General features: G+C 41.8%; 1 long non-coding RNA gene across 1 annotated transcript; it reads right to left on the bottom strand.

Annotated features, from left to right (window-relative positions):
• Nucleotides 1–49,211: 49,211 nt before the first annotated feature.
• On the bottom strand, nucleotides 49,212–63,855 carry LOC109146462. The gene is made up of 4 exons (XR_002048445.1): nucleotides 63,844–63,855; nucleotides 57,351–57,362; nucleotides 56,290–56,291; nucleotides 49,212–49,395 (listed from the first exon to the last, which is right to left on the bottom strand). It is a non-coding gene; the product is annotated as an uncharacterized LOC109146462 (long non-coding RNA).
• Between the last annotated feature and the right edge of the window lie 8,234 nt (nucleotides 63,856–72,089).

Below are 72,089 nucleotides of genomic sequence, written 5' to 3'. Positions count from 1 at the left end.
GAAGCTACACTCGGCTGGTCGTAGTTGGGCCGATGAGTTGCCATATGTGTTGTGGACTTATCGGACGACCCCGAGGGAAGCTACTTTGGAGACCCCTTTCGCCCTGGTTTATGGAGCAGAAGCCCGACTCCCGATCGAGGCTTGGATCCCGACCGATCGAGAGAGAACCTACAATGCGGAGGAGAACGAACATGCGATGGTCATGGATCTCGACGGGGTCGAGGAAAAGAGAGAGCTAGCCGCTCGGCGTATGGCCGAGTATCAGAAGCGGGTCAAGAGTTCGAAGGATGTTCGGGTCAACCCTCGTTATTTTCAGGTGGGAGATTACGTTTTACGACGAAGGGAGGCCAGTCAGCCTTTGGAGGGCGGAAAGCTAGCTCAAAATTGGGAAGGGCCGTACATCATCAGTGCTATTATACGGCCGGGTACATACTGACTGGAGACAACGACTGGTCGAGTAATCGAGGGGACTTGGAATTCTGAGCACCTCGTTATGTTTAGGCACTAGCCTATTTTTTGTAATCTTTGGACGAAGTGGGGGCTCGACCTGCGAGTTAGTCCCGGTCGTCATTTGTAATTAAATCTATGGTTGTAAATATTTGTTAACCGCCTGCGAGCGGGAAGGTTTAATGGACATACGATCGGTGATTGCTCGACCGCTTGCATGCGGCGGCCCGGTCGGTTATTTTCTATACTTTTAATATATACAGATCAAGTTACATCGACCAAGCGAGTTTATCGACCGGTCAAATACGCTCTTCTTCGGCGGACATTCGGGTCACACCATTGATCGGGGAAGCCAGGAGCGCTCAGCATAATTCCCCGATCCATTCAATTTCTTTCCACTATCGCACTCACTCGTGCCTCGAGGGCACAATAGTGTGGGGGCTGGGATAAGGAAGTGTCTGTAGGCCCGTCGTTCGGGAAAAACCCGACCGTGAGGCCTTAACTATATCCAAAATTTCGTCAAGGCCAGGAGATCGGGTAAACCTGATCAGGTTGGCCAGTATGACGTCGACATAGGTCCGTCGTTCGGAGATGTCCCGAACGTGGAGGCCTACCTACTCTCAAAATTTCGACAAGGTCTGAGGATCGGGTAAACTAGGTCGGTTAGGCCAATGTGACGTCGAAATCTTGGATGCACGACTAGGCCATAAAGCCACAAGGTCGGATATTGAGTGAGCCAATTGCTGCATGACCGGGCCAAAAGGCCATGAGGTCGAGCAGTTAGGGTCGGCGCGTGTATGGCTAAAAGATAAAAACGCGAAAAGAAAGACGAACGGAACAAGTTGAATAAAAGATAAGTTTATTGATTGTCGGAAAGAGTGCCCTGTACAAATTCGGGACCGGGCTCCCGATTGGGATCACTACAAAATAACGAAGCCGTAACTACTTCGTCTCCTTCGCTTCGTCCTTCTTAGAAGTACCCGCCTCGCTCGGGGTGGTTCCCGGTGACGTAGTCGGGTTGGCAGTAGTCTCCTTTGAGGCAAAAGGGGAAGGACCGGGATCAGCCAAGTCGGGAGGGAGTGCATACAGTACGAGTTGGAGGTCGTCTCCTTCGAGAGCTTGCCCCAATCGCTTTTGAGCTTTCTCCAGCATCTTCCTTTGGCCGGCCTTGAAGGCCCACCGACCAAAGGATAGAATTAGATCCTCCCCGACCTTGGTCCGTCGAGCGGCTGTGAGGAAGGCCGAGCCTATTTTGTCGTCCTTAAAAGCTGACTGGGCCAGCTCGTCCGGATTCTCCAGTCGGGTTTTCAGGTCCTTGTTTTCCCCGATCGCCCGTTGGGCGACCTTCTCCGCCAGGACCCGGTCCTCCTCACTCTTCTTCAAGGCCTTTTGGACCTTCTCCAGCTCGGCCTAGATGTCCTTAACCTCCTGAAGACGTCGAGCAGCCATCTTCTTGTGACGGTCGGCTTCCTCGGCTAGCATTGCCCGACCTTGAAGAAGTTGAGCCGCTCGGGAGATCTGCAATGGAAAAATGTTTAGTCAGCTCGACCAGAAGCACTTGCATAAAGTTTAGAAGAAGAAGGTGCTTACCTCGGCCAGGTCGTGGCCAATCCGTTCAGCCACTTGAGTTGGGGTCATCTTCCCCAGATCTTCTTTAACCGGCCCGGCATTACTGATTCGGGCCAGTATGGACGACTTGTCCTTATTTCGCCCGGTTGACGGGCTCGGGCTATGCTGTTCTCGGCGGCGTTTGATACCGCCCACCTCAGTTACGCCCCGCTCCGGCGCTTTTTCTTTGCCCCGGGCGACTTCCACCCAGGTAATCAGTACGTCGCTCGGCTCGACCACAAAGCCCTCGGCCGTTGTAATGGTCGAGGTCCCCAGGGGTCGGGCCACCGGGACTTCCTTTTGCCCGGTTGGCTTCGCCTTCGCTTTCTTCTTACCGCCAAGGGAAATCTTGGCGGGTGGGGGAAGGGAAGTGTCGTCATCTCCAAATTCGGCCATTTCTGCAAAATAAAAAGGAAACAGTTAGGTCGGGAAGATAAAGAGCAGTCGGGATATAAAGGGTCGGGGAAAGTAGTTAGCCTCGAACCTTTACCCTTCCTTTTGCCCCGAGCGGGCATCCTTGCAATTGTTACACCCGCCGGCTCGGGTTTGTATTTTTCGGCTAGGTCGTAAACCGGGTCGGGAAGCTGGGCCGCTTCGTAGCACTCGGGCGATTTGAAGATGCGATACTCGTAAATCTCGCTCGAGATCTTGGTCACAGCATCTATGAGGGCCTGAGTCTCGACTGGGATGACTTGCCTTCGAAAATGTTGGCTCCAGACCCTCTCGACCGGGAGGATCCACGGATCATATTTTACTGAAAAGATCCGGTTTTTCCACCCCCGGTTGTTCCCGGGCAGCCCCTCAATCGAGCACTTATCTGCTCGGGACTGCGTCATCAGGTATCCACCCCCGTATGCGGCTGCCAGCACCTTCACTTGGTAGACGAAGTTGAAGAGCTCCATGGTGCAGGCTAGGTTGTGCCGACTACAAATTTGGGGGAAGCACGCAATCATCCGATGAGCGTTCGGGCAGATCTGACCGGGTACGACCTGGTAGTAGCCCAGGAATGCGGTGAGGAGGCTGGAGAAGGGGAACGAGATCGGGGCCATTAACGAATCGTAATGCATCCCGAGCCACTTCCCCCGGTGCCGCTCGATGATATTCCCGAGCTGCCTACTGGTGTCGAATTCGACCCGACCGGCGAGAGTTGCCGCGATTCTGCTTGCTTCCCCTTTCGTCAGCAAGCTCATCTGGCCTTCGACGCTCTCGCTGTTGAGGAACTCAAACCCGTCCCCACTTGGCGTCGCCGGTCCGGCCGGGTCCTCCTCGACCTCTTCCGTTTCGTTTGCCCGGTGTCCCACCTCGGGCTCATCTTGAGGGTAATCCCCTATTACCCTCGTAGGCATTTTCCTAACGCCTGCATCCGGGGAATTTCGTCCGCTCGTGGACGTCTCATCGCTCCCCGACCCGCTGGAGCTCGACCCGGATGTCCCCGACGAGCTCGATGACCCTTCTGGCCCGGGGGCTCGCTCGGGTATGTGCTGTGGTCGTTGCTCGACCTCGGGAGAGTAGGACATGATGTCCACCTCCTCGCTGCTCTGCTCGATCGTGTTGTCGTAGTCTGCGACTGAAGCGTTCTGGCTATCCGAGTCCGACATATTTTTCTACCTAAAGGTCGGTCGGGGTTAGTACAGGGTTTGGGAAGTTAGTTCGAAGTTAGTTCTACCCCACTCCTACGCAAAGAAGAACGAATTAAAAGCTAAAGAATAGAGAGTTTACCGATTGGAGAAACTTGGCTGAAGTTGGTAGATAAGTTGCTCGGTTGATCTGCTGAGTAGCTCGCTCGGGACTCTTAGAGGTTGCCGATTGGATCAGAAGATTGAGGAAAGTTCTTTTGAAGGCCTCAAGGGCCTATTTATAGGAGAGCATTTGGGCGGGAAACCAATCCACTTGCGTGACACGACCAACGCGGATTCCGAGGCGACCGTTGCAGTCGCAGAGGCCGGCAGTGGCCGACACGTGGCGAGGGAAGGAATGACAGCTGGCCGGTCGGTTTGATGGCCGACGTTTGGGCTTCTTCATCCCGTCCCGTTTTTTCCCGGACGGTCAAAAAGGCCCGGGCTGGGGGGCTTTTGGTAGGGAATATCCCGACCGACATAAGCTTTACCCCGACCAACTTGCCTTTGTTTTTCTCTCTTTGTTTTTGCAGGTAACAGGTCGGGCTTCATGTGAAGAACCCGGTCGGGGTCTGACCGGGAGTTGCCCGAGCAGTAGTGTGGACCACCGAGCGGTAGCCCTTTGGCGAGAGAGCTGACAAAGGACACGTGGCAGCTCTTTACGACGACAGACAGGGCACCCGGGAGGATGACACGTGGTGGCTACGTGGAGAACATGCCGAACGACCGGATTCTTGTCCCCGGCACAGCGGCTATAAATACCCATAGTAGCTACAGTGTAGGGGACTTTTGGACGATCGATAGGTTGTTACTAGAGAATCCCGATCGCAGTCAGTCGGCACTCAGAACAACCAAGTAGATTGTACTTAGGGCCTTTACCGTGATCAATAAAGATATTTACTTGGTTTAATTGGTCTCGGGTTTATTTAATATTGCTTACGTAGAATTAGTAGTATCACATGTATTAAAAGTGCAAGTGTGTAAGTAAAATGTGCAAGTAAAATAACTTAAAAGTGCAACCATTTTCACTTAATTGTGCAAGTAATTCACCTTTTTCACATTGGTGCACGTAATAATAACGTCTTTCACATCGGTGCACTTAATAATAACGTTTACTGCAACTTATGTTAACGTTAGGTACACTTAATATTGATGCTTGGTTTACATTATTTGTTGCACTTTTAATACACTTGCACTTAGGTGCACTCTATAAAACTGTTAGTTGCACTTTTAACACAATTTACTCGCACTTCAAAGTTCAATTATTTACGAAAATGTCACAACATTTTAAAAAAAAACAGTGTTTCAGATCCGTTAGATCTGGACATATTGACGACTGCGATGAGTTTTCATTCATTTCATGGGCATGTGGTTTTCATTTGATCCGTCTCATATATATATATATATATATATATATATATATATATATATATATATATATATATATATATATATATAGATTAACAATCATATAGGAACCGATCTTTAGGTAGGAACCTAAGAACTTATCATAGCCATTTATTTAGGGTCATCAATGGTTTAGATTAAACCATATTTTTATGGTATTATAGGTCTGAGTTTTAGTTATTTTAGGTAATTGGGGGTATTTAGGGTAATTTAATATGTGATTTGTATGTTTCATTTCTCGACCGAAAGAGTACCACCAACCTTTCTTCGGCTGCACCCCATGAGCGAAGACACTGCCAGCATTCTAGACGATTCTTGGTGCGATGCTGCTGATGATGATGATCCGTCAGAGTGCAGACAATCTCGAACGAAGAGCAGGATATCCCAAACCTTGCCTAGCAAACGTCATCGAGGACGTCAAACATCTGATGCGAAGACCACCGTGAGCCATTATCACCGGTCCGAGATGTCAAGCGCCTCTTCATCGGGGTTCTCCTTCGTACATAGCACACGCAGCAGGTCGCCAGTTCTCCTTCGCACTACAAGCGCAGTTCTCCTACGTACAACAGGTCGCCAATTATCCTTGGTCGATAAGAGGTCATGCCTAACTGTGGCACTCTATACTAATTCTTAGTGACGTTATGCATTTAGTGCATAGGAATTTGTGAAATATTAAATTCTATTTACATGCTTTGTGTTTGTTAGGAAAGTAATGAATATGAAAAAAAAAATCTACTGTGTTTTTCAAGTTGCAAAGGATTTAATATGCTCTCTAAATTGATTTGTTAAATGAATGAATGTGGTTCAGTACTTATCTTAATTGTGGGTTTATAGGGTATTTGCTTCATGTAATGGATGTGGGGGTGTGCACATGTGGGGAGGGTGTTGGTGTTTGGTTTGTTAGTTTGTTGGGGTGTTCCTTTTAATACAGTTGAGTGTGCACCTTGCTTGTGGTTTATAAAGTTGTTTCCTTCCTCTATGTTGAAGTGTGTTGTTTGGTTAGTAGTTATTGGTGTGTGTATGTTAGTAGTTCTGTGTGTGTACATGTGGAATATGTTCTGTTCTGTGTGTTCATTAAGGTAACAGTGTGTTCCTTGCTAGCTATGTTCTCATTAGTAGTGATATGTGTGTACTTTTGGTGTATAATATAACCATTGTGTCTGCTCCTAGTTAAGTGAGCACATTTTCTCAGTTGTTTGTGCCATATAGGTTGATGCGGCGATGTGGGGCTGCTTTACGGAGGATTGTCCCTAGAAGGATGCAGATGCGTTGGGGCAATCAATTAATGCATGGGATTGTGGTTTGCAAAAGGCTGATACTAGGGATCTTGATTTGTTGATGATGATTTATATATGTTAGATTTTGATGGTTGAGATTAACGTTTACCATTCTAAGAAGATTCGTAGTGTAGTTGGATATCGTGACGCCATCGAACAAAGCTAGCTTCGTGTGCTCATTTTTAGCTAGTTGATCAGTGGTTTAGTTTAGCTCACTTGGATACATTCATGTATGTTGATTATGTTATTTGGTTGCTTATCCTAAATTAATTTATGTTATTTTTATGGCCCATTTTTCCTTCATGAATGACGTTACCCTGTAACATTGCACATTGCGTTATCACAATTCCAATGCATGTCAACTTGTGCGTTATAATAATACATCCGAATGGCACGTTTGCTTGTGAATCATTTTTTTGTTCAGCAATTCCTATGCACACTTTGGCACAGACACCATAACCTAGGTGCACACTGTATTTTATCATACTTCTTTGTTATCTATCTGGTGGGCTATTATGGCATACACATATCTTCCTAAGTGCACACACAGATGTTTACCATTTTTCGTACTCTGAATTATCGCTCGCACAATACATCCTAACGGCGGCACGTCAACTTGTGCCTCATTTTTCTGTTCAGCCATTCGTGCAACACGTTTTGGCACACACAACATAACCTAGGGGCACACTGTATTTTATCAGGCTACTTGGTTATCTCTCTGGTGGGTCATTATGGCATACACATATCTCCCTAACTGCACACACAGATGTTTACCAGCTCTCATACACTAAACTATGGTTCACACAATACATCCTAACTGCACGTCAACTTGTGCCCATTTTTCTGTTCAGTAATTTGTGTAGCACGTTTTGGCACACAAAACATAACCTAGCTACACACTGTATTTGATCAGGCTACTTGGTTCTCTCTGGTGGGTAATTATGGCATACACATATCTCCCTAAGTGCACACACATATGTTTACCAATTGTCATACACTAAACTATGGCTCACACAAAACATCCTAACCGCACGTCAATTTGTGCCCATTTTTCGGTTCAGTAATTTAGGTAGCACATTTTGGCACACACAACATAACCTAGGTACACACTTATCAGACTTCTATGTTATCTATCTGGTGGACCATTGTGGCATACACATATCTTCTTAAATGCACACACACATATTTACCATTTGTCATACACTAAATTATGGCTCACAAAATACATCCTAACAGCACGTCAACTTGTGCCTCAATTTTCTGTTCACTAATTTGTGCAACACGTTTTGGGACACTCAACATAACACATTATATCTATGGATGGTCATTTGGCACGTTTGGCACAGACAATGTAATGCAAGTGCACACGGGAGTGTATAACATCATCCGGTAGTCAGTGGTGTCAATCATGTAGAATTTTAGCACACAATAGCACATACAAATCAACGCGAGTGCACATAAGGTCATGGCCACATTAGTATAGCAAAACAATATCGCACACATGGTATTACCCCTCTACACACAAACTACATGGACGCCAAATACATACATAAGCCTATGTAAATAAGTTGTTCTTTGTTTATTCAAACAAATAAATAATAATAAAGAATGTTTAAACAAATGGTATTTGTGACACGACGCCTTTTTGAAGGGTTGTTGTCTTCTTTCGAGAGCACACAAATGCCACTCCCTCTCCTAGTAGGTTGTTTGAATTTGGTACGTGAACACACAAATACTTCCATATGATTCCTCCTCCCAGCCCCCCCCCCCCCCCCCCCTTTTTTTTTTTTTTTTTTTTTTTTCAGTTGCACGCCACACATCAAAACCAGTTGCGTATGTGGTGTATAAATGAATCCCTGCTTCCAAACTTGTGAACCACTGCCCAGCAAAAGGCTTCATTGACTCTTCACACTCTGGAGTCTAGTACTTTGTTAAGCCTGGTGAGATATTCATTACACACCCAGAAGAACCCCTTGATGAGCCGTCATGACCTGTGAAACACTAAACGTATATGGTTAAGCATTGTGGCACACACATCCCACTCATGATGCACGCGCCAAGAGCTTCTATGGCCAGTGTGGCACATTCGTTTTGCCGTATGTGCACATAGAGAAAAAACAACTACAGAGAATGTGGCGAGTGCAAGTTCACATCCATTCCCCGTAGTCGTGCATTTCCGCTTGTGCACTTACCTTTAGGCGCGGGTGCACACACACCAGATAGAGATGACGAGCGGGGTTATGCACTTGTGCGTACACGAGCACCAGATGGCATTAAAAACAGTGTGCTGCATCTTTTGGCTACGCTGTGTGCCATTATGTGTTGGCCAGTGTGCATAAATGTCATACACATACTCAGGTCATTGGGGTGTGCACTTGTGCAACGTGGTGTGTGCCATAGCGACACAGTAGGCAGATGTACACAGTAACGTGATTGTGAACATTCCCTACAAACCCTATCTTGCAACCCCACAAAGAAACACTTTTTATTCAATTATACCCTTCCACACAGTACTACGAATGGGTGTATTCAATCTAATTCTAAAAACGAACAACACACAGGAATATGGGAAAATACAACTATTACCTTCATCATCGCCCATTATCATTCTTCACTATGATTCATCGTTGAACTGAATGGGTCTGCGTCTCGCACTGAAATCACGCCAATGGCGGTCGTGCGTGCTTCAGTGTTTCTGCCGCAAGGAAGACGTATGTAGAATCACTTTTTATTCAATTATACCCTTCCACACAGTACTACGAATGGGTGTATTCAATCTAATTCTAAAAACGAACAACACACAGGAATATGGGAAAATACAACTATTACCTTCATCATCGCCCATTATCATTCTTCACTATGATTCATCGTTGAACTGAATGGGTCTGCGTCTCGCACTGAAATCACGCCAATGGCGGTCGGGCGTGCTTCAGTGTTTCTGCCGCAAGGAAGACGTATGTAGAATCACAAAACACCAGTACTCCTTCCTTATCTTGTCATCCTAAAAACTTGGAAAGAATCTAAATATAATAATTTATTTTAATTGGTAGCGGTACAAAATTACACTAATATCCTTTTTATTTAATTATGTTTAAGATCCTCATAAAAAGGATTACTAATCTACACCGTTGATTAAGCAACTTTGAAGGGTTTGGATTAGTTCTTATGTTCTTACCTAACAAAGGGTTCTTACTTGAAGCCTTCCCTATATACATACATATATATATATATATATATATATATATATATATATATATATATATATATATATATATATATATATATATATATATATATATATATATATATATATATATATATATATATATATATATAATGATGTTCAGATATAAACTTGAGTTATCATGTGCACTCTTAATAGCCGTGCATTTGAGCAGAGCAACGGCCATGATTGAGTGTGCACGCCTGACTGTGTGCATCGCGTTTATTGTTTGCATTTAGGATGCTGCTATGCTTAAGGTCATTTTTGTAATTTCTGAAAACCACTGTGGAACGTGTGTGTTTAGGGGTTTGGGTTTTAATTTTGTTTTCCTCGTTTTTTTGTTCCACCGCTTATCACTGACAATTCTGTGCTCTTTTCTGCCGATTTGTGTGATAGATGATGGTGAGTTCCGGTGGCAGTCGCCGATCAAAGAGGAGTGCGTCCAAGCATCCATTCTCGCCGACGACTCCACCCTCGGCCGATACGCACAGAGTCGCAGCGGCGTCTCGGTCGTTCAAACGCCGGTCCGACCATCGTACTCCGCCATCGACGGCTCGTGGTGTATTCGACCGGGCTGCATCCGGAATAGCTTCTAGGGTCCCTGCAAAGGCGACGGATTGCGTACAGGTGGGCTCAGCGAGGGTAGTTCCAATTCTTATGTTTTTCCATTGTTTTTCGCGTGGAGGTTTTTGTTTGTTTGTTTGTTTGATTTTTTTTTTTTGTGGGGCAAATTGGTATTGATTATGGGGCTCGGTTTAGGGCTTTGGGGGTGTGTTTAGTGTGTGACAGGCCCGCTTTTTTGGTTTGTGGTTCTTGATAAGCGTAGTCAAAAGAATGAAGTTGTATTCTTAGGATTGATGTGGATAGATGGTAAAACGGGGATTTAGAACCACCCCGAATGTCGTCCCCTCGACGAATGACAACTTGGAAGTTGGGTTATAGATAAGGTGAGGTTGTTGAAACACTTAAAGACTCGATTAAGGAATGTTGTTTGACGTTGTGGGTTTGCTAGGAACTTAAAACTAACAATGGTGGCCGGATTGAGAATAGGGAATTACTCAAAGAGAGAAAGATGGTTAGGATTGGGTTTCGATTGTATTGTGTGATCGATCAATCCCGAAATGGGAGGCTTGTGGTGGTTTGATTGTGTGCTTCTAGTCAAGAGAAGCGGATTGCGAGTACGTAGCCAATTACGCCGCCCATAGGAATTCTCATTCTCTACGGGGCATTTAAGCAAACACTTTGCCTTCACTTCTTTCCGGGTCTTGCCCCCTCGGATCGTAGACGGGGAAATGAAGAGGATAAGAGGCTACCCGGATCTAGCAATCTCTTTCCTAGATCTAGGATTCCAACACCATCCATGGAGTTGGGCCCCACTCCAAGAATGTCACAAAGATCATCCTCAACAACAAGACATCCATAGTCAACAATCAATCAAGCACCACAAGTTATTCAATTCAAAACATCATCACAATAACAATCTATACCACAATCGTAGCCACTAGATTTTAGCCAAGCATAATGAAGATCTCAACAAGCAAAGGGGTAAAAAGAGATGCGAACAATGAAGAACAAAAATAAGATTTTACCCAAATTGTTGTTTAGATCCACCGAATACAAATCGATGAGGAAGATTTGGTTGCAAATAGCTTCCAATCTCCAATGCTTCTTGCAAAATCTAGTGAAATAAAGATGTTTTCTAATGTAGATCTAATTCCTCTCTCTAAAAACCTATTATAACCCTAGAAATATCTCTCAAAAACCTGATTGGAATCAATTTAGAACTCAATGGGAACTCCCTTTCAAATATGAATTTTTGCCTTAAGTACTCTGCTTCAATTCGGGACCCTATTCACGCACGGCCTCACGCCGTGAAGCCAGCGTGAATAGGGAATAATCTGTTCCGATGGAGCTTCGTCCGGACCTTTATTTCCCCGTTCACGCGGCCTTTCACGCCGTGAGGAGGGGCGTGAATGGGAAATAATTCTCGTTCCGTCCTTCTTCTCATGCATAGTCCCGGTGTGTTCGGTCCTCGTTCGCGCGTTTTTCTTGGCTTTGCTCATTTTGACCTTTTGGCCACGTTTCCTGTCCAAAAATACCTGAAAATATATAGAATACAATCGGGAAGGTATTTCTGAGCTAAACTGTACTTTTAAGATAATTTGCTCTAACAACAAGACTTCTAAATCAAAACTAGTGCAAAACTCCTTAGAAAAAGTCCTGGAAACTTAGCATATTTTGAGGCTTATCACAAGTTTCCACACTTTAGTTTGCTTGTCCCCAAGCAATTTCACAATTAAGACCTGATAAGCTCAAAATACCCTTTTTTATAAAAAAAACTTTTGGTGTGCCCTGTGTTTCTTTAAAAGTACATGTGCTAGACCAGCTTAGAATGGAGTCCCTTGAATTATTTTGAAAATGTGGGAATCATGCACCAGTCAACAAATCTTGGAATATTTGAGAAAATTGATCACCTTTAGAAGATAAAAACTTTTCTTTTTAAGCAAAAAGTGTGACTCACTCTATACACCATACTTTCAAGCATGCAATCCAAAAATGGGGAACTCACCTCTCATTTTACAAGGGCCATGAGCTGATCCCACTAGTGGGAACGATGTACACACACCAACCCTTTTCCATCCTTATACGCCAAGACCTAACATAAAATAAAATGGAGTATGGCATGGACCTCTCTCCGCTATATGGCTTAAAGCGGGCACTCTTTCTTCTTATCCCCCTAGAATCGGTACCAGGCGACCCGACTTCACATGGAACTCCATGCTTTTTCGAAGATTAGTGCTATGGGTGCCTGGTTTCCAGCGGGGTGGCTTCCCTCCTCTCTCTCTTCTCATCTCCTAGGACACCGCCCTTGGGGAAACCAATTTCATGTAGAGCTCTACACTTTTTCGAAGACAGTGCAATGGAATTACCCCAGGACCTAGCGAGATGGCTCACCTCGTTTCTTATTCTCAAGGAGCGGCCATTGATTTTGTTCTTTTGCCTTTTTCACTTTCTCCAATTTTCTACAACTTCAATCCCTCAGTCTTTTTCCGGGATTTGGGATTTACACTCTCAGCTCACCTAAAGGCTCACCTTTTGCCCCATGCCATGCAGATATTCGTTCAATTCCAGGTCTTGCTATCTTATCTTTCTAAGTTGGATAGTGCACACTCCCACTTCAAGTTATCATTTATTCCGGTCCGAGCAAAATATGAGGTGAATTATCAAACAAGAATGCAACAAAAGTAACCCTAGTTGGGTTCTATACAATTCCTACCGTGTAAGAGGAAATAATTTTCAAAGATATTCCAAAAATTTAGCTGCTTAAGGCATCATAAAACGCATTTTCAAAATAATGCAACCAATTTTATTCCTTCTTAGTCATATGCACTATCTCATGATCAATCAATAGGTACGCCAAAAATTTTCAGAATTAAAGCACAACGTGCGTCCTTTCCACACTTTAGAACAACATCGTCCTCGATGTTTATTGATGTGTACGCAAGGGTGTGAACAAGACTTGGCGGGTAAAACACGTTTCCTTTTCCACACTTAAGAAATAAAGTGTGAGTTGCCCTAGATTATTCAACAACACCCAAAAACTAAGCATAAGGAGGTTGTTCTTTTCCACACTTTAGGAATAGGCAATGGGACTTCAAGGGACAACAAAGCATGTAAAAGGTTAAGTGTGACACCCCAAAAATCCACACTCCAAACCATGAATTAATTGAGTAATTAATTCTATTTCTTTTGAGGAATTGATTCCTAAAATCCTGATTTTTGATACTCAAGGACTAGTATTTGACTAGTCAATCTTTAAGTGGTGTTGTACCTTGTGCTTTGAGAGGAGTTCCCTTGTTCCTTACACTTTCTAAGAGTTAGTAAGGGTATCCTTGTCTTTTCACCAAGAGCTAGTTTTGTAACCTAAACCTAGAAGACTTCTTCATTTCGTTCCCTTACATTTCCTAGAAAATATCTCTACCTTCTCTCTAGAAAACAAGAGTAGCTTGTTCTTCAAACCAAAAGAAGCCTTTGTCAAGATTCCAAGTTTTGCTTCCAAGATTCAATCTTTCCTCTATTTTGGCATCTAGAAGGGTAAGATCTAAGCTTGTCTAGTCTTTTTGGTTCCATCTTAGTTGTCTTTTTCTTAAAGGTTGGATCTTTATGATCTTTTGGTTTGATCTTGAAGTGGGTTTGGCTAGTGAGCTTAGTGGAGAGCTTGTTGTGGTGTAAGAAGAGTCTTTTGGTCTTCAAGAGGTAACCCATGCTCTACAAAACCTATTTTGCTTACCAATATATGATTTCTTGGCTTCTACTTGTGTTTTGCTATGAAATGTGAGAGTTTATGTATTTATCTTGTGATATTGCATATCTAGAGCTTGTGTTTAGGTTTCCTTTGTGCCATTGCTTGGCATTTTCCTTGGTTCAAGTCATTTTGTTGTGCTTGGTGAGATTTGGCATGTTTTGGACTTGAATTTGTGTTTGAAGGAGAAAATCCCCGAAGGGATTGTTTGACACAGGAGCGTGTACCCGCAGGCGGAACGGCGGGGAGAGCCCTACCCGCCGCCCACCCACCGGTACACGGTAATGTGGGTGTTGTACCCGCGGGCAGAACCACGGGTAGGGGCCTACCCGTGGGTCCACCCGCGGGGAACACGTTGGAGTTGAGATGGGATTTGTTCCCCGTGTTTCGTTTGTCTTGGTCTTTGATCTTTTGGCCTTCCGTTGTACTTTTGTGGAACTATTTGAGCGTCTTCTTGATGTTTCGTAGGTCTAGAGCTTTATGGTAGGTATCCATGTAGGATCTTTGGTGTTGTGTATCGTGCTAAGTGTTCAACATTGTGTTTCGTTGAACCGTGTGGTGTCTTGTGTGTTCCTCGGAACTATCTTGAGTTTCCTCATTGTTGAGCTTGCTAGTTATTATCCTAATGCTAGCGTCGTTGTTGTCGATGGGTGGTGACCTGTCTCTTATTTGAGTATGTTTCGTACCTCTGTTGCAATCCGTTGCTTGTTTCGCGTAAGTGGTGGTGCGTGTGTGGCTTTACCTGGATTGCACGATTAGTGGTATGGGACGCTAGTCACCAAGGTATTGCAGCGGTCCTCGTGGTTGCCGTGACGTGATTTCATGGAGTTGTGGCTAAGTCCACGTGTTTGGGGGATAACATTGTGTTATCCGGGCATGTGTTGCCGTGAATTGGTGGGTTTTCGTTGGTGGTTATAGGTGGGGGACGAAGGTCCCGGAGGAATAAGGTTGGACTTGGCTGTACAGGGTCTTTCTGGAGGTAATGGTTGGCACCGAAGGTACAAGGTTGGGGGTAGCCATAAGGTTGGAACAGGGCATAAGGAAGGCATATCAACTCGTGATGGGTGATGTCACGAGGGCTTGTGAAGCCGTTATTGTGGTGAGTTCTCTTCTCTCGTGACGTGTGTAGTCACGGAGGCTTGTGGTGTGGTGTTTTGGCATGTGTTGCCGTTGGGTGAGTCTTTATCCTTGTGTGTGGTTAACTTTTGTGGTTTGGGATGTGTTCCCGGTTTTATCCTTGTGAGTGGTGAGTCTTGTGTTGTCTTTTGATCTTGGCTTTTGATTTATATATATGTATTCCGTTTCGAAAATGGTTTTCATATTATATATCTACCTATTTATGATACTTAACGGTATTGGTGGGTTACCAGCATCTTTCACTGACCGGGCGTCGCCCCGATGTTTATCTTTGTATCTTTCAGGTGATGCGTAGTCGAGCGCGATGTCTAGAGCCGGTAGCTTAGCACCTGTATCTTTAGACAGTGTTGTTGAGGCCTGTGTGCCAATGTCTTTAGATTGTTCTAGTTTGGTTGTTTTTGGGATAGTGTTACACTTGCAGATTGTCGCCGTAGCGTATACCTAGTGTGGTATACGTGGCATAACACCCCGTTTTGGATTCCTTTTATCCAGTTATCTTTTTATCTTCCGCTATGCTAGTTTTGTGCTTGATCTGCAGGTGTTAAGACTCGTTTTAAGTAGTCTTGTTTTTGGGGGGTGTTACATTAAGTCTAGCAAAGTTTAGGACAAGAAAATACCTTTCCACACTTTAAAAGCAAAAACTGGGGAAAGGTAAAAGATTAGAGAAAAGAAACCCCCTTTTTCGTAAGAGATTTCCTCAATCTTGTCATTTTAAGAATCCTTGCCCCCAGCCTCTCTATGGACGCACAGATTGGCAATGAAAGTGTTAGTGGTAAAGGTTCAAAAGCATATAAGCAGTTATACAAAAAAAAAAAAAAAAAAAAAAAAGTGTAAGGATGGCACAACATCCCTACTGTTCATGTTTAAGCACCAAGTTGAGCATGCAACTAGATAGGCATAAGATATGGATAAGAGAATTCAAACACTTATTCACAATATACTGAAAGATAGTCTAATACATTCATAAAAAGAAAGAGTCAAAACGAGTAAAGTAAAGCAGTTTAAAATAAAGCAATTCAAAATAAAGTCGGCACCCCACGCGCAGGGTACCTAAAGTTTCATCTTCGAGAACCAGACAACTGTTTTATCAAAAAGTCAATCAATATTGGGAGTATGCACAGGGGTAACGTCTTTCCCCATTATCGGGGTCAGTTCGAGCGTCTCGGACTGTCCGCATCTCGATCGTGACTGGAGGAAGGGGCATCACCCGGGTCCTACTGACCCCGGATGGCATCGATCACTGAATTCACCGTTTCCGTGTGCATATGGTATATGAAAGCTCGCAAGGAAGCCCAATCTATCACCTGGGGCAGCCTATCCGGAACCTCTGGTAGGAGCGAGTCATTTCTTTGCGTAGCCTGTGTGCTACTATGAAGAGTGTCTGGTGCAGGCTTGTGTGGCATGGGTCTTGCATCGAGCCTAATCCTAGGCACCAGCCTAATACCCAATGCTTCAATTTCAGATACGGGAGTCGGACTAACTCTTCGTACAACTTCTTCTTCCAAAAATGCCTTTTCTAACTTAAGTCCCCAGCAAAGCCTGGCCAAAAGTGGCCCTATAAAAACTATTTCTTCTTGTCGCTTCTGCTGATCCTGTAGCCACCGTTTACCAATCCTTCCCATGTTTACCTTGATGCCTGTCTCCATACTCCACAAGTAGAACAAGTCTTCTCTTGTTATCACATCCCTCCCGGCCTCCGACCTTCCTAGGTAATGGCTTAAGATCCTCCGTATAATTCGGAAATCATCCCTCACGAGGTGGTGACAATAGACGTTTCCCATTCGCTGAAACTCTGGAGACTTATTGTGTGAGTTCAAGAAGGTTTCAGCCTCCAAGTCAGATGGGAAATCATCTAATAAACCTTCTGGGTCCTGCAGTCCTAAACACCTGGCCAATTGATTTGTTGACAAATGATAAACCTGCCCGAAAAGAGAAAAATTGGTCGAGATTCTGTTGTCGTTTGCCACCTTCTCGATGAACTCGAGCGAGGAGACAAACTCATAGACTATCGGCACATGAGTCAACCCCCTCCAACTGAACACCTCGGCCCACTGGGAATGACTCATCAGTCTTTCTACCTGTCGCTCATATCCGAAGTGTCGCACGACGTCTAAGTCCAGATTGTACCCACCAAAGATGGACTCCTCCTTTATGTCCTCTGAAGGGTCACTCTCTGTGTTTGACGCACTTGGCGTATGTTGCTTTCTCGAAGTTACCTCAGCTTCATCCCCTTCGCTATTATGTGAAACCATTGTTACTCCCTATAAAGTCAAAATCAGCTTATTTAACAATATCAAGATTTCAACAGTCAAGAATATTTCTAAATAGAACAGCTTTTTAACACATGCAACATCTTCATTTCCTTTACTTAGATCATGATTCTCAAATAATAGATCATAATTCTCAAATATCAGTCATGCAAAGATTCACAACGTTCTTAAGTAAATCTATTTTCGAACAACTCATACTCGCTCTTTCAACATGTTAAAACAATTATCATCACTATGTTTCATCAAAGTTACTTAAAACACCCCATTTGTCATGCAAGATTCAACAAATAGTCATCTTTTAACATCAAGCTTTCCACACTTATTGAATCAACCACACTTTGTTTGATAAACCACACATGACAAAATTTTCAATAATCATGGGTTTTAGGCAAGAATCATAGACACAAATTTCCAAGGAAATGGTCAATGTTAAAATATCCCCAATTCATGCTTACTTGAGCCTAGAATTATGCGAAGTAGATGTTCAAAAATTGAGTTAAAACCATATATGCATCATTCTGACGTCTATTTGCATATTTCACTTAGCAATTTTAACATTTCTCAACAAGTTCGGGGAAACCCAAATTCCCTAGCATGCAAGCTAGGTCTAAAAAAATTTCTCAAATGGGTTTCAAACAAGGCAATGTGGCAATGATACGAAGTGGTCAATAAAGTGTTATCCAAGATTCATGAAAGCATTCTAGCATTTATTCATGCAAATAAATCTATCAAAGATACATTCTTTCACACAAATGTTGAGATAAAGAAAGCATGATAAAAAGAATAACAATGGGGTATTAAATAAGTTACCTTTGAAGACTTAGCTAGAGTGTTCTTTGAATTTGTTGCTCACAAGTGGAAGAAAAATGAGTAAAAGAGTGAACTTTGCATGAGAGAGTTTATGTTGTTTTTGATGGATAAGAAATAAAGAATGTGGGGATGGGTTGAAAAATAAGACAACTTAGCAAAAGAAGAGGATAAATCGCAAACTTCCCTTAGAGCTGCACTTGCTTTGGTTCGAAACCCCATTCACGCCGCTGTCACGGCGTGACAGTGTGCGTGAATGGGAATTAAAGCTTTGTCTCTTAAACCTTAATCATGCCGTGGTCACGGCGTGAGCCCCTGCGTGAATGAGATTTTAAAATCCTATTCACGCTTGTTTCACGCGTGATCACGGGTCTTTTTCGGTCCGGTCTTCTTGTTCCCTTTTTGCCTTAATTCTCTGAAATGATCTCGTGACTCCTGTCATGTTAGTTCTCAAAAACAAATTTATACAAAAACAAAATTTGCAGAAATTTAAAACAACGATAAAATAAAACCCTTGAGTTGCCTCCCAAGTAGCGCTGCTTTTAACGTCCTAGCCCGACGTACCCTTCTCTCAACCGTTCTCAACATCGGTTGCTTGCACACAACTTCCTTTCTTTCTCCAGATGAACTTCCCGGATTTTCCTGCACAATTGATCTTGGCCTTTGATTGTTTCTTCGGTTTCGCCACTTTCTTTTGGTTTGTTTCTCCGATATCCATGCCAAAGTTGGCTTCCTCATTGTTGATGCGCAAGGTAAGTCTACCTGTGCTCACATCGATCACAGCTAGATGTGTGGCCAAAAATGGTCTTCCGAAGATCAATGGCACATCCTCCCGTTTGGGGCCTACATTCAGTACTACGAAATCTATAAGAATGACAGAATCTTTGATTTTGACCGGCACGTCTTCCGCTATGCCTAATGGGTACCTAGTGGATCCATCGGCAAGTTGGATAGTCATGCGGGTCGGGGTCAGTACAGGCATACTTAGCTTATCAAATACACACGAAGGCATCACATTGATGGAGGCTCCTAGATCGGCTAATGCATTCTCAAAGAGATTATCATTAATTTCACATGCCACTACGAATGCACCGGGGTCACCATTCTTCTTGTGGCACCCCTTTTCAAGAACGTCGGAACACTTCACACTGAGGTGGGCATGAGACTCATTGTGAATCTCTTTCTTGTGTATAACTTGTTCTTTCGACTGACATGTTGATCTAGGCAAGTCTTTTAATGTGCGTAGGAGAGGCATATTAACATAATGTTTTCTTAACAAAGCATTAAATTTACCTCTTTGCTCTAGTTCGGCCATATTTACTACTTGGTTTAGGGCTTGTGGGCGGTAACAAGACGTTACTTGTAACACCCCAGATTTTCAAGACTTTTAAAACTTATATAATAAAGATAGAATCTCATTAAATCCCAAAATACGATACAAGAGTACGGGGTGCTATGCCACACCCGAGCTAGAGAACTCGGGCGCACAGGCTAAATTCTAAAACCTCAATCAGTATCAATACTAAATCATGGCACGCAGGCCGAAAGGGAAAACTATCTAAGCTACGCCCCAAGCTTCTAGCGAGCTCTAGTGATCTACTCGTCTGTGCCTAAAAGCCATATATATCTGTTCAGCGAGAGATGCTGGTAACCCACTCCAACGCATTGAAATACAATACATATAGAGATATATATAGATATACGAAAACCATTTTGAACATGAAGATATATCCTACGAACTCTAGCTTTTAAATCAGGGGTAGACTCGACAGATAGAGCTAAGCACAGACAACAGTTATACCAAACATATATAGTTACAAACAGGCAAGACAGGTAAAGATAAGCATAATTAATAATCATAACCCGACATATACGATTCCCAGTATAAATCCCATAGTCACATCCCCAAGACACTCATAACAACAACTCATCCGTATCTCATCACATAGCACACTTTGTTGGCGCCACAGGACCAATCGCATGCCCATACATGAGGGTCAGCGCATATAGCTCTGACACGACCCCGCAGCACCCTGCCCCGTATCGCAACACGGAGGGGTCGATCGCAATCGACCGATGAACCGCAGCTCATCATAGTTTGATCGCAACCAAACAGTGGACCGCAGCCCAAGAGTATGTCATCTGACCGCAGCCAGGAAATATGAACCGCAGCTCATGGAGAAACGTTTGATCGCAACCAAACGGTGGACCGCAGCCCGGGAGTGTAAATCTGACCGCAGCCAGCTTCTGAACCGCAGCTTAGGAATAACCAATCCGATCGCAACCGAATTGGGGTGTCATGCACACATAACACATAGCAAGCACATGCAACCCACATTAACACATTGGGAAGGGGGATAAAGCGTATAACAAAACCTATGCGTGATCCTTCACATACTAAAAATAATCCTAAGGGGTTCATACTTCTTTCACCTAGGTCCACGGGATACCAATTCAACTAGTATGCAATATATAAGACTCATAGAACCTACGAATGGTACCCGAAATATCAAACTAGACATAGGCACGATAGACGGAGTCCGTTGGGACACCACGGGGATCGGGGAAACATCAAACGGGGAAGCCAAAATCCCAAATCCCAAATTGGGTACAAACCAGCGGGTAGTCGGTGGGTGAGGGGTCACCTGCCGGCTGCTATTCCGGGCAGCGGGTGCCCGGCGGGCAGCTGCCCGCCCGCTGCCGGCGTTGCCCAAGAAGGCCGCGGTAGGTGGCGGGTCCCCTACCCCCACCTACCCCCCACTGACTCTTTTTCACCAAAAACGCCCCAGGAACATTTGTGGAACCCGAAACCATGCTTAGACACTTTCAAACGTAATTGATAACACACGTAGACAATTAACGGATCAAAGATCGAGAAACATATGGCACATAACCTATCATGCTTTTCTAAACATAATCAACACCCAATCATGCGAATTCCCACCCAATATACCAAGAATAATTCCATACGATACAACCTAGGGTTCTAATCATTTTTAAATCAACAAGGACACAATTCATCTTCTAATATCAAGATCCGGTAAGAATATCACATAAACATCAAGAACAGCCTACAATCATCAAGAACATCATATAATCATCCAGAACACCATAATTATCAAGAACCTTTTATCATCAAGATCACCCATGGAATCATCCCATCAATCATCAATAATAATATCACAAATCATCAATACACAATAATATGGGAAAATCCTAAGAGGGGAATCATAGCTATGAAAATAGGTTTTGTTGAGACATGGGTTACCTTTTAGCCTTAATTAATTCCTTGGCTATGAAGGGTCTTTCTTGAAGCTTTCTTCTTTCTTGATTTCTCCTAGGGGAATTCTTGGAACTTCTTGTGTGGTGAGGGATTATTGTGGTGGGGGGGTTCTAGGTGCCTCTTAAGTCCCCTATTTATATATTTAGGGGTCCTAATTAAGAACTAATATTATAGGCTTGCTAATTCTATTCCTTTTGGGACTAAGGATTGGGTTTAGGGACAAGGGCCCATGGACTATGGTGGGCCTTTCCTAATTTAATTATTGTGATTTAATTCTTACTTTTGGGTAATTGTTTAAATGATTAATTGGTTTTAGGGATCGTAACACGGGGTGTTACACTCTCTCCCCCTTACGAGGGGCTTCGTCCCCGAAGCCCGGTGTGTTAATCCATTCTTTCACCCCTAGGCATTCTGCATCTTGGCCTCCCGGTTAGGAATGTGGCCCCACGTTTTGCCTTAGCTGGGGTAGACTGGATTTCTGGTGGTGTTGTGATAGAAAGGTTTTGGGTCTACCTCGGTATCCTGCTCCTGAGCTGGACGCCCCGCGAGTGCCCAAGGTGGCCTCGATTGCTGCCACCCTCTGATCTAGTGCGCCTATCGTACGGATCAAGGATGAGAACCCTTCCTCCATGATTTGGTTTTGCCGGTTGGGCTGTGCGAGTATGCGTTCATTGATTGAGCCCTCGTTTTGCTCCCTTGGGTTCCCTCCTGATCGTGGTTGCACCGACGGGTTGGGTTCGTCATCCTCCTCCTGGTCCTCATTTCCCTCCAGGATTCCGCAATCTTGCATTGCCCGTTTGAGCTTCTTGTTGGAAATGTCTAATTGGTCGACCAATTCTCTTCGTTCATCCTCGGGTTTTTGGCAAATTTCTTCGAGGGTGAGGTAATGTCCTCCCTCGGTGTAGTAGATATCATTGCGGCGTAGGTTCTGGGCGTTAAAGACCATGCCATTTGCGGTCTTGACCTCGGTGTGGCTTAGGTCCACCCCCTTTTTCTCCATGATCCAACTTAGGATCATCCCGTAGGGTAGGCTAAGCCGGTTGCTTGATTTGCAAAACTCCATGTGTTTTAGCATGAGGGCCGGCAGGTTGAACTTGATTTTGTGTTTCAAAAAGTAGGCAAAGGTGCACTCTAAACTCCCCACGTCCTTGCTTTTGTTGTTCGTGGGCAGGAGGCTATCGGTTACAATCATAACCAATATCTTTTGTTCCGCCGATAGCCACTTTCTATTCGGTCGTGTGGCCGAGGTGAATCCTTCCTCTTTCCCGAGTAGGTACCCGAGGTAGTCTTTGTACCCCGTGTTTTGGGTATCAATCCATCCCTTTCGGTCATAGCTTGACACACCTGTGGTGGTCAATTTCAAAAGCTTGGCCAAACGGCCTTCGGAGAGTATGATTTCCTTGCCGCGGACCTTGGTGGTGATTTCTAGCTTATCACCCCGTTTGGTGGCTACAAGATGTTGATAGAATTCTTTCACCAATTCGGGGTACGTATCCCCCTTGATGGCGAGATACGTATCCAAAAGCCCTTGGTGATTAAGCATATCAACCAATTCCGGAGAAAATTGGTCGGGTTCAAGGGCTTTACCTCCGATTACGGTATAATCGGCGTTGCTCCATTCCGGGGTACGGGTTCCAAGGGGCTTCTTTGGCATCTTGGTTTTCGGCTAGGCGGCGTTTTCCGGCGAGTTCTCCGGCGAAGAGGTGGTGCAGGTTTCTGGCGATGCGGCGATGGCGGACTTGGCTTCGGCGGTGGCTCGGCGCGGTGGTGGTGGTTTTGGGTGGAACCGGCAATGGCGAGGCGTGTGGCAGCGGGGTTCGTCCGGGTGGGTGGCGGATGGTGACGGCGTCGCGGGTTGCCTCCGGGTAGCGACAGTGGTGTGCGGTGGTGCGTTGCTTGGACGGCCGGCGGTGGTTCGGCCGGTGACGGCGACGGGTGGGTGGTGGTTGCTGGGTGTTGTTGGGTCGGCGGGGGTGAGAGGGAGAAGAGGGGAGAGAGAGAGAGGGTGTGGAAGAAGAAGAAGAGGAAGAAGAAGGGTTTTTGATTTGGGGATTTTTGTGGGTTTAGGGACTTGTAGGGCTTTTAAGAAGAAAGTATTCCCTTAAGGTTTCAAGAAACACTCCTAGCTTAGTGGTCAAGACCTTGGTCTTGTATATGGGAGTTCAAGGGTTCAATTCTTATTAGCAACACTAGGCTTTTCTTGATGGTGTGGTCCCTGTCTTTTTCCTTCTAGTGATGGGAGGCTTGGCTTGTTATATAATTCGTGGTTTCATCTTTATAAGCAGGATCGAATTTTGATCGAATCTTTTATTTATAAAATTCCAAAGTAATCGCTAAATAAGTAGTTTTACTATGAAGGTGATTACAAGGAATTGCCGGTTTATCCTAGACAGAATTCGTCTTCTTGATTTTCTCCCGCGGGGTTTGCTTGGTCCTCGTCTTCTGGGGTTAGGTCCCCCTCCTCGAGGTTGCTCTCGTTCTCGAGGTCGGCTTGAGTGCGGCTCATGACGAATATTTTCCCGGGAGCGCCGTAGTTCCCTTGGTGGGTGGTGCTTACGTGTTGACCTGTGGTGGTGGGGCGTGGCCTTTGGGGTTGAACGCACTGGAAGGCCTTGTGCCATTCTTCTCCGCAGTTGGAGCATCGCCAGGGATTGCCCATGCAATCTTTCCCTCTATGGTTTTTGTTGCATTTTGGGCAAGGGAAGCTCCTTGGGTTTGCTTCATTGTTCCCTAGGGACGGTCTTTGGTTGGTTAGGTTGCTTGGTCTTGTGTTGGTGTCGTTCCTTGTTCTTTTTACCGGTGGTGCTCCCCCTCTGGTGTTCCTTTTTCGTATCTGTTCCTGAACCCCGCGCTGGAGTGGTTGGATTCGATAAAGATTGGCGGCACTGGAGTAAGCCTCGTTGAGAGTCCGAGGTCGGCTTACCACTAGTGCTTTTCAGGCTTCGAAGTTGAGGCCCGAGACGAATCTTTCTATTTTGGTTACTTCGGTGGGGACTAGCTCTGGTGCGAAGCGCGCCAGTTCGATGAATCGCTTGTGGTATTCCATGACGGTGGCTGTCCCTTGTTTCAGATGGAGGAACTCTTCGTACATGGATGCTTTCACGTGTGTTGGGTAGAATCGTTCTCGTAGTCGTGTTTTGAGGTTTTCCCAGTTGAACCCCGGTTCTTGTTGGTAAGCGGGACCCTCGTGGATCCACCAAAGATCGGCCTCGTGTCCGAAGTAGAACGAGGCTATCTCCACGCGACGTTCTTCTGGGCATTCTACTAACCCGAGAATCTTGTCGAGGGTCCGGATCCATTCCTCCAGGATCACGGGGTCCTCTTCTCCTGAGAACGTGGGCGGTCGATGGTTTGAAACTTGTCGGGCGACGTCTGAGTTCGTGTTTGATGGAGGAGGCGGGGGCCTGTTGTTGCGAAGAGCTACGTCGCTTAGTGCTTGGGCGACTTGCGTTAGTTGTTGTAGTGTTTGGGTCAGGGGGTCGTGGGTGGCGGGCTCTGGAGTTCTTGATTGTGTTCTGTTTGGCGCCATGCTGTCGTCCTTCTGGGTCAATGTTTATAAGAACGTTAGGTTAGAGCTTGGTGCTCTTCTTTCGATGTGATAAGTGGGGGGAAAAGTCTTCTTTAGACAGGGGAGGGATAAAGTGTGTAGGTTTCACAATCTCACCGCGCGTCCTAGGATTCCCGAATCATATGTCCCTAAAGTTCAAGTCTATGTCCTAATGGTCTGTCTTAGGGTCAAACTTTAGGCTCTGATACCAACTGTAACACCCCAGATTTTCAAGACTTTTAAAACTTATATAATAAAGATAGAATCTCATTAAATCCCAAAATACGATACAAGAGTACGGGGTGCTATGCCACACCCGAGCTAGAGAACTCGGGCGCACAGGCTAAATTCTAAAACCGCAATCAGTATCAATACTAAATCATGGCACGCAGGCCGAAAGGGAAAACTATCTAAGCTACGCCCCAAGCTTCTAGCGCGCACCAGTGATCTACTCGTCTGTGCCTAAAAGCCAAATATATCTGTTCAGCGAGAGATGCTGGTAACCCACTCCAACGCGTTGAAATACAATACATATAGAGATATATATAGATATACGAAAACCATTTTGAACATGAAGATATATCCTACGAACTCTAGCTTTTAAATCAGGGGTAGACTCGACAGATAGAGCTAAGCACAGACAACAGTTATACCAAACATATATAGTTACAAACAGGCAAGACAGGTAAAGATAAGCATAATTAATAATCATAACCCAACATATACGATTCCCAGTATAAATCCCATAGTCACATCCCCAAGACACTCATAACAACAACTCATCCGTATCTCATCACATAGCACACTTTGTTGGCGCCACAGGACCAATCGCATGCCCATACATGAGGGTCAGCGCATATAGCTCTGACACGGCCCCGCAGCACCCTGCCCTGTATCGCAACACGGAGGGGTCGATCGCAACCGACCGATGAACCGCAACTCATCATAGTTTGATCGCAACCAAACAGTGGACCGCAGTCCAAGAGTATGTCATCTGACCGCAGCCAGTAAATATGAACCGCATCTCATGTAGAAACGTTTGATCGCAACCAAACAGTGGACCGCAGCCCGGGAGTGTAAATCTGACCGCAGCCAGCTTCTGAACTGCAGCTCAGGAATAACCAATCCGATCGCAACCGAATTGGGGTGTCATGCACACATAACACATAGCAAGCACATGCAACCCACATTAACACATTGGGAAGGGGGAGAAAGCGTATAACAAAACCTATGCGTGATCCTTCACATACTAAGAATAATCCTAAGGGGTTCATACTTCTTTCACCTAGGTCCACGGGATACCAATTCAACTAGTATGCAATATATAAGACTCATACAACCTACGAACGGTACCCGAAATATCAAACTAGACATAGGCACGATAGACGGAGTCCGTTGGGACACCACGGGGATCAGGGAAACATCAAACGGGGAAGCCAAAATCCCAAATCCCAAATTGGGTACAAACTAGCGGGTAGCCGGTGGGTGAGGGGTCACCCGCCGGCGGCAGCTATTCCGGGCAGCGGGTGCCCGGCGGGCAGCTGCCCGCTGCCGGCGTTGCCCAAGAAGGCCGCGGGTAGGTGGCGGGTCCCCTACCCCCCACTGACTCTTTTTCACCAAAAACGCCCCGGGAACCTTTGTGGAACCCGAAACCATGCTTAGACACTTTCAAACGCAATTGATAACACACGTAGACAATTAACGGATCAAAGATCGAGAAACATATGGCACATAACCTATCATACTTTTCTAAACATAATCAATACCCAATCATGTGAATTCCCACCCAATATACCAAGAATAATTCCATACGATACAACCTAGGGTTCTAATCATTTTTAAATCAACAAGGACACAATTCATCTTCTAATATCAAGATTCGGTAAGAATATCACATAAACATCAAGAACACCCTACAATCATCAAGAACATCATATAATCATCCAGAACACCATAATTATCAAGAACCTTTTATCATCAAGATCACCCATGGAATCATCCCATCAATCATCAATAATAATATCACAAATCATCAATACACAATAATATGGGAAAATCCTAAGAGGGGAATCATAGCTATGAAAATAGGTTTTGTTGAGACATGGGTTACCTTTTAGCCTTAATTAATTCCTTGGCTATGAAGGGTCTTTCTTGAAGCTTTCTTCTTTCTTGATTTCTCCTAGGGGAATTCTTGGAACTTCTTGTGTGGTGAGGGATTATTGTGGTGGGGGGGGGGGGGGGGGTTCTAGGTGCCTCTTAAGTCCCCTATTTATATATTTAGGGGTCCTAATTAGGAACTAATATTATAGGCTTGCTAATTCTATTCCTTTTGGGACTAAGGATTGGGTTTAGGGACAAGGGCCCATGGACTATGGTGGGCCTTTCCTAATTTAATTATTGTGATTAAATTCTTTCTTTTGGGTAATTGGTTAAATGATTAATTGGTTTTAGGGATCGTAACACGGGGTGTTACATTACTGTCCTGGCATTTGTCTTTGTTTCCTTCGCGTCATCGGTTTTCATTACTTCTTTGCCTTTAACAGACCTTTCTGGCTTCATATTGGTAATGGTTGGTTCAGATTTCGGAGGAATTGATATAGCATTTACTCTTTCCCTTAGATTGTTCTCCGTTGTGCTTGGTAAAGATCCTGAGGGTCTCTCCGTTACCAATTTAACCAACTGTGCAATTTGAATTTCCATATTCTTAAAAGATGTCTGCGTTTCCTACCTCATGGTGGCCATATCTTATATGTATTCTTGTGTAATCTCTTGTTTAAGCAGAATTTTATCGTTCTTGATTTCTTGAAGTGTGCGGGTTAATTTCTCATCCAATTCTCTCAGATCAGGCTGGTAAGGTCTCAAATCGGTTTGGGAGACACGTGGTGGTCGATAGAGAGTGTTGTTGCTTCCTCCAAACTGTGGGCCATAGGTGATTGGGCCCCTATCTCTATTATGACCGTAGACAGGTTTACTACCTTGTGTATTTTCTAGTCTCCCTTGCGATTGTCCCCCTGATGCGTAGTATATTTGCAAACAAATAATTCTCGGAGTACGAGTTATCGATCCACAGGGAAGTGGTTGTATCAAGCACTAGTTACTAACTTATTCATTAGAGCTAATCCTAACAATTACTTAGATGATTGATTGGCATAAAATAAATAAAATAAAACAGAGGTTCAGGATTTTGAAAACAGTTAGAGAGAAGTTGAGATTCTTGGGATTCAAGTATTTAATCACCTAGTGCCAATTATCGTTTGCAATATTTAGTTTGGAATTAAGATTTGTGTGGGAATGCAAAGTGGAATCGAATTACTCCTGTAATCTCTATTCCTAGTGAATTTCCACTCCCATGGCTTAAACACCCAATAAGATCAAAGATCAGCATTCAATTATTCCTAATTACTACCATCTCCCGATTGGCAACAATCTAGAATAAACTTCCCCTAATAAATTCCCCTTTCCCAAGGACCAACCATTAGGTGTAATCGTGTGTGCCCTAATTTATGCCCCAACTCCCATTGGTGACACAAACATGGCTATGAAGCTAGTAACTATGGCCATTAATTACAAGCATCAAACAATATTATCACGATTGCAACACAAGTATTAAACCCAAATAATAATATTTTAAAGAAACTGAGAGCTCAGGCACATAGGTTCATAAACACTTTTACCCAAGAATCTCTAAAGAATTTAGCCAAGCATGACTAAATTATACATAGCAAATATAAATAAAGAATTACAAATCATCAAAAGAGTACAAGAATTAACCAGACGATTTTCCCAAATCTCCCTAGTCTTCTTCTTGCTTTCCCAGACAACTTGTGGCTCTTGATTTCTCTCCTTCTTGTCTCCAAGAATCTCTGAATTCTCCCGGTCCCCCCGGGCTCTCCCGTTAGGGTTGAGGAAGGAGGGATTTTATAGTGGGTACAAAGTTGAGATGAAATAGGAATCTTGTACCAAATTGGACTCAAATTCTAATTCCTATATTTAAATAAAGAAATTGTCGTCTTTAATGATATTTAGAATTTGGAAGATTCCTTGAATTGCTAACTTTTAATATGGAGATATGAGCCTTGAAATCCGTGCAATTGATATTAGGAAAAGAAATCTCGCGCTTGTATTAAATTTTGCCCAGCTGCGCCACTTTAGGCGTCTGTTTTTATCCCAGAAATAGACGCCTATTCTCTCGACGCGTCGAGAATTTTCTCCACGCGTCGACTTCCTGTGCGCGAATTAGTTAGCTACTGGAAAATTTCGACGCGTCGAGTCCACTGGGCCCCGAACTCGTCCAAAATTGCTCAAAACTCATCCTTGAACTTCCCTTGCTCATATCTTTGACCTAAAATGGTTCAAAAACACTAACAAACACCGTAAAACATTCAAAACAAGTGTGAACCATAATTAAATGATAATAGCAAGGAAAATATGTATTAAATAAGCAAAATTAAAGAACTTAAATACTGAGATGATTCAAAATAACTATAATAACAAGCAAAGATGTGATAACATCACCCCCTTGACTCCATCCTTGAGCAGGCTTCAATCCATAGTTTCCTCCACCAGGGTTGTTCTGATAAGTATTTCCTTGTTGCCCCTGTGTGTAAGCTATTGCGTCCGTATTTTTTGACTCGCTTGATGAAGTACAAATGGCCGTGTCATGTGCCCCCCCCCCCCCCCCCACAAACATTACAGTACAAAGCAAGGGCCATACACGGTTTTCCCTTAGTTTCCATTTTCTGGATCATTTCCTGTAGCTTTTTGATCTCATTACTCATGGCTTCAACCTTTGCCTCTTGGGCTACATTCCTAGATACTTCATTCATCCCTGCATTGGCGTTTCTTCTATTGTACCAGAAGGTGGTATTAGAGTTTCTTCTATTGTACCAGAAGGTGGTATTAGAAGAGATATTTTCAATTAATGCCTCAGCGTCTGCAGGTGATGACGATACGAATGCCCCACTAGAAGATGAATCCAGAAACATTTTGCTCTCATCGTTTAGACCTCCGTAAAAAGAACTGATTACGTCCCAAGGTTGCAGCAGATTGGGAGGGCATTGTATTCTCAATGTCTTGAATCTTCTACATGCCTCACCTAATGATTCAGTCGCTCCCTGTTTAAAATCTTGTACTTGCTTGCGTACTTTCATTGTTTTTGTGAGAGGGAAGAACTCGTTCATGAATTCTCGATGTAGTTGTCCCTAGGAGGTGAAGTGTTCATTGTCTTGTGAATCCAACCAAGTTTCTGCTTCTGCAATGATGGAGAAGGGAAACAAAGTAAGGCGGATCACGTCCTCTGGAACTCCGTTAGGTCTAAACATGCTGCAGAATTTGACAAATCGGGTCATGTGGGCATGCGGGTCTTTTGAAGGGAGTTCACTGAATGGATTGCTATGCATCATGTTAATTACATAAGGATGGATTGTAAAGTTGATCCCTTCCATGGGCTGGATATAGATGGAATTGTGCATAGAGAACTCGGGAGTCATATACTCCGCGATTGTTCTCATATGTCTTTCTCCTGGTTGTCCTTCTCTATTCCTGCCTTCCGCATATCTTGGTACTTCTTCATCAAGTCCTACATTGTTGTTCACATGTTCTCTCGGTGGAGAACCTTCAAAAATGTTTACTCCTGGCTGAGGTTGTTGTGGTGCCATTGTTGGCCTTAATCTTTCGTCTCTTTCTTGGTTGTTAACCGCACTGGTGGGTGCCATATTACTTCGTATTTCTTGGTTTCCTTCGGATCTTAGCCTTCTTCTTGAAGTTCTTAGAATTTCAGGGTTCAATGGAATCAAACCTTCTATTCCGTGCGATCTGGTGTGCATCAACTCCAAATTTGATCTTGAAAGCAATGTAGCTAGAAGTAGCTACACTGTTGGGTAAAATGAAAGAAAAGAACAGAGAAAAAGATAACTTAATCAAATTTCAAGGTTGTACTTCCTCACTTACTCACAAGCTCAAGCTACCGTTTGCCGTTCCCCGGCAACGGCGCTATTTTGACAAGCTTGCTATTTGGTTTGTGGTTCTTGATAAGCGTAGTCAAAAGAATGAAGTTGTATGGTTGGGATTGATGTGGATAGATGGTAAAACGGGAAGTTTGAACAACCCCGAGTGTCGTTCCCTCGACGAATGACAACTTGGAAGTTGGGCTATAGATAAGGTGAGGTTGTTGAAACACTAAAAGACTCGATTAAGGAAGGTTGTTTGACGTTCTAGGTTTGCTAGGAATTTAAAACTAAGAAAGGTGGATAGAGAATAGGGAATTACTCAGGGAGAGAAAGATGGTTAGGATTGGGTTTCGAATGTATTGTGTGATCGATCAATCCCGAAATGGGAGGCTTGTGGTGGTTTAATTGTGCGAGTACGTAGCCAATTCCGTCTATACGCCGCCCGTAGGACTCTCATTCTCTATGGGGCATTTAAGCAAACACTTTGCCTCACTTCTTTCTGGGTCTTGTTCTCTCGGACCGAAGACGGGGAAATGAAGAGGATAAGAAGCTAACCGGATCTAGCAGTCTCTTGCCTAGATCTAGGATTCCAACACATCCATGGAGTTGGGCTCCACTCCAAGAATGTCACAAAGATCATCCTCAACAACAAGACATCCATAGTCAACAATCAATCAAACACCACAAGTTATTCAGTTCAAACCATCATCACAATAACAATCTATACCACAATCCTAGCCACTAGATTTTAGCCAAGCATAATGAAGATCTCAACAAGCAAAGGGGTAAAAAGAGATGCAAACAATGAAGAACAAAAATAGATTTTACCCAAATTGTTGTTTAGATTCGCCAAATACAAATCGATGATAAAGATCCGGTTGCAAATAGCTTCTAATCTCCAATGCTTCTTGCAAAATCTAGTGAAATAAAGATGTTTTCTAATGTAGATCTAATTCCTCTCTCTAAAACCTATTCTAACCCTAGAAATCTCTCTCTAAAACTTGATTGGAATCAATTTAGAACTCAATTGGAACTCCCTTTCAAATATGAATTTTTGCCTTAAGTACTCTGCTTCCATTCGGCACCCTATTCACGCACGTGAGGCCGACGTGAATAGTGAATAATCCATTCCGATGGAGCTTCGTCCGACACTTTATTTCCCTATTCACGCGGCCTTTCACACGCGTGAGGAGGGACGTGAATGGGAAATAATTCTCATTCCGTCTTTCTTCTCATGCGTAGTCCTGGTGTGTTCGGTCCTCGTTCGCGTATTTTTTCTTGGCTCTGCTCATTTTGACATTTTGACCACGTTTCCCGTCCAAAAATACCTGAAATTATATAAAATACAATCGGGAAGGTATTTCTGAGCTAAACTGTACCTTTAAGATAATTTGCTCTAAAAACAAGACTTCTATATCAAAAGTAGTGCAAAACTCCTTAGAAAAACTCTTGGAAACTTAGCATATTTTGAGGCTTATCAGTGTGAATTTGTAGCTTGATTGCATTCCTACCGTGTTTGCATGTGGCGGTCTGAGTGTAGTATATTTTCGAACCAATAAACTCTGAGTAACGAGTTATCGATCCACAGGGAAGTGGGGTATTAAGCACCAATTACTAATTTATTCATGAGAAGCTAATCTTAATGATTATGATTGAATGTTGCAAATAAATAAATAAAGTAAAGCAATGATTCAGGGTTTTGAAATCAAAATAGAGTGATTGAGATTCCTAGGATTTAAGTGTTTAATCTCCTAGTGCATAACCTAAAGTAATATTAAATCTGGGTTTAAACAATTGTGAGGATGCAAGGTGGTATAGCTACTCCCGTAGTCTCTAACACTAATGAATATCCACTCCCGTGGTATAAACATCCAATAAGAACAAGAACAAGCATTCATAAATAATCCCTAACCACTACCATCTCCCGATGTGCAATAATCAGGAATTAAAACTCCCTAACAAATATGTCATTTCCCAAGGTGCAAAAGTTGATTGCAATTGTGTGAATTCTCAATTATGTCTAACTCCCGTTATGACATAAACAAAGCAATGAAACAAGTAATCTGGACCCTGAACTACTCGCAACGACAATAATAAACACAATTGCAACGCAAATTTAAAACCCAAATAATAATATATTAAAGAATCCGAGAGCATAGGCACATAGGTTCATAAACACTTTTACTGAAGAATCTCTAATGAAATTTAGCCAAGCATGGCTAAATTATACATAGCAAATATAATAAAAGAATTACAAATCATCAAAGAGCGAGAGTAAAAGATTGAACCAGGCAATTTCTCCAAATCTCCCTAGTCTTCTTCTTGATTCCCAAGACAACTTGTGGCTCTTGATTTCTCTCCTTCTTGTCTCCAAAGATCTCTGAATGAATATTAGGTTTGAGGAAAGTGAGATTTTATAGTAGGTACAAAGCTAGAACCAATACCAGGAGAAAAGGGAATTTTCTGTGTAAAACTCGGCCGAAATCGTATCTGGGTCGTAGGTCCAGTTTGCAGGCGTGTTTTGACCCTTTTTCCTTCTGATAGACTTTGATGTCTATATAAGAGTTTTATCCCTTCGAGTCTTCTTTCCAATGGCGCAGGAATCACTTCATTTGGATATTCCTAGGCTGAGATATTACCCAAAAATCGAACTGTCGACAATCTGAGCGCGAATTTTTACTGATGAAACGTCACTGGATATTTTCGACACGTCGAGTCTTTTTCTGAAACATAGATTGTATCCCTTCGAGTCTTCTTTCCAATGGCGCAAGAATCACCTAAATCTGACATTCCTAGCATGAGATATGATCAAAATACTAAGATGACGCCGAATTCAGCGGGAATTACAACTCTTTGCTCTTTTGCTCTACTTTTCCATTGTTTGGTTCTTGTGATCAAATCCATTGAAAGAGCCACTCTTTGGCTCTCTTTGAATCATTTTTGCCACCTCCTTAGCTTCATATTGACTTTGTTTTGGCTCCAAACTCATCCTAGAACTTTCATTGCTTTTGCAGTTGATCTACAATGGTTCCAAAACACTAACAAACAACATAAAACATTCAAATCAAGTGTAAAACCATAAATAAATGATAAAAATGAAATATGCAATTAAAAATAACCAAAATTATGAACTTAAGCCTAACAAAGATACTCAAACTAATACTAAAAATGTGCACAATTAGGCTCGCATCACTTTCGAATTGGGGGCTGCCAACCTATTTCATATGGGGTTAATTTCAAGCCTCTATTGTCCATTAACGGAATCCAAATGGTGTTTGTGTCGTTGGGTAAGGAGGGGGTCACATGCTTTGGGGTTTTTTTTAGGTCTCGGAAGTGAATGGGGGAAAACCCCGTTAAACCACACGAGTTTGCTTACAGTGTAATCACGGGTTCTCCCCTCTGAGATGCACTTCTTACACATTTGTTATCAGTGACATGTAATAATTTTAAGCCCACAGGTGCGACAGGCGGTCGATTCTTCCGAAGCTAAGTACAACAGTGCAATGGCGAAGGAGTGTGGTAGTCGTCGATCCAAACGTCGTGCTTTTGGGTCATCATCCGATCAGGAAAACGTCTACTCTAGCGGTGCAAGGTCAGAAGTTTCTGGTTGTTGACGGTCTAGGAGACGTGCATCCTTGCAGCTAGTGAGTAGACGAACATGTCTTCTGGTACAGCGTTGGCGGTTGAGCGTGTTGTTAGGGTTTTGAGTTAATTAATAGATTTTCAGCTGTTGAGGTTGTCTCCTTGTTTTGGTTAACGATTACTCGCGATTGGGGGGGGGGGGGGGGGGTGCATGTGTCTATTTCTGGTGATCCATATCGTCGGCCCTCCATTAGGGGTAGTATTGTGGGCTTAATCCGGTGATATTCCTCCTGGTAAGGGTTGCCGGTTTGTTAGATGGCCGATTATTTGGTATTTTGAATTCTCATTAGAATCAACTACGTACTGGTGATTTCTGAATGTTCTTTATTGAATGAATTAGTAGTTAGCAGGTCGTAGTTAGGTGGAGTTTGTCATATGGTGAATTATTACTTTTCTTTTTTTTGGGAAGGGAGGTCGGGGGGGGGGGTGGGAACATTGTTTTTCCGCGTTGTTGTAGTGGTGTTGTTGTGTTTCTAATTTTTTTTATGAAAATATTACCATTGTTATGGGGCGTATGTGTTTGTTGTAGTACGGGATGCACAAGTTTTCCTTATTAAAATTACAGTGGTCGTGAGCTGTGCATTTAGTTTGGTATTGGTGTGCTATGTTGTTATTGTTGTTGTGTAGTTTTGTTGAGTAGTATTGGTGTGCTATGTTGTTATTGTTGTTGTGTAGTTTTGTTGAGTAGTATTGCACTGTTGTTGTTTTGGGTGCACTAGCATTTTTTAAATTTTGTTTTCCTATACACAAATTGGTGTAAGAAGTCTTGTTTGTCATATTTTCATTTTATAGTGGTACAATTTATACCAATTAATCTTGGAAGCCCGTAGTTTGGTTTTATTCATTTAGTTGACTTGTTGGTTGTTTGGTTTTACATTTTTTTTTTTTTTGGCTTATTATGGCGATTTGTTCTATAGCACTGTGTTGGTTGTTTTTGTATATGACCTTTTTGGTTAGTTCTGTGTTTTTCATTTTGTATGGAAATATTGTATTTGTTTTGTGTTGTAGTGCACCTGTTGTAGGTTGGGGTGCTGTGCACTAAGTTTTTTTAATTCTTAATACACTAGTGAACAACTGTGCATTTTCTTTGGTATTGGTGTGCACTTTAGGTACTAGTGATGCACAGTTCGGTTGAGTAGTAGTGCATTATAATAGTTCGGTCTTCCAAAGAAAAATCAAATTATAATACTCAATAGGGAGTAAATTCCATTTTTAGTCCTCAACTAATGCGGTATTGTCACATTTAGTCCTACTTTTTTTTAATTTTGCCATATTACATTCTCCACTTTAATTTGATTGCCAATATTGATCCTCCGTTAAAATTTTCGTTAATCTACCGTTAAGAATAAGGTCAATAATGTAATTTAATAACTTGTCTCAAATACATATTAAAATTCATCTTTTTTATTAGACTTCCTCCTCTCTCTAAAATAAAAAATAAAAAAAATCGCGCTATTCTTTTTTTTTTTTTTTTTTTTTACTTCCTCCATCCGTAACTCTCTATGCTAAATTTAAAAAGAATCAAAATCTCCAGGAACTTAGGGAGCTCAGTGTACGAGGTTTTTTAGTGATGTTATCAAAATATCAAAACCCCAGAAAATTAGGAGAAAAATCAAAACCTATCAGAACAACTGAAAATATCACACGGCAGACTAGAACCTACATATTCTGCACTGTTATGAGAATCCATTTGCATTTACCTTTACCTTTATCCCAATATGACCAGCAGGAACTCAGTAAAGTTTTCATAATCTTGCTTTTCTCAATTGTATTAACATAATAATATGTTGGATTTTTTCCTCATATTTCATAAATACATTTGAATTGACAAGAAACAAAGGAGAAAAAATTATCGTATATTAAAAAGTTTTTTGTTTTTTGTTTTTCTTTTTTTTTTTGTTTTTGAGAGGGGGGAGGAAATCTAATAAAAAAGATGAATTTCAATATATATTTGAGACAAATTATTAAATTACATTACTGACCTTATTTTTAACGGTAAATTAACGGAAATTTTAATGAAGGGTTAATATTGGCAATCAAATTAAAATCGAGGATGTAATATGGCAAAATTAAAAGAGTAGAACTAAATATGGCAATGCCACATTAGTCGAGGACTAAAAATGGAATTTACTCACTCAATAGGTAAGCAAGGGAAACGTAAATAGACTAAAACCTTCTCCGTTGAATCCGTCATCAGGTCAAAATACAGTGCCCATTCCTTGACAATTAAGAAATGGTCGAGGATATCCCAGGGCCTCATATTTCACGAATTACAAATCCTCCATAGATCCAAACTTTGCGAGGAAATAATCATTTTCGAGTGTTACTAGATCAAGGCTCCCCTTCAGCTTCCATATCGCTTTCAAACGTCGGAGCAGATAAGCACAGCCAACTCTCGTTCCCATCACCTTGATGATTATTGTCTTCCTCTAGGGTTTTTGTATCAGTTCCATCTATGACTTTGTTAGTTTAATGGTAAGGCATGATACATCCTCCTCTTGGTCGCTGGGTTCGTTGTCTGACGAGTCAATGAGATCTTCCTCACTACCATCCTCCCAGCTTGGTTATGTCAGATCACTAATCTCCACGCCGACGACAATATTTCTATAAGATAAAGAATGGGAGGTAGTATTTTCCTACGGGGCGTTCGCTAAATATCCCTCAATCACTTTCATCGGTGTCTCTTGAACCACGTTCGTGATTGCCCATTTGCCCCTGAAGAGCTGCCTATTCTGACATAATCACGCTTAGATTTCTTCATTTTGTGGTGCATTGGTGCATTTCATTGTTGTGCGTTTTTACATAACTAATGGTGCATTCACACCGAGCGCAAGTTAAGGCATAGCCGCATTTGAGCTAATATATATATATATATATATATATATATATATATATATATATATATGTGTGTGCATTTAAGTGTTTCTCGTGCGGTTGTGCGGGTGATTAATGTGCGCGAGTTTTGTACTTAATGTGTGTGAGTCTTGTGCTTAATGTGCGTAAGATTTGTGCTTAATGTGCATGAGTGTGTACTGTTTAATTTGCGTGAGTTTTGTATTTAATGTGCGTGAGTCTTGTGTGTAATGTGCGTGAGTTTTGTGTGTAATGTGCGTGAGTCGTGTGCTTAAGGTGCGTGAGTTTTGTACTTAATGTGCGTGAGTGTGTACTTAATGTGAGTTGTTTTTAAAAATTAAGGTGCGTGTGTTTTTGTGCTTAACATGCGTGAGGCTTGTGCCAAACTGCCGACTCGACGCGTCGAGCCGAGGCGTCAATTTTCTGAAAAGCTACTGTAACTTCCTGGGCATGAAATCAATTTCGGCAGCTTCCAAATTTGTCATAATTTGTCCCCAACTTGTTTCCCGCTATAAAAGGACACCTTCCCCAACCCTAGAGAGGATACAAGCTGCGTTTTGAAGAGAAAAAGAAAATAAAAACAAAAATAAAAATAAAAATGGAAAATAAAAAAGGAGAATCAAGAGCTAGAAGTTGCCTTTGGAAGATAGAAGAAAAGGTAGGGAGATTTGGGAGAATCACTTGGTTTATTCTTTTACTCTCTTTGATAGCTTGTAAACTCTTTATTTTATTGCTATGAATTCCATATTAGCCATGTATGGCTAATTTATCTTAGAGATTCTTGGGTAAAAGTGTGTATGAACCTATGTGCCTGTGTTCTCAGATTCTTTAATATATTGGTATTTGGATTTTATACTTGTGTTGCAATTGTATTGTTGATGCTAGTAGTTAGTGGTCATAATTACGCGTTTCATAGCTATCTTTGTGTCATAACGGGAGTTAGGCATAATTTAGGGATTATACAATTGCATTTAACTATTGCACATTGGGAGATGACATTTGTTAAGAAGTTAATTCTTGATTATTGCACATCGGGAGATGGTAGTAGATAGAAATTTATTATGAATGCTTGTTCTTACATTGTTGGGTGTTTATATCGTGGGAGTGAATATTCACTTAGGTTAGAGATTACGGGAGTAACTCTTTTTGTTGTTTGCATTCTGACATTTGTTTAAACCCAGATTTAATATTGTTCATAAGATTGGCACTAGGTGAGTAAATACTTGAATCCCTGGAATCTCATTCTCTCTATACTGTTTTCACAAACATGCATACTTTGTTTTCCTTTAATTATTTTAATCAACCATCCATGATAATCATTAGGATTAGCTTCACAAGAATAGATTAGTAACTAGTGATTAATACGCCCCACTTCCCTGTAGATTGATAACCCGATATTTCTGGTAATTATTTGTTTAGAATTATACTACGATCATAGTTCCAACCCATAAAAATAAAATTAAAGTTTAACTATTATTTGATTAAAGTTTAAATAACAATTCCATAAAAATAAAATTAAAATTCAACTATTATTTAATTAAAATTTAAATAATAATTATTTGATTAAAGGTTATAGGTTAAAATTTAAATAACAATTATTTGATTAAAGGTTAAAAGGTTATTAAAAATTAAAATTTAACTATTATTTATCCACAAGTTCTCACCTGTGATTCTCATTTGATTAGGATTATATATATATATATATATATATATATATATATATATATATATATATATATATATATATATATATATATATATATATATATATATATATATATATATATATAGAGAGAGAGAGAGTTGAGTTCAGGTGCGGCGACCCCTTCCCGTGCGATGATTTTCAGTATACACCAATTGTTAAGCAAAATATACACCATCCACGTTATGAAATGCATTATAAAAACACACACAAATTAGGTACACATCACCAACAACACACCATTAGGTATGACTAAAAGTACCACACAGTGTTTGGAAATACACCATTAGTGGTAGGGAGGTATATGGTGTGTTTTTTTTGGGTGTGTTGCGTATTTTTGCATTTCATTGTTGTGTGTTTCTCTTGCAGTATTGGTGCATATTGTTAACACTGTTGGTGTATTTTGAAAACTGCCGCACGACCGCACGGGAGGGTCTCGCCGCATTTGAACTTTTTCATATATATATAGTCATATGACCAAAATTGAAATTTTCTCTATAGTCATATGACCAAAATTGAAATTTTCTCAGCAAAATATTGATAGAGAAACAACATAGTAGAATACGAAAGCACAAAATTGATAGAGCCATAACGGCTATTAAGTGTTTGACGACGACGGACTAATGAAGTATGTGGCCCATATTATCTCGTGCGCGCTCAAACACTGGCCCACCTGAAAGGGGTTAAAAAAACAGTAAGAAATTAAACACGTTAGTACGAATGCTAAGTATAAAACCACTCAACCCTGTAAAGTACTATAGATATAGATTTGAAAATCATTTGGCAAGCACACTTAATCTCAAGTACTTTCAACACTTAAACAACAATCTCAAATCATGCTCATAAACAACTCTATATGCTTAAAACCTATACATCATATAATCATGCTTTCTCAATTACTCAACTTAAACGTAATTCCCATGCTTTAAACAGATATTTCAAATCATAGCTCAATACTCAAACTGAAAGATAAAGAGATACTAAATAACTCAACAAGCGATCTCATGCTATCATGCCAACTCATAAACATCAACAAAGTATTATACTTCCCATCATACTTTAATGCAAATCATGCAAGTCATGCAATAAGATAATCATGATACTTTATATATATATATATATATATATATATATATATATATATATATATATATATATATATATATATATATATATATATATATACCCTTGCTCTTATGTAAAAAGAAATACCTTTTCTGTGGAGGTTTCTGTTGAGTCACATTGACTCGCTTTTATCTTCTACTTGAAAAATGTCTTGAAGATGTTTTATACGGATAAGTATCATTTATAGGGTGTGTTTGGTTGACAGGTTTTGCTATCAGGAATGGGTATCAAAGTCATTGTTATTGTTTGGTTGACAGGTTTTTAGAACACCACTATGGGTTTTGATTACCCCCTTAATTGAAAAACTCATTCCCTAATAAAATAAGGGTTTCATTTCATTATTCCTCTTCAGCCTAATCATTCTCATTCCACCATACTACCAAACATGCAAAATACTTTCACCAAAACTCATTACCATGATCAAGTATTTGATACCCATTTCGATTCTGATTCCCATGTGCGAACCAAACACACCCTTACTTGTCACGCTAATAGTTGTCCAATAATCTATTGAAGTAGATAAGGGACCGTTTAGACTCGAAGAGTATAATAAAGATATTTTGGGACCAAAAGTACATTACTTCATTGTCGTTGGAGCACCAATTTAGGACCGGAAGTTCCATAATCACATCAGGCCTGATATTGTATATGCGATAAAAATTGCTAGCAACATTAGTGCTCCTCCTACAATGAAATATTGGAATAGTGTTTAAAATATCTTCCAGTATCTTCGAGTTACAAAATATTATGACTTTTATACTATAAACCAATATATGGTTTTAATGGGCTACTTGGGTACTGGCTATTTTGTTTGATCCCATGGTGCCAAGTCCTAAACTGGTTATGTTTTGTTTTATCCCCACTATTCTATATGAGGACAATAAAGTTTGTGTTGCACAAATAATAAATGGGTAAATTTAAGAATATTTGACAGAGCATATATATTGTTAAGATGCAACGCATGTGAGCTCCAGAAGAATCACAAGAATGTTATAAAGAATGTTCACCCTTGAGACAATCTTGAAGATTGTACCATATTCATTTTCTACACTTATCTTGGAACAATGTTTTTATGATATTAGAATGTGTAGACTTTGAAGATTCTTATCTTCAGGGGGTGACATTTATTTGAATCAATCTTGAAGATTGGGTCTTGAAGACGAGCAGATGTACTCTTTTTTCTCCTTTGATTGAGTTTTGATATAATTTTCTTAATTAAAGGTTTTTTTTTAATGAGGCAGCTAGTGCAACACATGAGCACACATATCATGCACTCTTCTCCTCACCAGGTTTTTCCCACTGGGTTTTTCTAGTGAGGTTTTTAACGAGGCAAGCGTGTGATATAATAATGTCAAAAGGTGAAAGTTGCAGAGAAATACTTAAATAGACAACCCCAAAAATCCTAAAGATTATACACTGAAGGTTTATGATTGGTTATCATGAAAATTATGCCCGGATGACTTATGGTTGTACTCTTTTCCCCTTAGCTAAGTTTTTTTCCACTGGGTTTTTCTTAGCCTAAGGTTTTTAATGAGGCAACCCCATACAACGCATGCCTTGAAATATATCGTGTACTCTTTTTTCCTCGACTAGGTTTTTTCCACAAGGTTTTCCTAGTCATGTTTTTAATGAGGCATGAGTATGGATTGATAATGGTCAAGGGGAAGTATTATAAATAATTTATGGTATATAGCCATTATCCACTTCTCCCTATATTTGTGTTCATGTACTATTAAACTAATTAGTTGTACATATTTATGGGAGAAGTTATTAATGAAATGAGAGGGATTTTCCTGCGTTATCTTATTCCTTCTCTCCTTTTCTCTTCTTCATTGTATGGTCTTTGAGCGTATGATTATCATGTTATCACGCGAAAATATATCGAATTTCACAACACTATTGACATTTTTCCCCAATAATATCATGCATAATTAGTTGTGTACCTTTTTTGGAGTTAATACCCGATTTGGTCCTTCGAGTATGGGAATTTCACCACTCTAGTCCTCAACTAATAATTTAATCCAAATTCGTCCCCAACGATGCAAACGTTAACCAAAATAGTCCTTAGTCTATTTTCAACAGTAAAATAGGAAAATCAAATCAACAGTCATCTTCCTCCCTAATAATATACTTAATAACTTAAGATTGTGAAATCTAGAGTGTTTGAGTGATTTTATAGAAATCAGGAGTTATTGATACCAACAATAAACCTGAAAAAACACTCTGCGTATGGAAAATTAGACAAAATCGGGAGAAGAAGACTAATTTTCTTCTTGAGAATGCACTGGAACCAGGCTTTGACCTGAGAAATTTGAATTAGAAACCAGAGGCATCACTGTCATAGATGGGACGCGGTTGACCGCAATAGTATCATCGGCAACCATTGGTTGTTGTGACCACACTTGCTCTCGCGAAATAGAGTGCGATCCCTAAGCCGAAGTAAACACAAATGGAGGGGACATTTGCCGAAGTAACCACTGGTGTAGAAATAACAGCCATTGTAGGCTGAGCGGCTGTAGACGCCACCACCGTCGTTAGGGTTGTGGCCGCTAGTGGCTGATCATTAGTCTGTACAGTGACGATGGACTGCGACAAAGAACGGGGACCATCCCCTCCATCAATTCAATGATTGAGCCTGAGGTTCGCAAGAGTTGGAGCCTGTGACAAGTGTAGAGGAATTGCTTGAGATAGAGCAGACGAATTCGTACCTGGATGTATAAGGTCTCGACCGCGACGCCAAGTGGGAAGGATCGCCGGCGGAAAGGCGAGCAATCACCATCGACGGTGCTGAGATTCCAACCCTTCCCAAATCTTCCAGGAACACCGAGACTATCTGATCAGCCGTCGATTGGGGATATGGGGGACGATCAGCAATCTCCATGGTCGTCTCACAAGGCCGGGAGACGACCACCTATACAGATTGCCGGAGATTTTGTGATTAGGGTTAGCTTTTAGGGTTTAGGAGGGTTTATGTTTTTTTTTTTTTGGTTTTATAAACAATGAAATTACGTTTCTATCCTCAGTTTTAACGTCTAACAAATGGTTGTTTGGACCGAGGACCATTTTGAGAAAATATTGCATAGTTGAGGATGCAATTGGATAAGTTTGGAAGTCGATGACCAAAGTGGTAAAATCATAATAATCGAGGGCAAAATCGAATATTAACTCTCCTTTTTTATTTTGTACATGATATTATCCGCACTGTACTATAGAAAATTCCAATAATATATATCCCTTTCTTTTTATATTATTGACTTTATTTATTTATTTTCCATTTATAGTAAAAATCTCATATTTAGAATTTATAATTTATAATACTAGTTTTTGCCCCGTGCGATGCACGGCATAAAATTTAAATAACTTTATTATTGATAATATTTTAAAAACAATAAAATAAAATATTAATCATGAAATTAAAACTTATTCTAAAATGTATTTTTCTTTAACAATACTAAATTGGTTGTTATATCGAACATCACATACTGTTAGCATATATTATAAAGAATTGTGTTATTACATACCACATGAGATTTAAAAAGGGTGTACATTAAAATAATTATATATATATATATATATATATATATATATATATATATATATATATATATATACACACACACACATTTTTATAAAAAAAAATTTAAAAATTAGGAAATCAAACAATATACAATAAAAAATTATGAAATTAAATTTTCTTATATATAAAAACATTTATTAATATGATTTGCAATTAAAGCCTATAGTACATATACTTGACAATATATAAATAAAAAATACAGTATCATCATCATACATTGAAACTAACTACGAAAATCTTTTCTTAAACATTGCTTAATAATAATAATTATATACGTACAACATATATAAATCTAAACTAAATATGAAATATTTCATGACATGAAAGAAAAAATAAAACCTGCAATGCTAAGCCCAATAAACATTTAATTATCTATCCATATAATCCAGTTACGTTGCATTTCAGCCCAATACCCGAGCCCATTAACCCAATTATAAAACCTGATTACCAAACCCTAATCCATATTTTTTGACGATTGCGCTTCCGTCTACTCTGTTGCGTTCTTCATTCTCTCTAAAATGTTCACTGACTTACGCGAACCTTCTCTGTTTCCGGCGTCTTGACATACTCGATTTTAAATCATCGCACGTCCAAGTAATTCACTGCTAAAAAACTTTTCAAATAATTTGACTGTAGCTTTCGGCCGTTGTGGAATTGCTTTCTTTCCCAAATGCCGATCTGAAAAATCGGGTGACCGGAACAGATCTAAAACAAACTAATAAATACAGTATCATCAGGTAAAACTTATTGTTTAAAATGAAATTAAGAAATACATCATATTTTCTAATTACTTAATATCAGTTCAATAATTATTTGTTTAAACTTATTCGTCTCTCCAATATTATTGTTCATGCAACTGATTTAAATTTTAAAAAACTTTTTTTTTTCAATTTAGTAATTGATTTAGTAACTTTTTTAAAAAAATCCTCTCAAAACTATATTAGAATGAACAATTAAATTGTTGTCGATCAACAAAATTGTAAGAATAAAAAAATAGGTTAATCTTATTTTTTAAAATCGGATACTCTAATTTTTTTTTCAGTAAACAATAAATTAATTTATATAATAAAATGTTAACTTAAAAATACTGGAATGTATTACCTGCTTCATCATTAAATAACAATAATTGTAGATTAACATGTATTGAAAATAGATAAGTATGATGCATTATATACCTTAAAATGATGCAATTTCATTTAATTGGTATTTAATACCTTAAAATGATGCAATTTTATTTAGGCGGGAAATTGATTGGCAAAAAACATTTGCTATTATATAGAGTAAGATTTCAGAAAGTAGGTACTAGGGATGGCAATTTTACTCGCACTCAATAAGTTCTCCCCTACGGGTTTTAAAATACTTGCATAATTTGGGTAATTGGTGCGGGTATATATGGAGGGGATTTTATATACCCACGCGGGGAGGTATCCCCGCCCAGCACCCACACTTATATATATTGTTATTAGTATTCATTTATTATATAAGTTTATGTATATTTTATAATTAAAAATGCGTAATGAATTAAACTTCTTAGGGGGGTGTATTCAATCAAGACTTTTAAAGAGTTTCAAAGACTTTTAAAGTGATGGATTTTAAATGACTTTTGTAGAGATTTCGTAGACTTTCCTAGAATCTTTTAAACTTTCATCAACTTTGTAAGAGTCTTTAAAAATCCATAAGACAAACATTTATAGACTTTTAAAAACTTTTTCATATTAAAAAGTCTACAAAAGTCATTAAAATTCTAAATTGAATACACCCTTACAAACATTCCATAACTTCTACTAATACATTATATTTATAATTTTCGTACAAAAATATATTTATATAAACCATAAATAAATTAATGCATTACAAAAAAATAAAAAATAAATATTGATTGTCACAAAAATAGATTATATTATACATAAAGAAAATAGATTAATCAATTAATATAATCTATTTTCACTAAATATAACCAACAAAAATATTTCTTGTACTAATGAAACAACTAATATTGAGTAATATAATTATCAAAATGTCTAAAATAAAAAAGTACAAATTAAAATATTCATCTTGTTAGTACAATTATCTTTGATTGGAATTGTTTTCACCTTGTTGGGTGTCTCTCCACATATCCAAAGCTATTTTAGCCCTCCATTCATTGGCATGCTCTCGTTGTTGCTCTTGAGTTTCAAACAGATGTTCAAAATTATCTACATCATTCATCGGTAAAGGTGAAGGAGATTCATCATCATTTAGCTCAATTGGAAACTCATCGCTACGACACTCCTTGCGAAGAAAATTATGAAGCCCGACACAAGCTAGTACAAGTTCTGCTTGAGTCTTATAAGGGAATGGAGGTGCTGACTTGAAGATCGTAAATCTCGGTTTGAATATACCAAATATCCTCTCAATTACATTCCTCAAAGAAGAATGTCGTAGATTGAATAACTCAACATCATTTTCAGGGTCACGACCTTGTCCGAAAAAATCTTGAAGATGATAACATACACCTCGATATGGAGCTAAAAATTGCTGTTGGTTTGGAAATCCACAATCCACTAAAAAGTATTTAGTTTGTCCAACTAATGGTGGGGAATTATGTCTTCATTTGTTAGTTGGTCAATAAATCAATTATGAGTATGTATATTATTAAGTTCATTTTATTAATTTCGTTGAAGAATGTTTTAATCAGTGGGAGTGATCATTTAGAAAAGATCATTAAGATACTCCACTAAAGCTTATTGATTTAATTGGATACATACGTTTCAAATTGGATTGTATGTTACACAATAAGTCCATAAGATTCCACAAGTATTAATCTTGTATTTGTTCATATAAATTCATAAGTTCAAATTATTGAACATTCGGTTGTGCAACATATTTATGAAAATGTTGCAACAATATTATGAAATTTATTAGAACAAAAGCATTTAACTTGTGGGACACTGTCATTTAATAAATTCTTTAGTGATTAATAGAGTCTCTAGTTTCTTCAAAATTGATCCTGATCTGACCATTTTGGTTTGTAAGGCTTAAGACAATTTTGTGGGACATATAAGTAAGACTCATTATGTTCAATTCGTTTAAAGTGAACATTGAAGTTATTTGGGAAGTTATGGTGCATGTTTAAGATTCCAAATGTATGGACTTAGACCTTTGGTTTATTGTCTAAGTTATTGGAATGCTTCTGTGACTTGACTATCTTTTGGCTATTTTTTATGAGTGGGAGTGACAGACGTGTCAACTCCAAGCTCTTAGCTGTTAGAGATAGTACTTAAAGTTAACTTATAAAGAAGTCATGGAATATAGTTAGCATTATGCTAACATTAAGAGATCTCTACTTAAGGCATGCTTATAAAGTTTTAGAGATCATACAGTGTACTCTTTTGTACAATTTGGATGTGTTTTCTCCTTCAGTTGTGCACATAATGTATTTTGAGAAACATCCCTTAAGGTACCGAGAATAAACATAGGGTTTGTTCATTAAGGACCTAAGTTGGAGAATTAAAATGCATGTGACCATAATGGATACTACTCTGATTAAATAGAGGACATATCACTATGATTCGTGTGTTTTGTTCTTTGATGAAGGTTGTGCTAGTACTTGCACCAAGTGGGAGAATGTAAGATTTTCCCTAATAATATATATTGTATATTATATATTAGGGCCTTAATTAAGTGGTGCAAGTTGACTAGGCTTATTAAGTGGTCTGGTTGGACTTAATAACTAGTAGTTGTTAGTCAACCAAACTCTGTGCCTAATATAACCTGGATTGATGGGATACAGGATTATGGATTAGATAGCACATTCAGTTACGGTACTCAGACCGCTCAGTAGATACCAATACACCATCTAGGGTTCTGAGTCAGGTCTGAGGCAAAACATGGCTAACGGTCTACCGTTAAGAGGCAACACAACAGGAACATCAACTATGGCTGGAGATCAACACGGCTACGCTTCCGCTATCATACGAGGTCAGGTTTCTCGTATACTATGGTTTATTATAGTTAGACTATTGTATATCTAACATATCCAAGTCAGAGAGTTCCTTAATAGCATCCCAACAACCACTTTCTTTTTCCCTTTTTTGCACCAAAATATGGATATCAGCCGCAATCGAATCAAGAGTATTAGATAATTTATCTAACACATTAGATCGATTTGTTTCCTCTGTTGAACTACTATTTCCTTCATATTCAGTTCTATTCCTTTTTCTCTTATAATACTTTGTTGAAGTTGCTTCCACATTTATCTCTTGAGGTGCTGATGAAGTATATTGTGATAATCGTGGATCTTGAGAATCTACTTGTATATCATTTTGTGTAAATCCATCGTTAGCAAAATCAAAGTGTAGTTGATCAATTCTACACTGATTATCTTCTTCAACACTATAGATTCTTGCATCAGTTTCATCACCCAATCCGATAGAGTTTTTTCCTACAGCAGTACTACTTCCAAATACAAATGCTAAATCGTCATAGACATCAATCGTATCTGTCCATAGATTTTTATGAGTAGGATGAGACTAGAAAAGGAAAATAAAATAGTTAATAAATTATTTAAAATATAAAATTTAAGAAACATCTATGTTAATTAAACGATATAAAAATCTCACCTTAAAATAATCTTCCCACACCTCATCGCTAGCAGTAAACCTCTTTGTGATTGGATCCCAACCAAATCCAGAATTATGACGCATAAGCTCAGAAAAATTGTTAAAACGATGCTTGAACCTTTTCAATCTGCTTTGGTATTGTGCATACAATCTTTGACAACCAAGCTTTTCATTAAGAGCCGGAAGTATCCTCTTCTCCACAGTTAACTTGCTTAAACCCCCACTACTATCACGCCATCCATTTTTTATCGCATCAACCATAAGTTGTAACAACACATTACTCTCCTCAGGTGCCCATAATGCATAATTTCCATTAACTTTACTTTTACCTTTACTCCTTTCTTGATCCCCCATTACTATCAAATAAATAAGAACCTCAAATAATTCAACTTAACACAAATACAAATATTAATAATTAATGAACATATAATAACATAAAATTATATTAATTATAAAAAAGAAATTGTAAAAATTTGAGTATATTAATTCAATTCATTACAAGAAAAATTATAGAATATTTATGCTGCGAACAGCAGCAGAGATGCTGCTGTTCGCAGCAGATAAGCGTATTTAAAATCTGCTGCGAACACCCTGCTGTTCGCAGCAAACAAAGTTGCATAAATATTAAAAAAAAAAAAAATTACAACGTATAGACGTACCGACAATTTGATGAAAAAGATGTCTGGTTGATAGAGGAAAAAAAGTCTGTAGAGAAAATTGAAAAGTTTGAGGTTGGAGGGTCGGATTTCATCTATTTATATTAATGAAGAAAAAGTCTACAGAAATCCTATTCTGATAAAGTCTATGAAAGTTGATAAATATTTGAATACCAGTAGACTTTTAAAGACTCTATAAAAGTCTGAAACGAATACCTGTATACTTTTAAAGACTTCTGAAAAGTCTGAATCGAATACAGGTAGACTTTTAAAGAGTCTTTAAAAGTCTAAATTGAATACCACCAAACTTTGAAAGTCGTTAAAAGTCATTAAAACTCTTTAAAAGTCTGGATTGAATACACCCCCCTTAGTTTTTTGTTTATGAAAATTGAATAGAAAAACACTAATAACATAATGAGTAAACATTTAATACAATTTATACTACCAACACAATTTTAGTTCCAATTAAGGACTAACTTCATTGGCTCTTATTAAATTTTAGAGTTATGTTCAAACTTATAAAAAAATCTATATGATAATTAGAATTGTAGTATAAAATTTTTATTAGATTTAAGTGTAATATTAATAATTAGAGTTGCGGGTTTGGTATTATCCGCACCCACAAAATTTCTGCAAAGGCGAGTATGAGGTGAAAATTTCATTACCCGCGCGAGTGCAGGGAGTGAATTGAAAATGCGGGTGCAGGGGCGGGGATATATCCCCCGCACCCACCCCGCCCATTGCCATTCCTAGTAGGTACTATGTCGTGGTACAAATCAAAGTAAGAGGAACGCCAGAATGAGAATGGATCTAAAATTTACAACGCCAGACATATGTAAGCTACTCTGAGGAAATGTTTGGACAAGGATTTATTATACGACGTGTAGGGTCGCCGTTTTAACTCCATTTCAAATTGTACACAATATGTTCCCAGATCTGTCTATCCATTTCTGTGCTTTAATTCATTCAATGCATGTGATTGCATACACTTGCCGTGATGGTTGGTTGCACTGCAACTTCCTTTTAGCCTTATTTCCTTAAGTAAATTTAAATTTTATCATTGTGTTAAATGTAAGGGTGTGTTTGGTTCGCACATGAGAATTGGAATCGGATTGAAAATAAAATACTTAGTAATGATTATGGGTTTTGGTGAAAGTATTTTGCATGTTTGGTAGCACTATAGCAGGGTGGAATTTGGATGATTATACTAGTACACACTTATAATCTACTAATCTACTAAATCTAATAACAACCAATAAAGTTAGGCTTATAACGAGAACTAAAAAAAATATTAGTTGGTTCAATTGTTTGTTGAAATTAATGGTTCATATTATTTTGATTTTAGTATTTTTATTATTTTTCTTACTTTACCCTATATTATATCAATTACTTTTCCTAAATACTCCCGCATACAGTCAGTGTAAACTTTAGTAACGGAATATTTCATTAACTATTTATTATTCTTAACTCACTCATTAATTTCCATATGGTCTTAGGTTCAAACTTCATCTCAATTTAAAGTTACATAATTGTTGAACATATACTATGAATATGTTAGAATATATTAAAAAAATACTCCGTATAATATAAAATTTAACATGAATTTAGTTAATTAATTTGCCAGATTGTATATATAGCATTCAAAGTTGAGCATCAAAGGTTACAAATAAGAAAGATTGAAAATCATTTTGTTTCATTTAAAAAAACAAAACAAAACAAAACAAAACACATCTAGGTTAAGGTTTTTTGTTCTCCTAAAAAAAATCTCTCTCTAGAATTCTAGGATTTTGCTTCCTCTCCTAGGTTGTGCTAGGGTTTTGCTATTTTTGCTACTTATCTCCGGTGCTTCACCGGATCTTCTTCGATTTTTTGCTGCTGTTTCATTTGTGTTGGTTGGCTCTACATGGCGACAGACGGTACTGCGGATGGTGTTGCGGCCCTAACTACTAGGTGGGCAGATATAGCGATCGAGGGGGAGGGGGAAAGCTTTGCGCCGGCCGGTGTCAGAGTTGATGCAAATGCTGGTGAGCCGGTCGAGACATGGTCAGTGGTCGGCAGGTTCTTGACGGCTAAGCTGATCAAGCTGGAGTTCATGAGGCAGGTTTTTGGCTTCAGTATGGCAGCTGGTGATGGGGGTTACGGTCATAGAGATCCAGAAAGGATTGTTCCTTTTCGTTTTCTTTCATAAAACGGATGTGGAATACGTCTTGAATAGAGGGCCATGGGCGTTCGAGAATTGTACGTTGGTGTGTCATCCGGTTGGAGAGGGGATATTGCCCGTCAATGTGCCTCTGAACTCTGTTGACATGTGGGTGCAACTCCGTGACCTTCCCATGGGATACACGTCGGATCTAATTCTTAAGCAGGTTGGAAATTTCATAGGAACCTTTGTTAAATGTGATGATAGGTTCATAGGTGCACCGTGGTTGGTGTTTTACCGCATTCGCGTGGCGATCCCGGTGGATAAGCCCTTGCGCCGTTGGATGAAGTTATTGAAGCGTGAGAAGACAACCTGTTGGGTGACTTTCCGGTATGAGAGACTGCATACTTTCTACTTCTTTTGTGGTATGATGGGGCACTCGCATAATTTTTGTGTGAAGGTTCGGGTGTCTATGTTTCCGGTGGATCAATACCCTTATGGTCCTGAGTTGCGTGTGGGTGGAAGCCGAGGTCCTAGGGAGGTCGGGGACAGTTGGTTGGTCCCGGTTGGTGGAAGACCGAGAGCACCGGAGGGGGTCGCGGGTGTGACGGTACGTCGGCTGGAAAGGGGGCCGGGCGGGAATGGGGATGTGGTGGTGTTGGGCAGTGGGGACTCAGCCGAGTATGGAGTGGCCGCGGTTTCGAAGACGAGGCGAGAAGTGGTGGGAGGGGGTGATTGCTGTGTTGGAATGGAGAATGTTGATGTTAATATGGTTGATGTGTCAAAAAACTTGTCCATGGCGGGAGCTGCGTCGCAGTCCCGCCCATCATCATGAGTTCGTTATGCTGGAACTATCGTGGCTTGGGTAATCCACGAACAGTTCGCGAGGTGGTGGACACGGTGTCCTGTAAGAAGCCCGACTTTGTATTCTTAATGGAAACTAAGGTGAAACGTGATCATGCTGAAAGGTTGCGTATCAAGCTTGGTTTCGAAGGTCTATTCTATGTTGAGCCGGTAAGTCTGAGTGGTGGATTGGCGTTATTGTGGAGGAATAATAATACTACGAGATTGATTAGTTTCTCAAGCAATCATGTTGATGTAGAGGTTACTATTGATGGGTATGATTTGTGGAGGATGACGTGTTATTATGGGTACCCACATAGGAATAGGAGAAGTGAATCCTGGGAATTTTTGAAAAACTATCAGTACGATCTATGTTGCCTTGGGTTGTGATTGGAGATTTCAATGATCTCTTATTACAGTCGGAAAAGCGTAGACGAATCCCACATCCTAAGAACTTGCTACGCGGGTTTAGGGAGGCGCTTGATGTGTGCGGCTTGTTGTAGTTGCCTATGGATGGGTACCCGTATACTTGGGAACGGGATCATGGTACTGTGGATTGGGTGGAAGAATGTTGGATAGAGCGGTAGCAACCATGGATTGGCGCGAGATGTTGGAAGGAACCAAAACGATAAATATTCCGACACGTACTTCTGACCATTCGACACTTTTTCTTAGTCTATCAGACTCGGCCAACCGTTTTAGGAGGGGACGTGGCAGTTTCCGGTTTGAGATGGCATGGTTGTTGGATTCTGGGTGTCGTGGGGTGGTGGAGCAGGCCTAGATTGATGGAGGAGGTGGTGACCTATTGAGTAATTTGCGCCTCTGTACGGACCGTTTGCAAGCGTGGGGGTGACCGATTCCATATGTTTGGCAAACAGATAAAGGTACTTCAGGCGAAATTGATGGGGCTCAGGGGGTGTACGGACCCGGGCTCCCTCGAGGAGTTTAATGCAGTGCATGCTCAGTTGGCCCAGTTGGAAGCGCAAGAGGATATCTATTGGAGGCAGAGAGCTAAACAGCATTGGCTACAGGGAGCGGATACCAAGACTAGGTTCTATCAGAGGTATGCTTCTATCAGAGGTATGATGTTATCATTGACTATTTTGAGGGTGTTTTTAATTCTTATAATGCCCCAACCCATAATGTTTTCTTTGATTCGGTTTTACCCCGTGTAACTGCCTCCCCAAATGAATCGCTGCTGAAGCCGTTTGTGGCAGAGGAAGTTAAAGGGGCCCTTTTCTCTATGTTTTCGGACAAAGCCCCAGGTTCGGAGTCACAGAGTGCTTTTATCCCGGATAGATTGATTACTAATAATATTTTGATTGCTGCTGAAATTGGCCACTATTTGAATAGAAAACAGTGTGGTATGACTGGGTGGGGAGCTCTAAAATTGGATAGGGCTAAAGCGTACGATAAAATGGAATGGTCTTTCTTGAAACGTATGCTCCTGGCTTTGGGCTTTACTGAGCGGTGGGTGGATTTGATTATGCTATGTGTAACAACTGTCTCATATAATATTCTTGTTAATGGTGTTGTTGGGGGAGTGGTATACATTGGATAGCCTGGGATCGCCTCAGTAAACCTAAAACTGCTGGGGGCCTGGGATTTAAGGACCTCAAAGCTTTTAATATTGCAATGCTAGGGAAGCAGTTGTGGCGATTCCTTACAAAGCCAGATTCTCTAGCTGCCCGGGTATATAAGGCAAAGTACTTCCCTAAGACTTCTTTCCTTAATGCCTATGTAGGAAATAACCACAGTTATTGTTGGAGGAGTATTATGGCAGCTCATGAGCTTGTCAGTACAAAAAAAATAGTTATTTAGTGACAGACGTTTAGCGGCGGTTTAGTATAACCGCCGCCAAATAAATGTTTTGCGACAATTATACTAACCGCCGCTATTTAAATGTTAAAACTTACGTTAATCTGTGGCGGTTGCTTATAACCGCCGGTAAGTATTAACTTAATGTTTTAGGCTTATGTTTAGCGAATCACGGCTACGGATTAAGTGTCAAACAAGCTCATTTCCTCTCAATATATTTCTCCCTCTGAAACCTTTCTGGATCTCTCTTCTCATAGCTCTTGGGCAAATTATGCCATGGACCCGTGTCCACAGTGAATTGTGGATACGGGCCTAAAACGGCGTCGTTTTAAAAAAAAAAAATACGTCATTTAGTTAAAAAAAAAAAAAAATCGCGCGCGTTTTGCCGTTAACGGCGTTATTTTTTTTTTTGGATTATGAATGTACAGTTATGCCGTTATGAATGTACAGTTATGCAATTATGAAATTATGAACACAGAGCTCTAACATTATGAACTTACAATTATGAACATATATAGTGATAAAATTATGACCATGGAGCTTTAAAATTGTGAATATAGAGCTTCGAAGATTATGAATGTACAGTTATGGAGTTATGAATCTACAGTTATGAGATTATGAATCTACAGTTATGGAATTATGAATGTACAGTTATTGATCGAATTATGAACAAAGAGCTCTAACATTATGAACTTACAATTATGAACATATAGTGATAAAATTATGAACATAGAGCTCTAAAATTGTGAACATAGAGCTTCGAAAATTATGAATGTACAATTATAGAGTTATGAATGTACAGTTATGGAGTTATGAATGTACAATTATGGAGTTATGAATGTACAGTTATAGAGTTATGAACGTATAGTTATGGAGTTATGAATGTACAGTTATTAATAATATAGTAATAAAATTATGAATATATACTCCTATAACAAAGCGGTCTGAAATTAAAATAAAAAAAAAAAAAAAAGGAAATAAGGCACTGTTACCCGTGTCCAGCAAGCATGCTGGACACGGGTCCAACGCATAACGATTGTAGCTCTTGCGCCCTCTCTATCACATCTCTCCACCATTCCCTCTTGCCTTCTCTTCACCATTGCCATATTTTCATTTTTGTTTTTCTTATTGGAGCTATTCTCGCCCTTCAGCCGCCGCCGTGCCACCACCTACCGCCGTCGCATCTCAACATACTTCTTTCAGGTATCAAATCCCTTCCCCCGCTCTTTGTTATGTGCAAATTGTAATTTATGACCTCCAATTAAACTTAGTTGAAAACCAAACAATTGAATCGTAACTAAGTGATTTGAAATTTCTAGTAGTCTGGTTACTAGTTTCAAAACAATTGAAAATCGTAACTAAGTAATTTGAAATTTCTAGCATTCGGATTACTCGTTCCTTGTAGTAGACTACAATAAACCCTATACAAGCCTAGGAAATGATTAATCAGTTTTTGGCTCTAATGTTGAGAAACGACATTGAATTTAAATATTTGATTGTGATTTTAGTTGTAGAAATTCTCTCTATTTATTTCATTTTCTAGTTCATAAATTTTCATTATTACATTCCCTTCGTTATTTGTTTTTTTATTTTTATGGAAAAAAATCATTGTGATTTAAACAAGACTTGTAATTGTTAATCTTAGTGTTGAATTATTCCTTCTCTTGGATTGTTAATGTGTTTTACTGCCTATAGACTTTGAAATACAAAAGCTATCCAAAATTGTTATCTTTAATTTATTGCCACTTCTCAAGTCATCTTCTTATCTCTTTCATTTTTAGTTATTGTGTTTGTTCTGCAAACCAAGGTTATATAGTAAAGCTATATGTTCTTTTGTTTTGATTGACTAAACCATTCAAGTTATGCATAATATATTTTTACTATCGATACTCACCTCAAAAGAGATTGTTTATTTAACATTTGACAAAACCAAGTAAAGAGAGATGAATCTGACCTTTCTCTGTTGTATGCTAGACTTATGATGCTATTGTTGGTGACGTAAAAATCCCCGCCCGCAGACTGATCAAAAGACATGGAGTTCACATTGTCATATATAGAGTCACGCTTGACAATGATAGTTCTTGTGGAGTATGATAAATCTAAGAAAGCATGGATGTTTCTGAAGCCTTTCACTAGGAACACGTGAGTAGTAACTTCAGCCATCCTATTCTACACAACTTTCGCCATTTGATTCTTGGAGCATCAGTCTAATGCAGAATTCAGAGGGCCCTAGAGCAATCAGCTTGAAACCTTTAACTTATTGTATGACTTAAAAATTTCTTCTTCTTTTCCCCTTTTGGTTATTAAAAATCATGGATATTGTTTTTATTTTATTCTTTCCTTTTCTTTGCAGATCGTGTATACTAAAGTTTGCTTGGTATGGAGGTAAATTTTTATCCTAATTGTTGAAGTGATTATCCCAATGAGAAAAAAGAATAGTTTTGTCTTTTCTCTATTACTTCTTGCATCAGTTGACATCATCTTAAATTCTACAGGTTGAGATGATCTAGGTATATTCATGTGAATGATATTGAGTCTATTTCATGCAATCCTGCTATTAAGTGTATTATACATGTAATTTTTAATGCTATAGGTAATGGATATTGATTGTTATAATCTGCAAGCGCACAGAGTCAATCACAGTATAAATTCCTGGAGTATTCCAGGGTCGATCCCACGAAAAACACTATTAACTGTTATCTTAAATAATCAAATTGTTGATAAGGAAATTTGCAAATAAATAGAATTAATGTGATTAAGAAGAATATTTATGAATTTTAAGCAAAGGGAAATTCAATTGAGAAAAGATTAGGGATTTGGGGTTCACCTATTAGATAATTAACTAACTCTCCTAAGTATTGATTCTTAAGACTATAGTGATGATTGCTTCAAATATATCCTAATACTCCGTCGAGCTACTAGGTTGTATCCAATTAACTGTGATCATCCGTCGATATCTCACCAACATTAATTAAACCCATTAAGCAACAATCAAATATCACCACAAATACCTAAAGCTAGGTCTAGTTTAGGTCAATTGTGTTTATCTTACGAGTTCTAGGTTCATAATTCACCTGTCAGTTCTTCTTATGAACCCTAGCATTAGAATTATGCAATGGCCAGTCACACAATTCACAATTAAAATACATAAGATAAATATAATCAAAGTTCAATTATTAAACTAAAATTGGAAGAATCAACACATGAAAAATAGTCAATGAATCTAATCTAGGCTAATCCAAATCCCCAATTAAGAGTTCTAGCCAAGAATCATATTTGAATGTGTAGAATGTTCAAGAAATAACATTATGGAAACTTAAACAAAATAAAGTAGGGAAGAAAATCAATTCAAGCCTAATAAATGATAGCTGTGATTAAAGCTCAAAATTCCTTGCGATGAAGTCTTCTCGCCGAATCTCCTCGCCGAACACGCTGCTGCGCCCCCCACTATTTCTTTTTATTTTATCTTCTCCCCCGTTTTCTCTGTATTCTGCCGTCCCCAAAAGTCCAAAACCAAAACAAATTCCTTCCACTTATCCCCTTCTTTTCTCTTTTTGCTGCGCCCATCCCTAAAAAGAAAACAAAACAAAATAATATAAAATAAAATAATTATAAACTAATGACATAATAACTCAATTAAACTTAAATATTAAAACACTTATTAAAAATAGAATGAATAAAACTAACAAATAAATTTAATAAAATAGATAAAATAGAACTCTTCTTTATATATTAATAAAAATGCAACATTAGTCTAATATTTATTAAAACTCATCTAAACTAGTCTAAACTAGTAACATATACTAAATATAATATTTATAATATAATTAACCCTAAAACTTAATTTATTTATGCAAATCACTAGCTAAAATTACTCTAAATAATGTCTAGAAATTAAGTCTATCAAACTTCCCCACACTCAATGCTTTGCTTGTCCCCAAGCAAACTTATTCAATGAAATCAAACTACCAACCATAACCATGTCAACTAGGCATTCAATTCAAGGGAATTGGTGAACACATAATACTTCATGAGAGTTCAAAGTCATATGCACACAAGACAATAGAGAATAGTAGTCCTCAAGGTTGTTCACTCAATCTCTCATAAATATATGTATAAAAAAGGTACACACCATCCTCTATTGAGAGTGCATGTGCCATAGGCTTGCTTGTCCACCAAAACTCCACTACCAAAATTATATGAAGAACACGAGTCAAAAGGTCTTTATTTCTGGGTTGTAATGGGGCCAAGGGTATGTGGTTTAAGAAAGAAAGGATATAAGGAAATACAAATAAAGTCCAAGGAATCAGTAGAGCCATAATTTCACCATACCAAGAGCAAGAACTTGTATTCTACCAATAAAACGAACTCCACCAAAACAAGCAATCACTACTTCATTCTCCTTCATCCTTTTCGCTGATAAACTCTCAAAACAACTTCCAAAACCTTCATCTCTTTCCCATCTTTTTTATTTTATTTTTTTTCCTCTGTTTTTTTTCAATTTTTTTCTCTTTTTTTTTCTCCTTTTTTTTTTCCTTTCTAGTAAAACCGAATAGATAGCTCATCATTTCCACATCACCCTCAATAGTACTTGATAGTGTTAATTGCCACGTAAGCGGTAATAAGATAAATACGAGACCAATTAAAGCAAGTAAATGTCTTTATTGATCACAGTGAAGGCCCTAAGTACAATCTACTTGGTTGCTCTGAGTACCGACTGACTGCGGTCGGGATTCTCTAACAACAACCTATCGATCGTCCAAAAGTCCCCCACACTGTAGCTATCGCGGGTATTTATAGCCGCGGAGCCGGAGACACAAATCCGGCCGTTCGGCATGCTTCCCACGTAGCCACCACGTGTCGCCGTCCCGGGTGCCCTTCCTGTCAACGCGTGGAGCCGCCACGTGTCCCTCGTCAGCTCTCTCGCCAAAGGGCTACCACTCGGTGGTCGACACTGCCGCTCGGGCAACTCCCGGTCGGACCCTGACCGGGTTCTTCACAAGAAGCCCGACCTGTTACCTGCAAAGACAAGAAGACAAAGACAAAGGCACACCAACCGGGGTAAAGTTATGTCGGTCGGGATATTTCCTACCAAGAGCCCCCCAGCCCGGGACTTTTTAACCGTCCGGGAAAAAACGGGACGGGATGAAGAAGCCCAACCGTCGGCTACCAAACCGACCGGCCAGCTGTCATTCCTTCTCTCGCCACGTGTCGGCAACTGCCGGCCTCTGCGACTGCAACGGTTGCCTCGGAATCAGTGCGGGTTAAATCGCGCAAGTGGATTGGTTTCCCGCCCAAATGCTCTCCTATAAATAGGCCTTTGAGGCCCTCATTTGAACTTTCCTCATTCTTCTGAATCAACCGGTACCCTCAGAGAGTTCCGAGTGAATCATCAGCAGATCAACCGAGCAAAACATCCTCAAGCTCCATCTAAGTCTTCACGATCGGTAAGCTTCCTACTTCCCTGCTTTGTCTTTTATTTTTAGCTTTGCATAGGCGTAGGATCGGACTTGTTGTGTTTGTCTCATATAAGGATTAGGAATATGAGTTTGTCTCATATAAGGAATAGGAGTGAAAGGGAGATTATATGCCTATAAATATAATCAATGTATCTCATCACCTGAAACTCCATCACAAATAATAAAAGAATACTTTCACTCCCGTGGATGTAGGCACATTGCCGAACCACGTAAATCTTGTCTTCTTTATCCTTTACTGCCATTATTATTTTTCTTGTTCTTATTAATCTCAACAAATTGGTATCAGAGCACTGTTGAGATGACCAGTTCAAGCACAAAATTCGAGGTATCAAAATTTGATGGTACAGGGAATTTTGGGTTATGGCAATCTAGGGTAAAGGATTTGTTGGCACAACAGGGTCTTCTGAAAACTTTGAAGGCGGATAAGCCAGCTAATCTGGAAGAGGATGATTGGGAAGATTTGAAGGAGCGTGCGGCAGGAACCATTCGGTTATGCCTAGACGATGGAATTGTGTATCACGTTATGGCCCTGGAAGCCCCAAAAGAAATTTGGGATAAATTGGAAACTCAGTTCATGGAGAAGTCTCTAACGAATAAACTGTATCTAAAGCAAAGGCTTTATGGGCTTAAGATGCAGGAGGGTTCAGACTTGGTGCATCATATTAATGTCTTCAACCAGATAATCTCAGATCTGGCCAGGCTTGATGTCAAGATTGAAGATGAAGACAAGGCGATGATCTTGCTATGTTCATTACCTTTTTCCTTTGAACATCTGGTGACTACTCTAACATACGGGAAAAGCACGATTAAATACAGCGAGATCTCTGCGGCCCTGCAGGCTCATAATAAGCGCATGCAGAGTGTAGGAGATGGACCGTCTGTTGGTGAAAATTTGTATGCTAAAGAGGGTCAGGATCGTGGAAGGAAGCAAGAGAAGGGTAATTTTGGGAGGAGAAACTCTAGGTCTAAGTCCAGAAATAGCAGGAAAATCCGGTGCTACAAGTGTTATGAGATTGGGCACATAAAGAGAGATTGTCCAAAGTTGAAAAAACAACAAGAGGCGGCGAACGTGGTGCATGCTGATGACTCAGATTATAGTGAAGGTGATGTTCTAGCAGTTTCATCGATTAAGTTGTCAGATGCTTGGATTCTAGACTCAAGATGCTCTTATCATATTACACCTAACAGGGAGTGGTTCACAACCTATAAATCAGGTACTTTCGGTTCTGTTTTTCTGGGTGATGATAGATGTCATAATATCATAGGTATTGGTGATGTTAACATCCAGATGTATGATGGTATTGTCAGAACTTTGCATGATGTCAGACATATACCGGGATTAACTAAGAACCTGATTTCTCTTGGCAGTTTGCATGCTAATGGTTTTATTCATAAGTCTGAGAGTGATAAGGAAACCATTAAAATTAGTAAGGGTGCTTTAACTGTGATGAAAGGGAAAAGGACCACAGGGAACATTTATAGGTTGTTGGGTAGTACTGTTGTAGGTGGAGCACATTCTGTTGAGTCTAGTGATGATACTACTAGGTTGTGGCATTTACGTTTGGGTCACCTTGGTGAACGTGGTTTGTCTGATTTGCACAAAAAGAATCTGTTAAAAGGAGTTAAATGTTGTAAGCTAGATTTCTGTGAGTTCTGTGTCCTTGGGAAACAGACTAGAGTCAGTTTTTCTACTGGGCAGCATAAAACTAAAGGGATTCTGGATTATGTGCATTATGATGTTTGGGGACCTACCAGGGAACCTTCAATGGGTGGCTCTCGATATTATGTTACATTTACTGACGATTTTTTTAGGAAAGTCTGGGTGTATTTCTTGAAACATAAATCTGAAGTGTTTGAGAAATTTAAGTTGTGGAAAGCTGAGGTTGAGAACCAGACTGGAAGAAAAATCAAGTACCTGAGGTCTGACAACGGGACAGAATATACTGAGAAAGAATTTCAGAAATTCTGTGCAGAACATGGAATTCAAAGGCACTATACAGTGCGTAAGACACCACAACAGAATGGTGTTGCTGAGCGGCTGAATAGAACCATTGCTGAGAGAGCAAGGTGTCTCAGATTGAATGCTGGGCTCTCTAAGTGTTTTTGGGCAGAAGCAGTGAACATGGCATGTTACTTGATCAATAGATCACCACGGACATCACTTGGTGGCAAGGTTCCTGAGGAGGTTTGGTTAGGTAATCCTCTAAGTTTTGATCACTTACGAGTTTTTGGTTGTCCTAGCTATGTTCTTATTCCAGGTGATGAGAGATCAAAGTTAGATCCCAAGTCGAAGAAGTGCATCTTTTTGGGTTACAAGAAAGGTGTAAAAGGATATAAGTTTTGGGATCCTGCAACCAAAAAGGTGGTGATTAGCAGAGATGCAGTGTTTGATGAGAATTTCATGTTCCAGTCAAAGAAAGAAGATACACTAGTTGATGGTTCTAGCACAGTAGAAGTGGATATGGATCGTGTACCTTTGAGTGAGAAAGTAGTTAATCCACCTACGGTTGAGACTCAAGAAGTTGCAGATTCTACATCTGCAGCAGGTTCGGGTTCAGAAAATTTACAAGATTACAGTTTGGCTAGAGATAGACCGAGACGCACCAATGTTAAACCACCTAGTAGGTATGGGTTTGAGGATATGGTTTCTTTTGCACTTCTTGTTTCTAATAATGATCCAGTTACCTTTCAAGAGGCTATTTCTAGCCAGGAGAAAGATAAATGGATGGCAGGTATGATTGAGGAGATGGAGTCTTTACATCATAATCATACTTGGGAGTTAGCTCAACTTCCTCAAGGAAAGAAGGCTATAGGGTACAAGTGGGTCTATAGAAAGAAGCCACCAGTATCAGAAAAAGAAGGGGAAAGGTTTAAGGCTAGGTTAGTTGCGAAGGGGTTTTCTCAACAGAAGGGGATAGATTATGATGAGGTTTTCTCTCCTGTTGTTAGACATACTTCTATCAGATTAGTACTTGCTTTGGTAGCCATTTGGGATTTGCATTTGGAACAAATGGATGTGAAAACTGCTTTTCTACATGGTGATCTAGATGAGCAAATTTACATGAAGCAACCTGAAGGGTTTGTTAAACCCGGAGGTGAGCATCTGGTTTGTCGACTCAAGAGGTCTTTGTATGGGCTGAAACAGGCTCCACGACAGTGGTACAAGCGGTTCGATGCTTACATGATTCAAATTGGCTATACACGTTGTGAGTATGATTGTTGTGTCTATGTTAAAAGCCTTGGTGATGGTTCTTTTATTTTTCTGTTACTGTATGTGGATGATATGTTGATTGCTGCTAAGAGTATGAATGATATTACTGCATTGAAAGTGTTGTTGGGTCAGGAATTTGATATGAAAGACTTAGGAGTTGCACAGAAAATTCTTGGCATGGAAATTCACAGGGATAGAGGTGCAAGAAAGTTGTGGCTAACTCAACAAAGTTATATAGAGAAAATTCTTGACAGGTTTGGGATGAGTAAGTCTAAACCGGTTAGTACCCCTTTGGCTAATCATTTTAAACTCTCATCCAGTCAGTGTCCCCAAACAGTTAGTGAGATTGAAAATATGGCAAAGGTTCCTTATGCTAGTGCAGTTGGCTGTTTAATGTATGCAATGGTTTGTACTCGACCTGATTTGGCTCATGCTGTTAGCCAAGTTAGTAAGTACATGTCTAAACCTGGGAAGCAGCATTGGGAAGCAGTTAAATGGATTCTCTGGTACTTAAGGGGCACTATGGAGCATGGTATTGTATTTAGGAGTCAACAGAATGAGCATGTACTCATGGGATATGTGGATCTTGATTATGCTGGTGACATGGATAATAGACGTTCTACAACAGGGTATGTTTTTACTCTTGGGGGTGGTCCTATTTGCTGGAGATCATCAGTTCAGTCTATTGTAGCTTTGTCTACAACTGAAGCAGAATACATGGCTGCGACTGAGGCAGCTAAAGAGGCTTTGTGGCTTTCAGGTTTGATTAAGGAGTTGGGTATTGAGCGAGATGGAGTTCAATTACACTGTGACAATCAAAGTGCCATTTTCTTAGCTAAAAATCAAGTATACCATGCCAGAACCAAACATATTGATGTAAGGTTTCATAAAGTCAGAGAGTTGGTTGCTTCTGGTGAGATTTTGTTGCAGAAAATTCATACAAGTGAGAATGCAGCAGACATGTTGACAAAGGCAGTTACTAGTGACAAGTTCAAACATTGTTTGGACTTGTTGGGTGTTTCCAGATGTTAAATGAACATGGTGGTCATAATCCAGGGAGACTATGAGATGAGTTTTTTTTTCTCCTAAAGGGCTTATTTGCGAAGGTGGAGATGGTTAGATAAGTATTTTCTCCTGAAGGGCTTATTCGCCAAGGTGGAGATTTGTTGAGTTATCTTTTCTCCTAGAGAGCATATTCGCCAAGGTGGAGATTTGTTGTGTTTGTCTCATATAAGGATTAGGAATATGAGTTTGTCTCATATAAGGAATAGGAGTGAAAGGGAGATTATATGCCTATAAATATAATCAATGTATCTCATCACCTGAAACACCATCACAAATAATAAAAGAATACTTTCACTCCCGTGGATGTAGGCACATTGCCGAACCACGTAAATCTTGTCTTCTTTATCCTTTACTGCCATTATTATTTTTCTTGTTCTTATTAATCTCAACAGGACTAACTCCGACCTAACATCCCGAGCCCTGTACTAACCACGACGGACCTTTAGGTAGAAAAGATGTCAGAGTCGGATAGCCAGAATGTCTCGGTTGCGGATTACGACGACGCGGTCGAGCAAATCAGCGAGGAGGTGGACATCATGTCCTATTCTCCAGAGGTTGAGCAACGACCGCAGCAAATCCCCGACCGAGCCCCCGAGCAAGAAAGGTCATCGAGCTCGTCGGGGACGTCGGGGTCGAGCTCTAGCAGATCGGGGAGCTCGAGCGAAGGGAGTGGGGAAACGTCCACGAGCGGACGGAATTCCCCGGGGAGGAAACGCCTACGAGGGTAATTGGGGATTACCCTCAAGCCGAGCCGCAAGAGGACAACCGGGCGGAGGACACGGAGGCGGTCGAGGAAAACCCGGCCGGGCCGGCAGCGCCGGGTGGGGACGGGTTCGAGTTCCTTAACAGCGAGTCCGTCGAGACCCAGATGAGCTTGCTGACGAAAGGAGAAGCGAGCAAGATCGCCGCAACACTAGCTGGTCGGGTCGAGTTCGACACCAGCAGGCAGCTCGGGAACATCATCGAGCGGCACCGGGGGAAGTGGCTCGGGATGCATTATGACTCTCTAATGGCCCCGATCACCTTCCCCTTCTCAAGCCTCCTCACCGCGTTCTTGGGCTACTATCAGGTCATGCCCGGACAGATTTGCCCGAACGCGCACCGAATGATCGCGTGCTTCCCGCAAATCTACGGTCGACACCAGCTGGCCTGCACGATGGAGCTCTTCAACTTCATCTACCTGGTGAAGGTACTAGCGGCCTCATACGGGGGCGGGTATCTAATGACCCAGTCCCGGGCAGACATGTGCTCGATCGAAGGTCTGCCCGGGAACAACCGGGAATGGAAAAACCGGTTGTTCTCCGTGAAGCACGAACCATGGATTCTCCCTGTTGAGAGGGTCTGGAGTCAACGCTTCAGGAGACAAGTTGTACCAGCCGAGACTCAGGCCCTCAAGGATGCGACCACCAAGATATCTGAGGAAATCTACGAGTACCGGATCTTCAGGACGCCCGAATCCTTGGAAGCGGCCGACCTGCCCGAGCCCGTATACGACGTGCCCGAGAAGTATAAGCCCGAGCCTCGGGGCGTGACGATTGCAAGGATGCCCGATCGGGGCAAACGGAAGGGTAAAGGTCTAAGGCTAACAATATTTCCCGACCCTTAACAGTCCGACCGCTCCTTATTTTCCCGAACTAACTGCCTTTACTTTTTTTCACTTTGCAGAAATGGCGAAATTTGGAGATGACGATGCTCCTCTTCCCCCGCCCGCCAAGATCTCACTCGGCGGCAAAAAGAAGCCGAAGGCCAAACCAACCGGGCAGAAGGAAGTCCCGGTGGCCCGACCCCTCGGGACCTCGACCATTACGACAGCCGAGGGCTTTGTGGTCGAACCGACCGATGTCCTGGTCACCCGGGTGGAGGTTGCCCGGGGGAAGGAGAAGGTGCCCGAGAAGGGCGTAACCGAGGCCGGCGGCACCAAACGCCGCAGAGAACAGCACAGCCCGAGCCCCTCGGCTGGGCAGAACAAGGACGAGTCGTCCATACTGGCCCGTATCGGCAACGCCGGGCCAGTCAGGGAGGATCTGGGGAAGATGACCCCGACTCAGGTGGCCGAGAGGATCGGCCACGACTTGGCTAAGGTAAGCGTCTTACTTTCTTGAATTTTCATACAAGTGCTTCTGTCCGGGCTAATTCTGACCGTTTTTTGTACTGCAGATCTCCCGAGCGTCCCAGCTTCTGCAAGGTCGGGCCATGCTGGCCGAGGAGGCTGACCGCCACAAGATGACCGCCGCTCAACGCCTTCAAGAGGTCCGGGACGTCCAGGCGGAGTTGGAGAAGGTCCAGAAGGACCTTAAGAAGAGCGAAGAAGATCGCATCCTGGCTGAGAAGGTTGCGCAGCGGGCAATCGAGGAGGCTAATGAGCTGAAGTCCCGGTTGGAGAACCCGGACGAGCTATCCCAGTCCGTGTTTAAGGACAACGACGCGGGCTCAGCGTTCCTTACGGCGGCCCGGAGGACGAAGATCGGGGAGGACCTGATCCTCTCATTCGGCCGGTGGGCTTTCAAAGCCGGGCAAAGAAAACTGCTCGAGAGGGCCCAGAAACGACTGGGGCAAGCTCTTGAAGGAGACGACCTTCAGTTGGTTTTGTCTGCCCTTCCTCCCGACCTCGCCGACCCTGGTCCCTCCCCGTTCGCCCCAAAGGAAAGAGCGGCTGAACCGAGCGGGTCTACGGCGGCCACCTCGGGCTCCAAGAGGAGTGAAGCTGACCCACCGAAGAAGTAGACATAGGTTGCACTTCTTTTTTGTAAAGTGACGCTGATCGGGAGCCCGGTCCCGAATTTGTACCGGGCACTTCTTCTATTTAATGAAATTCATTGTTTGTCAAACTTGTGTCGTCCGTTTTCTTTCTTCGAATTTTTATATTTAATCATGCATACGCCGACCCTTAATGCTCGACCTCATGGCCTTTTGGCCCGGTCATGCGTTACTCGACTCGTTCGACACCCGACCTTGTGGCCTTAGGGCCCGGTCGTGCGTCCGTAGCTTCGACGTCAAACTGGCCTGCCCGATCAGGTTTACCCGATCTCTTGGCCTTGTCGAAATTTTGAAAATAGGTAAGCCTCCACGGTCGGGGTTTTCCCGAGCGACAGGCCTACAATACTTCATCCCAGCCCCCACACTATTGTACCCTCGAGGCACGAGTGGGTGCGATAGTGGAAAGAAGTTGGACGGATCGGGGAATTATGCTGGGAGCTCTGGCTTTCCCGATCGGTGGCGTGACCCAATTGTCCGCCGAAGAGGAGCGCATTTGACCGTTCGAGTAACTCGCCCGGTCGATGTGACTTGGTAATGAGATGTCCTGCATGCAATGAAGGTAAAGGAAATAACCGACTGGGCCGCCGTGTGCAAACGGTCGAGCAATCACCGATCGTATATACATTGAACCTTCCCGCTCGCAGGTGGTTGAATAAATATTTAAAACAATGTAATTGAAATATACATGACGACCGGGACTAACGCGCAGGTTGAGCCCCCACTTCGTCCAAAAATTACAAAAAATAGGCTAATGCCTAAACATAACGAGGTGCTCGGAATTCCAAGTCCCCTCGATTACTCGACCGATTGTCGTCTCCAGTCGGTATGTCCCCGGTCGTATGACCGCGCTGATGACGTATGGCCCTTCCCAATTTTGAGCTAGCTTTCCACCTTCCAAAGGCTGAATGGCCTCCCTTCGTCGTAGAACGTAATCTCCCACCTGAAAATAACAAGGGTTGACCCGGACGTCCTTTGAACTTTTGACTCGCTTCTGATACTCGGCCATACGCCGAGCTGCTAGCTCTCTCTTCTCCTCGACCCCATCGAGGTCCACGACCATCGCGTGTTCATTCTCCTCCGCGTTGTAAGTTCTTTCTCGATCGGGACTCGGGCTTCTGCTCCGTAAACCAGGGCGAAAGGGGTCTCCAAAGTAGCCTCCCTTGGGGTTGTCCGATAAGTCCACAATACATATGGCAACTCATCGGCCCAACTACGACCAGCCAAGTGTAGCTTCTTTTTTAGACCTTCCAAAATCGTCCGGTTGGCATTTTCTACTTGTCCATTTCCCTGCGTGTAAGCCACCGACGACCGGACGTGAGTAGTCCCGATCGTGGTCAAGAAGTTTTGGAAATACTGGCTTACGAATTGGCGGTCGTTGTCGCTGATGAGATGCACAGGCACACCAAAGCGGGAAATGACATTGCGCCAAAGGAACCGAGCACACTGCTGAGAGGTGATCGTGGCTAACGGCTCGGCTTCAATCCATTTGGAAAAATAGTCGATGGCAACAATCACGAACTTTCTCCGACCGGAGAGTTGAGGGAAGTGACCCAAAATGTCTACCCCCCACCTAGCGAAGGGAATCGCAGTCGTGACCGGTTGATAGAAGGTTGCCGGTCGTCCAGGCATCCGGGCAAACAGTTGGCACGTCTCACATTCCCGAGCTAACTTTTCACAGTCTAGCTGGAGGGACGGCCAATAGTACCCGATCAGCATGATACGACGGGCTAGCGGTCGGCCTCCTTGATGTGAAGAACATATACCCGAATGCAATTCCTTCATAACCAAATCGGCCTCAAATGCGGTTAAGCAACGCATAAGAGGGCCTTCATACGATCGCCTGTAAAGACGACCGTCCAAGACTTGGAACCTCGGGGCTCTTAGCTTGGCCTTCCGAGCACGCTGGGGGTCGTCTGGGAGCCGACCGTGCTCGAGGAACTCCTTTAGATCGGTGATCCAATTGTCTTCTACCGGCTGGATTGGATTGACCAATAATCGATGGATGCTGTGTCTCGGGATCACCAGAATTCGGGCTATCTTCGACATGTGTTCCGGGGCGTCTTGAGCCAATTTAAACAAGATGTCCGCATCGGCATTATCCAATCGGGGTATGTGTCAGACGGTGTACCCCCGGAACTGAGCAAGCTTCTCCATGGCCAGGTCTCGGTATAGTTGTAGACGCTCTCCATTGACTTCATAATCCCCGAGAACCTGCCCGACCACGAGCGCGGAGTCTGTTTGACCTCGAATGTATTCAGCCCCAAGTCCTGAGCACACTATAAGCCATTGATGAAGGCTTCGTACTCGACTTCATTGTTGGTCGGGTGGAACTGATACATGAGGGCGAAATAGACTTTGAATCCTTTCGGGCTCGTGACCACCACTCCTCCTCCTGCTCCTTTCTTGCTACTCGACCCGTCAGTAGCCAGCGACCACCACTCAGCCTCGGGATCCGCAACCTCGGGAGGTCGGGTATCCCGGGCGGTGCACTCGACCAAGAAATCAGCAAGGGCTTGACCTTTGATGGTTGGTCTCGGTCGGTATTCGATCGCGTACTGGGTCAGCATTAACGCCCACTTGACTAGGCGACCGGATGATGATGCAGTTTGGAGGACTGGCCCGATCGGCTGATCGGTCAACACGCGAATTGCTCGACCCTGGAAGTAAGGAGCCAGCTTCTTCGCGGCAATGTACAAGGCATAGACGACCTTCTCCAACCGGGAGTACCGGAGCTCGGGTCCATGTAGCGCGTGGCTTACATAGTACACCGGTCGCTGGACCCCTTCCGGATCGGTTCGGCACAATACTGCGCTTACTGCACGATTGGACACGGCGAGGTACACGTCTAGCTCTTCCCCGAGCTCGGGCTTTGAGAGCACAATTGGTGACATGAGATACTCCTTTAGCTCATCAAAAGCTGCTCGGCATTCTTCGTCCCAGGCGAATCCATTCACTTTACGCAATACCTTAAAGAAAGGTAAAGCGCGCTCGGCTAACTTAGAGAGGAACCGGCTGAGAGCTGCCAACCGACCGGTCAATTGTTGGACCTCCCGAACGGTAGAAGGTGGTTGCATGTCCAGAATCGCTTTCACTTTGGCCGGGTTGGGCTCGATTCCCCTCTTGGTCATCATGTAACCGAGGAACTTCCCGGTCTGAACCGCAAATGTGCACTTGGTCGGGTTCAGCCGCAACTGGTACTTCCTCATGATCTGGAAGCACTCCCGGAGGTCCCGAGTGTGGTCGGATCGGTCCCGACTCTTGACCAACATATCATCAATGTAAGCTTCCATCGTTCGGCCTAGCAGATCGGCAAAGAGCATATTGATCATCCTCTGATAGGTCGCTCCCGCGTTGCGGAGGCCGAACGGCATCACTCGGTAGCAATACAGCCCGTCCGGGGTAACGAAGGCTGTTTTGCTCTCATCTTCATGGTGCATCATTATTTGATGATAACCTTTAAATGCATCTATGAAGCTCATCAACTCGGCCCCGGCCGTCTCGTCGACCATCTGATGGATACTTGGTAGAGGATACGGGTCAAGCGGACAGGCCTTGTTGAGGTCGGTAAAGTCAATGCACATCCTCCAAGCTGGGGGCTTAGGAACAAGAACAATGTTAGCCACCCACTCGGGATAAATCACCGGTCGGATGTGTTCGATCGCCGCCATCTTCTTGACTTCCTCTCTGACAAACTCGCGGCGATCAGAAGAATGGTGCCGGGTCTTCTGCACGACCGGCTTTGCTGCGGGATCGACGGCTAGCTTGTGACAAATTACCGATCGATCGATCCGGCATGTCTTCGGGCCCCCATGCAAAGATATCGGCATACTCCCGGAGTATGGCCAAGATTTCCGCTCGGAGCTCGGGGGTGAGGGCCCGGCCAGTTTTAATCTTCCTGTCCGGTTGGTCCTCGGACAGGGGAACTTCCTCTATTTCCTCGGAAGGCTCAGGTTGTTCCTTCCGGTCCTTAGCCTCTTCCTTGGCTATAGTGTTCACCCGGGAAGACTGATCGGAGTCGCGTCTGTTGACCGCTCGGGTGTAACACTTCCGGGCGGATTGGACATCGCCACGGACTACACCGGACCCCATTTGGGGTGGGGAATTTCATGCAAAGGTGAGGCATCGAAATTATCCCACCGATCTTCATGATTGCGGGTCGGCCCAAGATAATGTTGTGGACGCAATGGAGGTTGACCACAACGAATTCTAGCTCCGTCTTGATCGACTTCGGGGATGTGCCGATCTCGACCAGGAGTGCTATTTTTCCCTCGGGGTAAATAAGAGCCCCGGTAAATCCCGACAGTGGTACACCGACCGGAGTCAGCTCCTTCCTGTCAAGTCCAAGTTTCTCAAACACGTCTAGATAAAGGACGTTCACACTGCTGCCAGTGTCCACCATAACCCTCTGGACATCCGTCCCTTTAACATCAATCGTGACCACGAGCGCCTCCATGTCGTGGTCACAGCTGCTGGGTTGATCTTCGAGGGTGAAGGTTATGGGCTCCATCTTCTGCTCTTCCCGGTGTCCCGGGAATCCACTACAGCGATCGGGGAATTGCCCCTCGATCGGGAAGCATCGTCCAAACCACCAAAAATGACGTGGATGGTCGGCTTTCTGGCTGGTCGGCTGCTAGATGGAGGGTCAGGGTCCCATCGGTCATCACGACGATCGTCTCTTCGGTCCTGACCTGACCGATCGGAGCGTCCATCACGATCGGAACAATGATGGGAGCGCCGGTGATCTCTCCGATCGGTAGTCCTCTTGGTGTCTTCTCTCTTCCCCACACACTTGTCCAACTTCCCAAGATTGAGCAAATCCTCTAACAGTTGGCGCAAGTGGGTACACTCCTCAGTGTCATGCCGGCACATCGGTGGTAAGCGCAATGCTTACTCTTGTCAGGGCCGTCTCGATCAGGATGGGGGAGTTTGATGAGATTGCAAGACTGGGCGTACTACATGGCCTCCGCTGCGGATCGGTTCAAGGCCGTAAACTCACCAGGCCTGGTGCGGGATCGGGGATGGTCATCACCGATCGGTGTTCCGCCCGGCCGGCCGGTTTACGGACGAAGACCCGACCTCCTGCGAGCGCTTTACGGCATTCGCCTCGCCGGGCGTTGGCATAATCCGTGACCCTTCGAAGGGCCTCCTCATACGTGGCCGAGGGGGTGGAGAATGAAGTCTTGATACAAATAACCCGCCCGGAGGGAGATGTGTAGCATGTGGGTGGCGGTCGCATCATCCATGGGCTCGACTTCCCCGACCGCCACCTTCCACTTGACGAGGAAATCGGTCAAGCTTTCTCCTTCAAGCTGCTTGGCCTTCTCCAAGTACCATGTAGGCTTCCTCACCACCTTGGAGGTGATGAATTTTCTGACGAACTTGATCGCCAAGGCGTCAAAATTTGCAATTGAGCCCGGCTGCAAAGTTCGGAACCATTCCACCGCCCGACCGGTGAGCGTGGAATAAAAAGCCCTACACATGACGGCGTCTGATACGCCCTTCAGCATCATGTTGCCGTAGAAATCATTCACATGGACCTCAGGGTCCGTACGGCCATCGTAACTTTTCTCCCCGGAGACCTTCAAATCGAGCGGGTAGGGCTGAGCCATTACCTCGGCAGTGAAAGGAGTCCAGAGTAGGGACGATTGGTCAACCGGGGTGTTGCAGGGTGCGCATTCCTGAATTGCGCAAACTCCGCCTGGAGGTTATAAAGCAATCCTCGGGTCTCGTTGAGCTCGGCGGCTTG

This window comes from Ipomoea nil, unplaced genomic scaffold, assembly GCF_001879475.1.
Source record: "Ipomoea nil cultivar Tokyo-kokei standard unplaced genomic scaffold, Asagao_1.1 scaffold0233, whole genome shotgun sequence".
NCBI classification, from domain to species: domain Eukaryota; kingdom Viridiplantae; phylum Streptophyta; class Magnoliopsida; order Solanales; family Convolvulaceae; genus Ipomoea; species Ipomoea nil.
The sequence above is the reverse complement of the archived record's forward strand: the minus strand, read 5'-3'. Positions and strand labels throughout refer to the sequence as shown.